At 44.7% G+C, this 72,089-nt stretch overlaps 1 long non-coding RNA gene across 2 annotated transcripts; it reads left to right on the top strand.

Annotated features, from left to right (window-relative positions):
* The first annotated feature begins 2,892 nt into the window (after positions 1–2,892).
* LOC122547874 (uncharacterized) lies at positions 2,893–58,988 on the top strand. Of its 2 annotated transcripts, XR_015760849.1 has the most exons (12): positions 2,893–2,969; positions 5,681–5,763; positions 11,615–11,701; positions 15,412–15,516; positions 23,340–23,418; positions 26,756–26,838; positions 31,348–31,452; positions 35,710–35,817; positions 40,634–40,740; positions 43,842–43,950; positions 47,209–47,315; positions 57,529–58,988. It is a non-coding gene; the product is annotated as an uncharacterized LOC122547874 (long non-coding RNA). The 2 variants fall into 2 exon arrangements; XR_015760850.1 differs by lacking the exons at positions 2,893–2,969; positions 5,681–5,763; positions 11,615–11,701; positions 15,412–15,516 and adding an exon at positions 20,451–20,553.
* The last annotated feature ends 13,101 nt before the right edge of the window (positions 58,989–72,089 follow it).

Raw genomic sequence — 72,089 nt, forward strand, 5'->3', positions numbered from 1 at the left:
TGATAAAAGGAGAAAGTGACGACCAAAGAAGCTGGACATCAGAGTCGAAAAGTGTCATGCTGGAAAAGCACAGCAAGTCAGGCAGCATCCGAGAAGCAGGAGAGTTGATGTTTCGGGCATAAGCCCTTCATCAGGAATCACAGGCTTCAGAAAAATAACTGGCATAGACTTATGCCAATACATATGCAGAAGGGTCAGAGCATGTTACTATCAGATTAGAGACTAATTTCAGATTTGGTACCATTCATGCAACATTTCAGTATGATATTTACATATGTACCTAAAGGGGAAGTTGTCTAAAATTACAAGCTCTAGAATGATTATACGATTAAACCTGGAAATAAAGCTGGTGAACAAGAATGGCAAAGTGAAGTCCCATCAGTATCGCCTTGGGCAGTGTCAAGTAAGAATTTGACAACAGAGTTATCACTTTGGTGTAACCTGCAGTCTGGCCAAATTGCAGCAAAAATCTGTTCAATTTTATCTGCAAACTATAGAATGCAAAATCCTCCTTGCATAATAATGAGGCAGCATTTTGGGATGTCATTTTTAAAATATATTATTTTCAAAGTTACTCACAATTAACAGTGATCACTTGGTGCTGTCTGCATAACACAGTACGAAAAGGAATTAACAAAAAAAACATTATAACCCAAATTCAGAGTCACTAATTCATTGATATTGCATGGGTCCAGCATTTATAAGTAATCAATTTTTAAAAATAAATACAGATACATTTACTAACTATATTGGAGTACAGTCAAGTTTCTTACTGAACAGTGACAGGATTGGACAGAGTCCGCATGGATTTAAGAGAGGGGAATGATACTTAGCAAATCTACTGAAAGAATCTACAGAGTCGAGTCTTAAAGAAAAAATTGCAGGACATTTGGAAAAGCTTATCATTAAACATGGTAGACTGGGTTTTGTGAAAGAGAAACTATATTTGACAAATTTATGACAGTTCATTGAGGAGATAACAAGCAGGGCTGACAAAGGGCAATCCAATGATGTTCCGTATTTGGATTTTAAAAATGTAAATGATAAGGTGCTACATAAAAGTTAATTGCTCAATTTAGGAGCTCATGGTATCGGGGTAATGTATTAGCATGGACTGAGGATTGGTTAACCACACTGGCTGTTGCTGAGTCCTCACTTGGAGTACTGTATACAATGTTAGCTCCCATATTTAATAAAGGATAAAGTAACATCGGAGACCATTCAAAAAAGATTCACTTAGCTGCTTTGAGGACAAAAGGGTTGACCTAGCAAGAATAGATGAGCAGGGGTGATCTTATGGAAACAAGATTCTGAGGAGCTTGACAGGGTAGATGTTGACTAGATCTTCGAGCACCAGTAAAGTCTCAAACCAGGGGATATTACTAAGGGAACATACATTTTAGAAAAAGTAAAGAATTTTTTCTCTCAGTGAATGGGTAGAAGTTTCTCGCCCAAACAATTGTGAAAGTTAAATGTGGGAGGGGAATGGTTGGGTTACTCTTCGGTGGGTTATTCTGGCTTGTTGGGCTGAAGGGCCTGTTTGTTTCTACACAGTAGGGAATCTATGATTCAATCACAAATTATTTTAAAAGAGGGCAGATAGATTTTTGAAATATTGAGCAGTTGAGGGCTATGCGGATCAAGCACAAAAGAGGTGTTGAGGTCTGGGTTGGCCCAGCCATGATCTGATAGAATGGGGGAACAAGCTGGAGGGGATGAATGTCCTACTCCTGCTCCGATTCCTTGAGGCTCTGTTTCATGTTTTTTTTTGTTTCCAAAGAAGAGCGTGATACAATGTGCTAAAGATCTCAGATGTGAAAAAGTGGTGTTTATGTACTGATTCAGGTGGCATTGATTCATCAATCACAGCTATACAGTCATGAGTAGGAAGGCAATCCCCTCCATGAATAAAGGAAATCTACTGCAGAGCTCACACAAAGGGAATCCTTCCCCTCAGTAAACTCTCCCATCACATGACCCAACATATCAGCTAAAGCAGGACACACTGCGCATACTCGAGTCAACGAGGCGAAACCCGGGTGATTGATATCAGCACCGGACCAATGAAAGGTCGGTGGGCGGAGCTGGAGGACCGAGCGGGATGTTAGTCCTCCAACCAATCAAAGTGAATGAAGGGCGGAGCTAAACTAAACCATGTGATCACCCTCGCGCGGCGCAGAGTCGCTGTAATGAATGCTCGGCAAGATATGGAGAGAAAGGATCCGGTAAGGAAAGAAATAAACAGGGAAGCGGGAGAAAAACTGTGTTGATATGAGCGGAGAGGTTTTACAAACAAATTGTGTATGTCGGAAAATACAAATTTGAACGTCCCAGTCCCGTGTTTGCAGTAAATGAGGAATGGCCTCAGCGCGGCTGCAGGTTTGAGTGAGCGCCGCCATCTTTATTCGGGACAACGATTCACTGGACACGTGCGGAGCCGCCATCTTTGTAGGGGGCAAGGTGCAGCCAGGCGCATGTGCAGACTTTCTCAGTATAGAGTCATTGTGATCATAGCAGCCAATACTGCTCTGATTCACCTCTGGGCTCCCTCATCACCACTTTGTCAATATCTAGCTTCCTCAGTCTCGAACCATGGGTGTATTTTTGGTCTGTTTACTACTGTATTATTACTTTTATAGACCTTTGCAAATGAGTTTTTCACTGTGGCCCAGCCCCTGACTATGTACTGCTCTATTATCAGATTACTTTTTTCTTGAATATTTTTGACAGTCAAGAATTCTTTTCTCCAATAAGCAAATGTATTTTCCTTCCATTTCTGATTATCAAATTCTGCACCATTTTCATTCCCTGTAAATCCATTTTGCACTCCATGAAACATCAACTGTGTTTCTCCTTCCACAGATACCAGTGATTAATGCCAAAGCCCTGTTGCCTGGGGAGAGGGTGATGTTTGACTTTCTTGTACAGCTGCAGTTTGTGTGGTGAAGGTGCTCCGACAATGTGGTTGGGTAAGAGACATTACAGAGTATTCATTACAGCAACAGTGATGATTTGAAAATAATGTCAAATCAACAACAGTTTGTATTTTTATTATCATGCTTATAATTTCACAAAAATACTATTGAGAACTTTAGACATAAGGCCAGAGATGGAGATATTAGGTCAGGTGACTAAAAGCAGGTTTTGAGGGATGTCTTAAAGGTGGAAAGCAGACCTGTGAGATTTTGGCTGCGAATTTCAGACCATGCTGCTTCAGCAACTGTAGAAACAGCCACACAGATGAAGTAATGAATTAACAAATGGTTGGGAGTCTCAAAGAAAATGGGTTGTCGAGGTCTCAAAGGGTGTGTGGTGCAGGAGGCTAGGGATTATCACAGCCAGGAATTAAATCAAGTGTGAGAAATTTAAATTGAGGGATATTGGCCACATGCTGGCAGGTGAGACTAGATTGGGTTGGGATATCTGGTTGGCATGGACGGGTTGGACCGAAGGGTCTGTTTCCATGCTGTACATCTCTATGACTCTATGTTGTTGCTTATGAATAGGAGACTTTTGATGAATCAACAAGCAGATATTTAGATGTTCTTGAGATTAAAGGGAGGTTGAATGTGGGAAGCTGGCCAGGGAGTGAGTTTGGATAATGAAGTCTAGAGATAACACAATGTGGATGAAAGTATATGAGCTGAGACAATGGTGAAATCAGCTAGAAATAGTGATCTTGGAGTGGGACTGAGCTATCACCCTCACCTCACCTCTGGGATTCAGCTGGTTGTCAGGTTGTGAATCAGGCGGTGACACAATCGGGAGCTGAGTGGCCCTGGTGGAGCCTAAAGTGAGTGTCGCTCAGCTGGCTGTTGTTGAGCAGCTGCTGCTTGGTAGCCCTGTTGATGACATCTTCCATCACTTTACTGCTGATCGAGTGTGGACTGATAGATGGAAATTGCCTGGGTTGGATTGCCCTGTGTTTTTGTGTTGAACATCCCTGGGCAATGTTTCGCATTTTTGGTAGATGCCAGTGCTGGAGCAGTACTTGGCTCGGTTGGTGGCAAGTTCTGGAGCACAAGCCATCAGTATTATTGCCAGAATGTTAGCAGGGCCCGTAGCCTTTGCACGACTTAACCATTTCTTGATGTTATTCAAACTGAATCGAACTGGCTTAAAACTCACATCTGTGATGTTAGAAACCACTGGAGAAGGCTAAGATGGATCATCCCACTTTGCACTTCTGGATGCAGATTGCTGCAAATGCTGTCATCTTATCTGGTGCATGGATGTGTGAGGCCCCTCGATCAGTAAGGGTGGGGATATCTGTGATACTTCCATCAGTGAGTTGTTTAATTGTCCATCACCGTTCACAACTGGGTGTGGCAGAACTGCAGAGCTCCGATCTGTTCCATTGGATGTTGGATCACTTAGCTCTGTTGCTTGCTGCTGATGCTGTTTGATATGCAGGTAATTCTGTTTGATAGCTTCACCAGATTAGCACTTCATTTTTAGGTCTGCCTGGTGCTGCTCATGGCATGCCCTCCTTTACTGTCCATTGTGATGGATGAGAGCAGGATTTACAATCCCACGAGATTACAGATTGTGCTGGAGTACAGTTCTGCTGCTGTTGATGTCCCACAGTGTCTCAGAGATACCCAGTTTGAGATCCTACATCTCTTTGAAGTCTGTCTCATTTAGAACGGTGATAGTGCCACTCAACACAGTGGAGGTTTTCTCAACTTTAAGGCAAGGCATTGTCTCCAAAAGGAACATGTGATGGTCGTTCTTACCGATACTGTCATGGCCAGATGTATCTGCAGTTGGTCAATTCATAACAATGAGATCAAGTATGTTTTTTTCCCTCTTGTTGGTTCCCTCACCACCTGCTGCAGACTCAGTTGAGCAGCTATGTCCTTTAGGACCTGGCCAGCTCAGTCAGTAATTCTGTTGCAGAGCTAGTCTCGATTGTGGACATTGAAATCCTGTACCCAGAGTACGTTTGACACCATTTTATTGCCTCAGTGCTTCCTCCAAATGTTGTTCAACACGAAGGAGAACTGATTCATCAGCCAAGGGAGGACGGGACGTGGTAATCAGCAGGAGCCATGAGACTCCCGGGGCAAATCCTCCCTGTCTGTACACCACTGTGCCACCACCTCTGTCTGGTCTGTCCTGCCGGTGGGACAGGACATATCCAGAGATTTTAGGAGAAATTGAAGACTGCAGATGCTGGAGGTCAGAGTCAAGAGTCTGGTGCTGGAAAAGCGCAGCAGGTCAGGCTGATGAAGGGCTGAGGCTCAAAACGTCGATTCTCCTGCTCCTCTGATGCTGCCTGACCTGTTGTGCTTTTTCAGCTCCACACTCTCGATATCTAGGATGGTGATAGTGGTGTCTGGTCATTGTCTGTAAGGGATGATTCCGTGAATATGACTATGTCAGGCTGCTTCTTGACTAGTCTGAGGTACAGCTCTCCACATTTTGGCACCAAAAACCATATGTTAGTGAGGAGGACGTTACACCATCGAGAGGGCTGATTCTGTGGTTGCAATTTCTGGTGCCTTGTTAGATGCCACATGGTCCATTCAGTTTCATTCCTGTGTTGAGACTTGGCAGTGATTAATACAGTGAGTAGCTGGATGGGCTGCTGTCAGGTTGGCAGGATTTTTTTCACCATTGACAATGATTCCATGGAGATCAGGAGATTCCTAATTCCAGTTATTTCTCGTGAATTCAGATTCCACCATCTGCCAAGACGGGATTCGAACCAGGACTTCAGTCGTTTGTTTTAATATTCTGGATAAAAGCTAAACACATCAGGTTTGTTCACTCATTTTAAATATCACTAACCCTGGATTTGTTTCTTTGTAAAACACTGTTCATCATCCTGTCTCCTCTATCCTCCCCTCCAATAACATGAGTGAGGAGCACATGGAGTTTCTCTGTCACCATGACTGAGATAATCCGATCTGCTGCTTCCCTCCCTCCCACTAGCCCAGTGAGCCAAACTGCCTCACGTGGTGTTCCTGGTTTTTGTCCTAAACCTACATCGTTCTCCAGTCTCTTGTTAAGCCTTATCAGAGCTCATCTTTACAATTTACCCAAAGCTTGCTAAATCACAGACTTTCCAACACTCTGTCTCCTCCTCCTCCTCACCGATTCACAGATATTGTTCCTTGTTCTGGCTGTCTGTCTTTTCTGGTTATGCCCTTCTCTCCCCTTCTTTGAAAAACTTCCTTTTGACCTCACGGTTTTTGGAAAATCCTGCTCCATTTCCACTCTCTCTTTCCTTTCTGAATTCCTTGCATTTGGTGTCCCTCCAGTATCTATCCTTGCTCTCTCCTGTATCTCACCTACATACTGCCAGGAGTTGACATTGTGAAAGAGCACCATGTTAGGTTTCACATGTACACTGACACTGCCCAGCTCTCCCTCCCCACCATCCCTCTCCATTACTCCACTGTTACTCAGTTACCAAACTGCTTATCACATTCCCACTACTCGATTAGCTGCAGTTTCCTCCAATGAAACATTGTAACGGTTAAACCCATTGCCTTCAGTTGTTATTCCAAACTCCTTTCTCTTACTGCTGAGCCTCTCCCTCTCCCTGGTAACTGTCTGAGGCAGAAATACGTTCTTCACAATATTGCTGTTATATCTGACCCCAAGGTGACCTTCTGATCAGACATCTGCACAATCCCAAACACCAGGAATTCCAATCTCTTAAACATTGTTTGTCTCCACCTCACCCCAGCTCCATTGCTACTGAAACCCCTTATCCGCCTCTGTGTCGCCTTAAACTTGACGAATCTGAAGCAGAACCCTTGATTCCGCGACTGACCCAGAATCTGGTTCCAGACTCCCTTTTCAGTATTAACACTCGGAAACATCCACTCAGTATTTATCCTGTCAAACCCCTTAAGAATCCCATCTGTCTCAATGAGATCACCTCTCTTTCTCCAAAATCCAGTGCGTAGAGTCCCAACCTGTTCAGCCTTTATTTAAAAGATAATCCCTCCAAACCAGGGATCATCCCAGTGAATCTTCCCTGCTGAAAAATGTGTTGCTGGAAAAGCACAGCAGGTCAGGCAGCATCCAAGGAGCAGGAGAATCAATGTTTCGGGCATAAGCCCTTCTTCAGCTTATGCCCAAAACGTTGATTCTCCTTCTGCTTGGATGCTGCCTGACCTGCTGCGCTTTTCCAGCAACACATTTTTCAGCTCTGATCTCCAGCATCTGCAGTCCGCACTTACTACTAGTGAATCTTCCCTGAAATGCCTCCAATAAAGTGACACATTTCCTTATCTAAAGGGACCAAAACTGCTCACTTTACTCCAGATATGGTGGTCTCACCACCACTTCCTCACGTTACTCTCAGGTATATACTCCAAACTCTCATACTGAAAACCCTCTAAACAAAACATTCCATTCCCCTTCCTGATGACCTGTTGTAACTATGTACAGTAATCCTGCGCCAGGAGGAGGGGATGGTGTGGGTTTCTAACTTGAAATGAGAGTGACAGATTTTATAAACTTGTATTACAGGATGCGTGGCTTCAGGGATGGTGCAGGAGGGAGGGGTTCCAGTTTTTGGATAACTGGGGTTCTTTCTGGGGACGGTGGGACCTCTATAAACAGGATGGTCTACACCTGAACCTGAGGGGAACCAGTATCCTTGGGGGGAGGTTTGCTAGTGCTCTTGGGGGGGGTTTAAACTAACTCGGCAGGGGCATGGGAACCCAGATTGTAGCTTCAGGGTGCAGGGCCTGGAGTGTAGGGAGGTGAGGAACATGGCATCAATTTCCAAGGAGGGTGCCTGTAAACAGGGAAGTTGTTTGAAGTGTGTATACTTCAATGCAAGAAGTATACGAAATAAGGTAGGTGAACTTGCAGCGTGGGTTGGTACCTGGGACTTCGATGTTGTGGCTATTACGGAGACATGGCTAGAACAGGGACAGGATTGGCTGTTGCAGGTTCCGGGATTTAAATGTTTTAGTAGGTTTAGAGGTGGGGGTAAAAGAGGGGGAGGTGTGGCATTGCTTGTCAAAGATAGTATTACAGCGGTGGAAAGGACGATGGATGAGGACTTGCCATCTGAGGTAGTTTGGGCTGAGGTTAGGAATAGGAAAGGTGAGGTCACCCTGTTAGGAGTCTTTTACAGGCCTCCTAATAGTCCTAGAATCATTGAAGAAAGGATTGGGAAGGTGATTCAGGAGATGAGTGACAGTAATAGGGTGGTTGTTATGGGGGACTTTAACTTTCCTGATATTGATTGGGAAAGCTATAGCTCAAGTTCGTTAGATGGGTCAGTGTTTGTTCAATGTGTGCAGGAGAGTTTCCTGACACAATATGTAGACAGGCCAACAAGAGGTGAGGCCATACTGGATTTGGTTCTGGGTAACGAACCAGGCCAGGTGTTAGAATTAGAGGAAGGTGAGCACTTTGGGGATAGTGACCATAATTCGGTGATTTTTACACTCGTGATGGAGAGGGATAAGGGTGTACTACAGGGCAAGAATTATAGCTGGGGTAAGGGAAATTATGATGCGGTGAGGCATGACTTAGGATGTGTGGCTTGGAAAAGTAGACTCCAAGGCAAGAGTGTAAATGATATGTGGAACTTGTTCAAGGGGCAACTATTGAGTGTCCTTGATAATTATGTACCTGTCAGGCAGGTAGGAAAGGGTCGTGCGAGGGAGCCGTGGTTTAATAAGGAATTGGAATCCCTTGTTAAATGGAAGAGGGCGGCCTATCTCAAGATGAGACGTGAAGGTTCAATTGGGGCGATTGAGAGTTATAGGGTAGCCAGGAAGGACCTGAAGAGAGAGCTAAAAGCAGCAAGGAGGGGACACGAAAGGTCCTTAGTAGATAGGATTAGGGAAAACCCTAAGGCTTTCTATAGGTATGTTAGGAATAAAAGAATGACTAGGGTAGGAATAGGTCCAGTCAAGGATAGTAGGGGGAAGTTGCGTGTGGAGGCGGAAGAGATTGGGGAGACACTGAATGAATACTTTTCTTCAGTATTCACTCAGGAACAGGGCATTGTTGTCGATGAGAATACTGAGGCACAAATAAGTAGAATGGATGGCTTTGAGGTATGTAGAGAAGAGGTGTTGGAAATCCTGGAAAAGGTGAAAATAGATAAGTCCCCTGGGCCTGATGGCATTTATCCTAGGATTCTCTGGGAAGCAAGGGAGGAGATTGCAGAGCCATTGGCCTTGATTTTTATGTCCTCTTTGTCTACAGGAGTAGTCCCAGAAGACTGGAGGATAGCAAATGTGGTTCCCTTGTTCAAAAAGGGGAGTAGGGATAGCCCTAGTAACTATAGGCCGGTGAGTCTCACTTCTGTTGTGGGCAAAGTCTTAGAGAGAATTGTAAGGGATAGGATTTATGCACATCTAGATAGGAATAATGTGATCAAGGATAGTCAGCATGGTTTTGTGAAGGGCAAGTCGTGCCTCACAAACCTTATTGAATTCTTTGAAAAGGTGACGAAGGAGGTTGATGAGGGGAAAGCGGTAGATGTGGTATATATGGATTTTAGTAAGGCGTTCGATAAGGTTCCCCATGGTAGACTACTGCAGAAAATACGGAGATATGGCATTGAGGGTGAGTTGGAGGTTTGGATTAGGAATTGGCTGGATGGAAGAAGACAGAGGGTAGTAGTTGATGGCAAAGTTTCTTCATGGAGTGCCGTCACTAGCGGTGTTCCGCAAGGATCTGTTTTGGGACCATTGCTGTTTGTCATTTTTATAAATGACCTGGAAGAGGGGTTAGAAGGTTGGGTGAGCAAGTTTGCGGATGACACGAAAGTCGGAGGAGTTGTTGACAGTGAGGAAGGATGTGGCAGGTTACAGCAGGATATAGAGAAGCTGCAGAGCTGGGCAGAAAGGTGGCAGATGGAATTCAATGTAGCTAAGTGCGAGGTGATTCACTTTGGGAAGAATAACAAAAAGATGGGGTACTGGGCTAATGGTCGGATACTTGGTAGTGTGGATGAGCAGAGGGATCTTGGTGTCTATGTACACAGATCTCTGAAAGTTGCCACCCAGGTAAATAGTGCGGTGAGGAAGGCATATGGCGTACTGGCTTTTATTGGTAGAGGAATTGAGTTCCGGAGTCCTGAGGTCATGATGCAGTTGTATAAGACTCTGGTACGGCCGCATCTGGAATATTGTGTGCAGTTTTGGTCGCCATGCTATAGGAAGGATGTGGAGGCATTGGAACGGGTGCAGAGGAGGTTTACCAGGATGTTGCCTGGTATGAAAGGAAAATCGTATGAGGAAAGACTGAGGCACTTGGGGCTGTTTTCACTAGAGAAAAGAAGGTTTAGGGGTGACTTGATTGAGGTGTACAAGATGATTAGGGGGTTAGATAGGGTCGACAGTATGAACCTTTTCCCGCGTATTGAGTCGGGTATTACAAGGGGGCATAGCTTTAAATTAAGAGGGGGTAGATATAGGACTGATGTTAGGGGTAGGTTCTTCACTCAGCGAGTCGTTAGTTCATGGAATGCCCTGCCAGTAACAGTGGTGGACTCTCCCTCTTTATGGGCATTTAAGCGGGCATTGGATAGGTATATGGAGGATAGTGGGTTAGTGTAGTTTAGGTGGGCTTGGATCGGCGCAACATCGAGGGCCCAAGGGCCTGTACTGCGCTGTATTCTTCTATGTTCTATGATATTACAGGTGGACATTCAGATGGTAATCTCAGTAAATGTTCTGCCAAACTCTGAATTACTCAGTCCATCAGGACCTGGATATTCGCATTATGAGTATTGCGTTCCAGATCAATCCCTTTTGCTGCTTAAAAATTCTCCTTTGAATCATCACATTCTCTCAAAAGGTCTCCCCAAACCATCATGTGTTATGTAATCCTTTTATAATGATGTGATGAGTGTAAGGTTTATTATTCGAATGTGTAATTTTTGTACAAGGATGCCTCAGAGAGGGAGCAGAATATTCTTAAAGGGGAGAATAACCATTTTGAGGGGAGGCTGTTGTTTATTGGTATCAATGACATAGGAATAGAAGAGTTCACATTGTTGGATCATTCGAATCTCTTGTGGGGTAGAATTGACCTTCATCAGAAGGATGGATTGTACCTGCACTGAAAGGGAAGAGTTGCAAGTGCTATTCAGGAGGCATTAAACCAGTGAAGGAATGGAGGTAAACTCAAAGAGTGAGGAAAGAGCCAAGTCTGCGGCTGGTACAGTTCAGGCGTCAAACAGTCAAGGCAGGCAAGGGCAAGGCACAGAATGAGGTAGGACTGAGCAGTTACACTGCATTTATTTCAATGCAGGAGGCCCGATAGGTCGGGCAGAGGAGCTCAGGGTATGGTTTTGAACATGGCACTGGGATATTACAGCAATTACAGAGGCATGACTTAGGAATGGTTAGGACCAGCAGCTTAATGTTCCAAGGTATAGATGCTATAGCAAGGATAGAAAGGGGGCAACAGAGCAGGGGGGTGAAGTGGTTTTGATGAGGGATAACATTATGGCTGGGCTTCAGGAGGATATTCCTGGAAGTACATCCAGGCAAGTTGTGCAGGTGGAACTGAGAAATAAATAGTCAGCCGGGAATTGAGAAGCAAATTTACTAACAGATCACTTATCTGTAAGAATAGTATGATTGTATACAAGACTTGACCTTTTTTAATTCATTCACAGGATGAGGGTGTCACTGGCTTGGCCTCAAGGGCAGTTAAGATTCAACCACGTTGCTGTGGGTCTGGAGTCACATGTAGGTCAGACCAGGTAAGGATGGCAGATTCCTTCCCTGAAGGATATTAGTGAATCTCATGGTTTTTTCTTTGCAACAATCAACAATGGATTCATGGTCTTTAATAGATTCTTACTTCCAAATTTTTATTGAATTCACATCCCACTGTCTGCTGTGACGGGATCCAAACTCTAGGCCCCAGAACGTTATCTGGGTGTCTGGATTATCCATCTAGTGATAGTATCACTAGACCATTGGGCAGGGTGAGTGATTGAGGTATCAGTGGGGCAGCACATCAGCACCAAATATCCCATGGTCTCTGTGGAACATAGAAAGGGCTGGGGAGGGAAATATATGCCTGGTGGTGGGGTCTGACTGTAGGTAGCGGAAATTGCAGAGGTTAATGCGCTGTATCTGGAGATTCGTAGGGTGGCAGGTGAGGACCGGTGGATTATATTCTTATTGTGGTTGGAGGGGTGGGGGGAAGGTGGAGGTACGGGAAGTGGAGGATATGCATTGGAGGGAATTTTTGATCACGTGAGAGGGAAATGCAGTCCTTGAAATAGGAATCCTTTCTGGGATGTCCTGGAGTAGAATTGCTTCTCCTGGAAGCAGATATGGCAGAGGCGGAGGAATTGGGAGTACAGGTTCATGTTTTTACAGGAATATACTCAAGGGAAATCAGATGAGCAAAAAGGGGACTTGAAATATCTCTAGGAAATGGTTTAAGTAGAATCCAAAGCGATTCTACAAATATATCAAGGATAAAAGAAAAAACAGACAAAGAATACAACTTCTTAAAGACCAAGAAGGCCATCTGTGGAACAACAGGAGGTGGGAGAGATACTATGCTACTCTTTTCTGGAGAGTTTGGAGAACTTGATAGTTAACAACAGTGATAACTTGAAAAGTGTCCATGTTACAGAGGAGGTGGTACTGGATGTCTTAAATGGCATCAAGGTGGATAAATCCCTAGGTCCTGATCAGGTGTATCCCAGAAATTTGTGGAAAGCTAGGAAAGCAGTGCCCCTCCCTGAGGTATTTATATCATCGTTTGTGACAGGTGAGGTGCTGGAAGACAGGTGTCGTTATTTTAAAAAGGTGGTAAGGAAAGGCCAGGGAACAAGAGAACAGGCAGCCTGAAGTCAGTGGTAGGCAAGTTGTTGGAAGGGATTCTGAGGGATAGGATTTACATGTATTTGGAAAGACCAGGAAAGATTAAGGATAGTCAACATGACTTTGTGTGAGTAATTCTCTCTTTCTAACTTGATTGAGTTTTTTTGAAGATGTGACAAAGATGATTGATGAAGACAGACTGTGGACGCTGTCTATATGGACACTGAACGATGTTCCACAAAGCAGACTGGTTAGCAAGGTTAGATAACATGGAATGTTGGGAGAACGAGCCATTTGGATACAAAACTGGCTTGAAGGTAGGAGGCAGAGGGTGGTGATGGAGGGTTGCTTTGCGGACTGGAGGCGTGTGAGCAGCAGTGTGCTGCAGGAATGGATATTCGGTCCTCAAATAAATGACTTGGATGTGAATATATGAGATATAGTCAGTGGTTTTACAGAAGACACCAAAATTGGAGGTGTAGTGGACAGCGAAGAATGTTAGTTCAGAATACAACAGGATCTTGATCAGATGGGCCATTGGAGCAAAGAATGGCAGACGAGTTCAATTTAGACAAATGCGAGGTGCTGCATTTTGGAAAGGCAAATCAGGGCAGGATTTATACACTTAATGGTAAAGTCCTTCGGAGTGTTGCTGAACAAAGAGACCATGGAGTTCAGATTCATTGTTCGTTGAAAGTAGAGTCGCAGATAGGCAGACTAGTGAAGGTGGTGTTTGGTATGCTTATATTTATTGGTCGATGCATTGAATACAGAAGCTGGGGCATCATATTGTGGCTGGACAGGACATTGATTAAGCCATTTCAGGAATTCTGTTTTAAGTTCAAAATCCCCTGTTCTGGGAAGGATGTTCTGAATCTTGAAAGAGTTCAGACAAGATTGACAAAGACTTTGCCAGGGTTGGAGGATTTGGGCTACAAGGAGAGGCCGGGGGTAATTTCCCTGGAGAGTCAAAGACTGAGAGGTGACTTCATGTAGATTTGTAAAATCATGAGGGGCATGGATAAGGTGAACAGCCAGGGTCTTTCCCCCCCCAGGTTAGGTGGTTCCAAAACAAGATCACATGGGCTTAAGTCAAGAGAGCAAAGATTTAAAAGGGCTCTGAGGAGCAAAGTTTTCAAGCTGGGTGTGGTGTGTGTATTAGATGAGCTGCCAGATGAAGTAGTGGAGGCTGATACAATTACAACATTTGAAAGGCATCTGATTGGGTAATGAATAGGAAGGGTTTCGAGGGATAGGGATCAATAGCTGGGATTAGGATTCCATTAGTTTAGGATTCCTAGTTGGCATGGACAAATTGGACCAAAGGTCTGTTTCTGTGCTGTACATCTCTATGACACGAATAAATGAAAATAAGATGTGTTCTCTTTTGTAGAGAGCTAGCAGAAGCACAGATAATTGTATTTGGAGCTGAGAAGGTTAAGCAGTGAGTTTGACCAGCTGCAAATTTGTGTCTAGGATATTTAATTTGCAGAGAGAAGGGAATTGTTAACAATGTCACAATTTTTGTAACTATTTTCAGGTAATTGGCAAATAATATGTGAACATTATTTTATTCAGTAAGGTCTGAGCATCTGGAACAGTCTGATTGGCAGCTGGACACAGACTCAGCAGTTATTCATAAACAGATTTGGAATTTTACTTTTTAGGGGAAGATTTGGGGGGCTCTGGGCAAATGGGAAGGGAATTGGGACAGATGTGCAGCATCTCCAGAGGGAGAGAGTACAGTCCCAACGGGCTGAATAGCCCCCAGCCCCTGTGCTCTGTGATACTGCACCATTCACTGGATGATGAACCTCATCCCATGGCAGATAGAGGGAGGATCCCACTACTCACCTCACAATGGGTCTCGTGTGATTGATGTCAGCGCAGGCCAATAGGGGGCAGAGGGCAGTACTGGAGGACCAGGTCGTACCAGTTTGTCCTCCAACCAATCGGAGTGAATGAGGGCATCCTCAAGGCTGGAACTAAAGAAAGGCACATATCGCAGAAATTTGAGAAACTGGAGGACATGAGATAGGGAGAGTTCTGTGGCTGGTGAGGAAGTATATAAATAAGGAAGAGTTATGAGGCTGGATGAAGTGACAGTGATCGGGAGAGTTGAGGATGGATGAATTTAGAGTTAGTGAGGATTAGAATCATAATGTTATACAGCAAGGAAACATGCCCTGTGGTCCAACCTGTCCATGCCAACCATAATTCCAAACTGAACTAATTGTACCTGCCTCCGCTTAGTCCACATCCATCCAAATATTTCCTATTTATGTACTTATTTGAATGTCTTTTGAATATTGTAATTGTATTCACAGCTACCACTTCCTCTGGAAGTTCATTTCACACATATAATTTTTTTTATAAAAACCCTAATGTCTTTTCTCAAATCTTTCTAATTTCTTCTCAAAATGAATGCACCCGAGTTTTGAATCCCTCTCTCCCCCGGCTATTCACCTTATCTACACTCTTTCTGATTTTGTAAAACTCTAATAAGGTCACCCCTCAACCTTGTGCATGCTAGTGAAAAAAATTCCCAGCCTATCCAGCCTCTCCTTAAAACACAATCCCTCCATTCATGGCAACATGCTCCAATTTAATAATATCCTTCCTATAACAGCACAAACAGAACTGGACAGAGTATTCCAGAAGAGGCCTCCCCAACGTTCTGTACATCCTCAACGCAACGTCCCCACTCTTGTACTCAAAGGTGTGAACAATGAAGGTAAGTGTGCTAAGTATCTTCTTAACCGCCCTTTCTACATGTAACACAGACTTCAAAGACGTGAACCCCTTGGTCTCTTTGTTCCCATATCACTACTCAAGGCCCTACTTTTATTGAGTGTAAGTCCTACTCTCGTTTGTTTTGTCAGGATATTATATTTTGCATTTATTCCAATCCAAAAAAATTTTGAGTATAAAGGCAGTAGGAGTATAATTAAGAGGGAAATCAGGAGGCAAAAAAGGGACGTGAGATAGCTTTGGCGAATAGGATTAAGGATAATCCAAAGGGCTTTTGTTAATACATGAGCAAAAGGCTAACTAGGGAGAAAATAGAGACCCTCAAAGATCAGCAAGGCAGCCATTGTGTGGAGCTGCAGGCGATGGGCGAGATAGGAAACAAGTATTTTGCATTAGTGTTTACTGTGAAGAAGTACATGGGAGATATAGAATGTGGGGAAATAAATGGTGACATCTTGAAAAATGTCCATATTACAGAGGAGGAGGTGGTGCTCAATGAGTGGCTAAGGAGCTGGTGCAGGGGAAAAGGATTCACGTTTTTTGGATCGTTGTGATCTCCTCTGGAGTAGAGTTGACCTGCGTAAGAAGGATGGATTGTACCTGAATTGGAAGGTGTCTAATGTCTAGGCAGGGAGACTTGTTGGTGATACTCGGGAGGCATTAAACCAGTGAGGGAGTGGGTGTAAACCCAAGAAGATAGTGAGGAAAGAGATATGTCTGAGGCTGGTACAGTTCAGAAGTCAAATAGTCAAGGCAGGCAAGGGCAAGGCACAGAATGAAGTCGGAATGAGCAGTTGCACTGCATTTACTTCAATAGAAGAGGCCTGACAGGGAAGGCAGAGGAGCTCAGGGTATGGTTTTGAACATGGCACTGGGATATTATAGCAATTACAGAGGAATCACTCAGGGATGGATAGGACTGGCAGCGTAATGTTCCAGGGTATAGATGCTATAGGAAGAATAGAAAGGGGGACAAGAGAGGAGGGGAAGTAGCATTTTTGATTCGGGATAGCATTATGTTTTTGCTTAGGGAAGATATTCCTGGGATTTCGCCCAGTGAAGTTATTTAGGTGGAACTTGGAAATAAGAAAGGGATGATCACCTTATTGGGGTTTTCTGCATGAATTTCGTCCGGGTGCACTGGTTTCCTCCCACAGTCCAAAGATGTGCAGGTTGGGTGGATTGTCCAGGCTGAATTGCCCAGTGTTGACGGATGTGCAGGTTGGGTGGATTATCCAGGCTGAATTGCCCATAATGTTCAGGGATGTGTAGGTTGGCTGGCCCTGGGAAATGCAATGTTATAGGGGGAGGTTAGGAGGCTCTCCTGGTCAGTATCAATGTGATGGGCTGAATGACCTGCTTTCCACACTGTTGGGAGTCTCTGATAATTCTACAAGTTTTAAAATAGTTACAGAAAATAATATACCAGATCTAAAAGTTAAGGTTCTGAATTGGACAAAGGCCAATTTTGATGGCACAAGGCAAGAACTTTCATCTGGCCCCTCAAGCCTGCTCTAGCATTCAATAAGATCAGGGCTGAGCTTCTCATGGCCTCTGCTCCACTTTCCTGATCTCTCACCATAACCCTTAATTCTTTTCCTGTTCACAAATCTACCTTTTGCCTTAAAGGCATTCAAGTTGATAACGTCAAATGCTGCACTCGGCAGGGAATTCCACAGATTCACAACCCTTTAGCTGAAGAAGCGTCTCCTGAACTCAGTCCTAAATCTGCTCCCCCTTATTTTGAAGTAATGCTCTGTAGATTGACCCGCCCCAGTGGAAATAGCCTCCCTGCTTCTATCTTATCTCCTCCCTTCATAATTTTATTTTTTCCTCTCCAACTTCCCATTCTTCAAAATTACAATGACTATAGAACCAGTTTTCTCAATCTCTCCACATACCCCAATCCTCTCAACTCCCAACTCAAACTAGTGAACCTCCTCTGTACTCCCTCCAATGCCAATACATCCTTCTTGAAGTAAGGAGACCAAACCTGTACACAGGACTCCAGGTGTGCCTCCCCAGCACCCTGTACAGCTGCAGCATAACCATCCCTCTGGTAAGGAAGGACAATATTCCCTTCACTGCCTTAATTACCTGCTGCACCTGCAAACCAACTTCCTGTGATTCATGCACAAAGACACCCACCTCCCTCTGTAGAGCAGCATAGTGCACATTTTCACCATTTCATCATCCAGTTTGCTGTTAGTCCGACCAAAATGGATGGCCTCACATCCCAACATTGAACTCCATCTGCCAGATCCTTACCCACTCGCGTAACTGATCTGTATCCCTGTGCAGACTTACAGTGGCCTTTGCAGACATTGTTCTACCTCATCTTTGTATCAAATGTGAACTCTGGCACCGTACACTTGGTCCTCAACTCCAAAACATTTGTGTAAGTTGTCAACAGTTGTAGTGCCAACACAAATCCAAACTCACATTTATCCCTGTTCTTTACTTTTTGTTGGTTAACCGATCCAGTATCAATAATAATACATTACCCACAATGCTGTGCATCTTTACCTTATACAGCAGCCTTTTATGTGGCAACTTATCGAATGCCTTCTGGAAATCCAAGTACACCACATCCACCGCGGCCCCCTTGTCCAACGCACTCGTCGTATCCTCAAATAATTCCAGTAAATGCATTAAACATGACCTGCCTTTCATGAATCCATGCTGTGTCTGCTCAATGAGACAGTTTCTACCCAGATATCTCACCACTACTTCCTTGAGATTCAAGCATTTTCTCCACAACAGAAGTTAAGCTAACATTTTGTAAAATAGTGGCACCACATTTGAGCTTCCATTCTGTCAAAACCATCCCAGAATCCAACACATTTTAGTGAATTATCACAAGATCTATTTGTTATTGACCCCCCCCCCTTCCCTCCCCACCATCTCTTTCATTCCATCAGGGCCAGGCGACCCATCTACCTTTAGGCTGTTATCTTTCCCAGCATTACCTCTTTACTGAGAATGATTGCTTCTCTGTCCTCATCTGCCATTGCCTCCATAGGCCTGCGACGATGAGAGTACATAGACAGTATGTTCCTGTTAAGGCAAGGCTGGTAGGTGTAAAGAATGCTGCCTGGTTAAGAAAATGAAGGAGGGATATGGCAGGTACAGACAGCTGTGTTTGTGTGAATCCCTAGAGGAGTGTAGGGGCAGTAGGAGGTAAACCATGAGGGTGAAAAGGGGACATGAGATAGCTTTCAGAAATAGGTTTAAGGAGAATCCACAGTGATTGTACAAATACACTAAGGACAAACGAGTAACCAGGCAGAGAATAGGTACCCGCAAAAATCATCAAGGCTGTCTGTGGAACCGCAGGAGGTGAGAGCGATTCTGTATGAGTGGAGAGGTTTTACAAACAAAATGTGCACATTGGAAAACACAAAGTTGAACGTTTCAGTCTCGTGTTTTCAGTAAACGGGGAATTGCCTCAGTGTGGCTGCAGGCATGAGTGACCGCCACCATCTTTATTCAGGGCAAGAATTCACTGGACACGTGCGGAGCCGCCAGCTTTGTAGGGGGCAAGGTGCAGCCAGGCGCATGTTCAGCCTTTCTCTGGTACAGAGTCATTGGGCAGGATTTACACAGAGCATATTCAAACTCAGAGAAATGGATGTTTATTTCTGGATTTGTTTCGTCATTCATTTAAATGATTTGGTATCGTAAATGAGTTTGCAGGTCATACAAAATTGGAGGTATTGTGGATAATGAAGAAGGTTACCTCAGATTACAATGAGATATTGATCAGATGGAGTTTAATTTAGATAAATGTGAGGTGCTGCGTTTTGAAAAAGCAAATCAGGGCAGGACTTATACACTGAATGGCAAGGCCCTGGAGATGTTTGCGGAACAAAGAGACCTTGGATTGCAGATTCATAGTCCTTGCATGTCAAGTTGCAGGTAGATAGGATGATGAAGAAGGTATTCAGTATATTTTCCATTATTGGTTAGAGCATTGAGTATAGGATGTGGGAGGTCATGTTGCTGTACAGGATATTCGTTAGGCCACTTTTGGAATATTGTGTGTAGTTCTGGCCTGCCTCCTATCAGAAGGGTGCTGTGAAACTCGAAAGGTTTCAAAAAAGACTTACATGGATGTTGTTAGGGTTGGAGGATTTGAGCTGTAGGGTGAGGCATAAAAGGCTGGGGCTGTTTTCCCTGGAGTGCCATAGGCTGAGTGGTGATGTTATTGAGGTTTATACAATCATGAGGGGCATGAAGAGGGTAAATGAACAATGTGTTTTCCCTGGAGTAGTGGTGTCCAGATGTAGAGGGCATTGCTTTAGGGTGAACGGATAAAGTTTCAAAGGGACCGAAAGGACAACTCTTTCATGCAGTGGGTGGAAAGAGCTGCCAGAGGAATTAGTGGAGGCTAGTACAATTAAAACATGTTAAATGCATCTAAATAGACACATTATATGATTAGGGAGCATTTACAGGGATATGGGCCAAGTGCTGGCAAATGGGAATAGATTAGGTTTGGATACTGGTTTCCATGGATGAGGTAGACCGAAGGGTCTGTGTCGGTGCTATACATCTCTATGTGGGATCATAACAGCTTCCACTGTTCTGTTTCATCTCTGGGCTCCCTCGTGACCACTTTGTCAATATCCAGCTTCCTCAGTCTCGAACAATGGGTGTATATTTGGTCTGTTTAGTATTTTACTATTACATTTACAGACATTTTTGTAAGTTAATTTTTCACTGCCGCCCAGCCCCTGACCATGTGCTGCTTATTAATTGTTTTCTGGAAAATCTTTGACAGTCAAGAATTCTTTTTTCCAATAAGCAAGTGCATTTTCCTTCCATTTCTAACTATCAAATTCTGCACCATTTTCAATCCCTGTAATCCGTTTTGCACTCCCTGAACCATCAACTGTGTCTCCTTCCACAGATACCAGTGATTAATGCCAAAGCCCCTGTTGCTTGTGGAGAGGGTGATGTTTGACTTTCTTGTACAGCTGCAGTTTGTGTAGTGAAGGTGCTCCCACAATGTGGTTGGGTAAGACACATTACAGATTATTCATTACAGCAACAGTGATGATTTGAAGATAATGTCCAAATCAAGAACAGTTTGTAGTTTCATTATCCTGCTTATAATTTCACAAAAATATTATTGGGAACTTTAGACATAAGGCCAGAGAAGGATGATATTAGGTCAGCTGACCAAAACCATTGCCAAATAAGCAAGTTTTGAGGAATGTCTTAAAAGGGGAAAGCAGACCTGTGAGGTTTTAGCTGCAAATTTTAGACCTTGTTGCTTTGACAACTGTAAAAGCAGCCACACAGGTGAAGTATAGAATTAGCAGGTCTTTAAGACTCTTGAACAGAATGAGTTGTCGAGGTCTCAAAGGGTGTGAGATGCAGCGAGCTAGGGATGATCACAACCAGGAATTAAATCAAGGGTGAGAGTTTTAAACTGAGGGATGTGGGACTGAGGGATGTGGGGCTGATGCTGGCAGGTGAGACTAGATTGGGTTGGGGTATCTGGTCGGCATGGATAGGTTGGATTGAAGGATCTGTTTCCATGCTGTACATCGCTGTGGCTCTATGTTGTTGATTATGAATAGGAGCCTTTTGATGGATCAACACGTTTTGGTACGAGGGAGCACTTGGGCAGCAGAGATTTAGGGTTTTTCTTGAGATTACAGGGAGGTTGAATGTGGGAAACTGGCCAGGAGTATGAAGTCTGGAGATAACACAAGATGGATGAGTGTATATGAGCTGAGACAAGGGTGGAATCAGCTAGAGTTAGTGATCTTGTAGTGGGACTGGGCAGTCACCCTCACCTCACCTCTGGGATTCAGCTGGTTGTAAGGTTGTGAATCAGGGCGGTAACACCATCGGGAGCTAAGTGGCCCTGGTGGTGCCTAAAATGAGTGTCGCTCAGCTGGCCGTTGCTGAGCAGCTGCTGTTTGATAGCCCTGTTAATGACATCTTCCATCACTTTACTGCTGATCGAGTGTGGACAGATAGAGGGAAATTGGCTGGGTTGGATTGCCCATTGTTTTTGTGTTGAACATCCCTGGGCAATGTTCCACATTGTCGGTAGATGCCGGTGCTGGAGCGGTACTTGGCTTGGTGGGTGGCAAGTTCTGGAGCACAAGCCATCAGTATTATTGCCAGAATGTTGGCAGGGCCTGTAGCCTTTGCACTACTTAACCATTTCTTGATGTTATTCAAACTCAACCGAACTGGCTTAAAACTCACATCTGTGATGGTGGAAACCACTGGAGAAGGCTAAGATGGATCATCCCACTTTGCACTTCTGGCTGAAGATTGCTGCAAATGCTATCTTCTTATCTGATGCATGAGTGTGTGAGACCCCTCCATCAGTAAGGGTGGGGATATCTGTGATGTTTCCTCCAGTGAGTTGTTTAATTGTCCATCACCGTTCACAACTGGGTGTGGCAGAACTGCAGAGTTTCGATCTGATCCATTGGATGTAGAATCACTTAGCTCTGTTGCTTGCTACTGATGCTGTTTGATATGCAGGTAGTTCTGTTTGATAGCTTCACCAGGTTGGCACTTCAGTTTTAAGTCTGCCTGGTGCTGCTCATGGCATGCCCTCCTTTCCTGTCCATTGTGATGGGTGAGACCGGGATTTACAAACCCATGAGATTACAGATTGTGCTGGAGTACAGTTCTGCTGCTGTTGATGTCCCACAGTGCCTCAGAGATACCCAGTTTGAGACCCAACATCTGTTCAAAGTCTGTCCCCATTAGAACGGTGATAGTGTCACTCAACACAATGGAGGTTTTTCTTAACTTTAAGGCAAGACTTTGTCTCCAAAGGAAATGTGTGATGGTCGCTCGTACTGATACTGTCATGGCCAGATGTATCTGCAGCTGCTCAATTCATAACAATGAGATCAAGTATGTTTTTCCCTCTTGTTGGTTCCCTCACCACCCGCTGCAGACTCAGTTGAGCAGCTATGTCCTTTAGGACCTGGCCAGCTCAGTCAGTAATTCTGTTGCAGAGTTAGTCTCGATTGTGGACATTGAAATCCTGTACCCAGAGTACGTTTGCCACCATTTTATTGCCTGAGTGCTTCCTCCAAATGTTGTTCAACATGAAGGAGAAGTGATTCATCAGCCAAGGGAGGACGGTACGTGGTAATCAGCAGGAGCCATGAGACTTCCTGGTCTCCGGAGTCAATGTTGTGTACTCCTTGGGCAAATCCTCCCTGTCTGTACACCACTGTGCCACCACCTCTGCCTGGTCTGTCCTGCCGGTGGGACAGGACATATTCAGAGATTTCAGGAGAAAGTGAAGACTGCAGATGCTGGAGATCAGAGTCAAGAGTCTGGTGCTGGAAAAGCACAGCAGGTCAGGCTGATGAAGGGCTTAGGGTCCAAACGTCGATTCTCCTGTTCCTCGGATGCTGCCTGACTGTTGTGCTTTTCCAGCACCACACTCTCGATATCTAGGATGGTGATGGTGGTGTCCAGTCATTGTTTGTAAGGGATGATTCCGTGAGTATGACTATGTCAGGCTGTTCCTTGACTAGTCTGTGAGACAGCTCTGCACATTTTGGCATCAAAAACCATATGTTAGTGAGGAGGACGTTGCACCATCGAGAGGGCTGAATCTGTGGTTGTATTAAATGGTGCCTTCTTAGATGCCGAGTGGTCCATCCAGTTTCATTCCTGTGTTGAGACTTTGCAGTGATTAATACATTGAGTAGCTGGCTGGGCTGCTGTCAGGTTGGCAGGATTTTTTTCGCCATTGACAATGGTTTCATGGAGATCAGGAGATTCTTAATACATTTTTTTTCTTGAATTCAGATTCCACCATCTGCCAAGATGGGTTTCGAACCAGGACTTCAGTCGTTTGTTTTAATAATCTGGATAAAAGCTACATCAGGTTTGTTCACTCATTTTAAATATCACTAACCCTGGTTTTGTTTCTTTGTAAAACACTGTCCATCATCCTGTCTCCTCCATCCTCCCCTCGAACAACAAGTGAGGAGCACATGGAGTTTCTCTGTCTCTAAGACTGAGATAATCCAATCTGCTGCTTCTCTCCCTCCCACGAGCCCACTGAGCCAAACTGCCTCACGTGGTGTTCCTGGTTTTTATCCTAAACCTACATCGTTCTCCAGTCTCTTGTCAAGCCTTATCAGAGCTCACCTTGACCTTTACCCTAATCTCGCTAAACTCACTTTCCAACTCTCTTTCCTCCGCTGCCGCCTCATCACTCCCCTTCGCCAATTCATAGATATTGTTCCTTGTTCTGTCTGTTGGTCTTTTTTTGGTTATGTCCTTCTCTCCCATTCTGTGAAAAACTAATATTTGACCTCACTGTTTTTGGAAAATCCTGCTCCATCTCCACTCTCCCTTTCCTTTCTGTATTACTTGCATTTGGTGTCGCTCAACGATTAGATTAGATTAGATTACTTACAGTGTGGAAACAGGCCCTTCGGCCCAACAAGTCCACACCGACCCGCCGAAGCGTAACCCACCCAGACCCATTCCCCTATATTTACCCCTTCATCTAACACTACGGGCAATTTAGCATGGCCAATTTGCCTAACCTGCACATTTTTTGGATTGTGGGAGGAAACCGGAGCACCCGGAGGAAACCCACGCAGACACGGGGAGAACGATCTATCCTTGGTCTCTCCTGTATCTCACGTACATAGTGCCAGGAGGTGATATCGTCCAAAAACACTGTGTTAGGTTTGACATGTACACTGATGATGCCCAGCTCTCCCTCCCCATCATCCCTCTCCATTACTCCACTGTTACTCAGTTATCAAACTGCTTATCACATTCCCACTACTCGATTAGCTGCAATTTCCTCCAATGAAACATTGTCACGGTTAAACCCATTGCCTTACCTTTACCTTTCTGCTGAGCCCCTCCCTCCCATTGGGAACTCTCTGAGACAGAACGACACTCTTCACAATATTGCTGTTATATCTGACCCCAAGGTGACCTTCTGATCAGATATCCACACAATCACAACACCAGGAATTCCAATCTCTTAAACGTTGCTTTTCTCCACCTCACCCCAGCTCCATTGCTACTGAAACCCCTTACCCGTGTCTGTGTCACCTTAACCTTGAATCCAAAACAGAACCCTTGATTCCGTGACTCAGAATCTGGTTTCAGACTCCCCTCTCAGTATTTACCCTCAGACACATCCTCTCAGTATTTATCCTGTCAAACCCCTGAAGAATCCCATCTGTCTTAATGAGATCACCTCTCTTTCTCCAAAATCCAGTGAATAGAGTCCCAACCTTTTCAGCCTTTATTTAAAAGATAATTCCTCCAAACCAGGGATCATCTCATTGAATCTTCCCTGAAATGCCTCCAATAAAATGACACATTTCCTTATCTAAAGGGACCAAAACTGCTCTCATTACTGCAGATATGGTGGTCACACCAGCACTTCCACACGTTACTCTCAGGTATATACTCCAAACTCTAGTACTGAGAACCTTTGAAAGAAAACATTCCATTCCCCTTCCTGATTCCCTGTTGTAACTGTGTGGTTGCTTTCTGTGTTTCCTGAACAATTACCCCTGGTCTCTTTGTTGTGCAGCTTTCTATGGTTTCCACCATTTAAATAGTACTTTGTTCTTTTATTATCTCCTCCAAACTGAGCAACTTCCCATTTTCCCAAGTTACACCCCATCTGGCAACTTGTTACCCCCTTCTCCTGTGCATCTCTCTCTTTTCATAATCCTCTTAGACCTTAACAGTTATGCCTTTTCTAGGAGATAACCCCCCTTCCCATTCTTCCAAACATTTACTGAGAGCACTGGGCAGTGGGAAGCAGGCAGAGTTGCTATCTTTTTAGTGATTGCGAGGATCCTCATACCCATTGGTCAGGATGGAGATAACTTGCCCATCGTTAGGCATTAGCCTTTCACACCCATGTCTTATTGATGAGGCAGAGCGGCAGCACGGAATGAAAGAAAAGAAAATAATTCTTGATCCCCACATCTCACTGACGCTTGGACCATTTTCTCCAATGTGTCAAAGAACTGCTGTGTTCAGTCACATGAGATCTCAAGTTGGAATCTCCTAGAAACCCACAGATTTCCGTCTGAGTTGACTGCTGTTGTCCTCAAGGGTAATATGGACAGTAATCCTGAGCCACGAGGAGGAGATGGTGAGAGTTTCTAACTTGAACTGAGAGTGACAGATTTTATAAACTTGTATTACAGGATATTATAGGTGGACATTCAGATGGTAATCTCAGTAAATGTTCTGCCAAACTCTGATTGACTTACTCAGTACATTCGCATTGTGTGTGTGAGTGTTGCGTTCCAGATCAATCCCATTTGCTGCTTAAAAATCCTCCTTTGAATCATCGCATTCTCTCAAAAGGTCTCCCCATACCTTCAACGTGTCATGTAATCCTTTTATGATGACCTGATGAGTGTTTATTATTCGAATGTGTAATTTTTGGATAAGAATGTCTCAGAGAGGGAGCAGAATATTCTTAAAGGGGAGAATAACCATTTTGAGGGGAGGCTGTTGTTTATTGGTGTCAATGACATCGGATGAAAAGAGTTCATATTGTTGGATCATTGGAATCTCTTGTGGGGTAGAATTGACCTCCATCAGAAGGATGGATTGTACTGGTACTCGAAGGGAACAGTTGCTAGTGCTATTCAGGAGGCATTAAACCAGTGAAGGAATGTGGGTAAACCCAGAGAGAGAGTGAGGGAAGAGCTAAGTCTGATGCTGGTACAGTTCAGACGTCAAACAGTCAAGGCAGGCAAGGGCAAGGCACAGAATGAGCAGTTACACTGCATTTATGTCAATGCAGGAGGCCCGATAGGTCGGGTAGAGGAGCTCAGGGTATGGTTTTGAATGTCACACTGGGATATTATAGCAATTACAGAGGCATGACTTAATGATGGATAGGACCAGCAGCTTAATGTTTCAGTGTATAGATGCTATAGCAAAGATAGAAAGGGGGTAACAGAGCAGGGGGAGAGGTAATTTTGATTAGGGATAACATTACAGCTGGGCTTCAACAGGGTATTCCTGGGAGTACATCCAGGCAGGTTATACAGGTGGTAATGAGAAATAAGGGATGATCTCCTTATTGGGATGGTACTATTGACTCCCCCTTCCCCAATAGTCAGCAGGGAGTTGAGAAGCAAATTTACTAAGAGATCACTTCTCTGTAAGAATAGTATGGTTGTGTACAAGATTTGACCTTCTTTGTTATTCATTCACAGGATGAGGGTGTCACTGGCTGGGCCCAAAGGGCAGTAAAGAGTCACATTGCTGTGGGTCTGGAGTCACATGTAGGCCAAACCAGGTAAGGATGGCAGATTCCTTCCCTGAAGGATATTAGCGAATCTGATGTTTTTTTTCCGCAGTAATCAACAATGAATTCATGGTCTTTAATAGATTCTTAATTCCAAATTTTTATTGAATTCACATTCCACTCTCTGCCGTGACGGGATCCAAACCCTGGGCCCCAGAATGTTATCTGGGTGTCTGGATTATCCATCTCGTGATAATCTCACTAGGCCATTTGGCAGGGTGAGTGACTGAGGTATCCGTAGGGCAGCACATCAGCACCAAAGATCCCATGGTCTCTGCGGAAGATAGAAAGGGCTGGGGAGGGAGATATATCCCTGGTGGTGGGGTCTGACTGTAGGTAGCGGACATAGCAGAGGTTAATGGTGATTAATAGGTGGCAGGTGAGGACCGGGGGATTATATTCTTATTGTGGTTGGAGGGGTGGGGGGAAGGCGGAGGTACAGGAAGTGGAGGATACGCGTGGGATTGCATTGTTGATCAAGTGGGAGGGAAATCCGGTCCTTGAAAGAGGAAACCTTTCTGGGAAATCCTGGAGTGGAATTGCTTCTTCTGGGAGCAGATATGGCAGAGGCGGAGGAATTGGGAGGACAGAATCACGTTTTTACAGGAATATACTCGAGGGTAATCAGGAGAGCAAAAAGGGGACTTGAAATATCTCGAGGAAATAGTTTAAGGAGAATCCAAAGAGATTCTACAAATACATTAAGGATAAAATAATAACCAGACGGAGAATAGGACCCCTTAAAGATCAACAAGGCCATCTATGGAACAACAAGATGTGGGAGAAATACTATGCTATTCTATTCTAGAGAGTTTGGAGAAATAAATAGTGATAACTTGAAAAGTGTCTATATTACAGAGGGGGAAGTACTGGATGTCCTAAACAGTAGCAAGGTGGATAAATCCCTGGGACCTGATCAGGTGTATACCAGAAATTTGTGGAAAGCTAGGAAGGTGATGACAGTGCCCCTCCCTGAGGTATTTATATCATTGTTTGTGACAGGTGAGGTGCTAGACGATGGGTGCCATTATTTAAAAAAAGGTGGTAAGGAAAGGCCAGGGAACAAGAGAACATAGAACATAGAAGAATACAGCGCAGTACAGGCCCTTTGGCCCTCGATGTTGCGCCGATCCAAGCCCACCTAACCTATACTAACCCACTATCCTCCATATACCTATCCAATGCCCGCTTAAATGCCCATAAAGAGGGAGAGTCCACCACTGCTACTGGCAGGGCATTCCATGAACTTACGACTCGCTGAGTGAAGAACCTACCCCTAACTTCAGTCCTATATCTACCCCCCCTTAATTTAAAGCTATGCCCCCTTGTAATACCCGACTCCATACGTGGGAAAAGGTTCACACTGTCAACCCTATCTAACCCCCTAATCATCTTGTACACCTCAATCAAGTCACCCCTAAACCTTCTTTTCTCTAATGAAAACAGCCCCAAGTGTCTCAATCTTTCCTCATACGATCTTCCTTCCATACCAGGCAACATCCTGGTAAACCTCCTCTGCACCCGTTCCAGTGCCTCCACATCCTTCCTATAGTATGGCGACCAAAACTGCACACAATATTCCAGATGCGGCCGCACCAGAGTCTTATACAACTGCATCATGACCTCAGGACTCCGGAACTCAATTCCTCTACCAATAAAAGCCAGTACGCCATATGCCTTCCTCACTGCACTATTTACCTGGGTGGCAACTTTCAGAGATCTGTGTACATGGACACCAAGATCCCTCTGCTCATCCACACTACCAAGTATCCGACCATTAGCCCAGTACCCCATCTTTTTGTTATTCTTCCCAAAGTGAATCACCTCACACTTAGCTACATTGAATTCCATTTGCCAGCCTAACGTCAGTGGTAGGTAAGTTGTTGGAAGGGATTCTGAGGGATAGGATTTACATGTATTTGGAAAGACAAGAATTGATTAGGGATAGTTAACGTGGCTTTGTGTGTGGGAAATTCTCTCTCTCTAACTTGATTGAGTTTTTTTGAAGATGTGACAAAGATGATTGATGAAGGCAGACTGTGGACGTTGTCTATATGGACACTGAACGATGTTCCACAAAGCAGACTGGTTAGCAAGGTTAGATAACATGAAATGTTGGGAGAAATAGCCATTTGGATACAAAACTGGCTTGAAGGTAGGAGGCAGAGGGTGGTGATGGAGGGTTGCTTTGCGGACTGGAGGCCTGTGAGCAGCATTGTCCTGCAGGAATGGATATTGGGTCCTTAAGTAAATGACTTGGATGTGAATATATGAGATATGGTCAGTGGGTTTACAGAAGACACCAAAATTGGAGGTGTAGTGGACAATGAAGAAGTGAACAAGTTCAGAATGCAACAGTATCTTGACCAGATGGGCCATTGGAGCGAGGAATGGCAGACTGGGTTCAATTTAGACAAAGGTAAGCTGTTGGATTTTGGAAAGGCAAATCAGAGCAGGACTTGTACACTTAATGGTAAAGTCCTTGGGAATGTTGCTGAACATAGAGACCATGGAGTGCAGGATCATTGTTCCTTGAAAGTAGAGTCGCAGGTAGGCAGACTAGTGAAGGTGGGGTTTGGTATGCTTATATTTATTGGTCAATGCATTGAGTACAGAAGCTGGGACGTCAAATTGTGGTTGGACAGGACATTGATTAAGCCATTTCAGGAATTATGTTTTAAGTTCGAAATTCCCTGTTCTGGGAAGGATGTTGTGAATCTTGAAAGAGTTCAGACAAGATTTACAAAGACTTTGCTAGGGTTGGAGGATTTGCACTACAGGGAGAGGCTGAATAGGCCAGAGTTAATTTCCCTGGAGAGTCAAAGACTGAGAGGTGACTTCATGGAGATTTATAAAATCATGAAGGGCATGGATAAGGTGAACAGCCAGGGTCCTTTCCCCCCAGTTAGATGGGATCAAAATAAGATCACATGGGCTTAGGTTGAGAGGGCAAAGATTAAAAACGAATCTAAGGGGCAAAGTTTTCAAGCTGTGTGTGGTGTATGTGCGGAATGAGCTGCCAGATGAAATAGTGGAAGCTGATACAATTACAACATTTGAAAGGCATCCGATTGGGTACATGAATAGGAAGAGTTTCCAAAGATACAGACCAATAGCTGGCAAATGGGGCTCCATTTGTTGAGGATTCCTATTTGGCATGGACAAATTGGACCAAAGGTCTGTTTCTGTGCTGTCCATCTCTATGACACTAATAAATTAAAATAAGATGTGTTCCTCTTTTGTGGAGAGCTAGCAGAAGCACAGATAATTGCCCTTGGAGCTGAGAAGGTTAAGCAGTGATTTTGACCAGGTGCAAATTTGTTTCTAGGATATCAAATCTGCAGAGAGAGTGGAAATGTTAACAATGTCACAATTTTAGTAACTATTTTCAGGTAATTGGCAAATAATGTGAACATTATTTTATTCAGTAAATTCTGAGCATCTGGAACAGTCTGAATGGCAGCTGGACACAGACTCAGCAGTTATTCATAAACAGATTTGGAATTTTACTTTTTAAGAGAAGATTTGGGGGGCTATGGGCAAATGGGAAGGGAATTTGGACAGATTTGCAGCATCTCCATAGGGAGAGGGTACAGCCCAAATGGGCTGAATAGCCCCAGCCCCTGTGCTCTGTGATACTGCCCCATTGACTGTGAATATTGTAGCTCATCCCAGGGCAGAGAGAGGCAGGATCCCACCACTCACCTCACAATGGGCCCCGATGATTGATGTCAGCGCAGGCCAATAGGAGGCAGAGGGCAGTACTGGAGGACCAGGCCGTACCAGTTTGTCTTCCAACCAATCAGAGTGAATGAGGGTATCCTCAAGGCTGGAACTAAAGAAAGGCACATATCGCAGAGATTTGAGAAACTGGAGGACATGAGATAGGGAGCGTTCTGTGACTGGTGAGGAATTATATAAATAAGGAAGAGTTGTGAGGCTGGATGAGGTGACAGTGATCGGGAGAGTTGAGGATGGAGGAATTTAGAGTTAGTGAGGATTAGAGTCATAATGTTATACAGCAAGGAAACAGGCCCTGTGGTCCAACCAGTCTATGCCAACCATAATTCCAAACTGAACTAATTGTACCTGCCTCCGCTTAGTCCACATCCATCCAAATATTTCCTATTTATGTACTTATCTGAATGTCTTTTAAATATTGTAATTGTATTCACAGCTACTACTTCCTCTGGAAGTTCATTTCACACATATAAATTTTTTTTTAAAACCCTAATGTCTTTTCTCAAATCTTTCTCGTTTCTTCTTAAAATGAATGCACCCGAGATTTGAATCCCCCTCTCCCTCGTCCATTCACCTTATCTACACTCTTTCTGATTTTATAAACCTCTAATAAGGTCACCCCTCAACCTCCTGCACTCCAGTGAAAAAATTCCCAGCCTATCCAGCCTCTCCTGAGAACACAATCCCTCCATTCATGGCAACATGCAGGTAAATCTCTCCTGAACCTGCTCCAATTTAATAATATCCTTCCTGTAACAGCACAACCAGAACTGGACAGAGTATTCCAGAAAAGGCCTCTCCAACATCCTGTACATCCTCAACATAACGTCCCAACTCCTGTACTCAAAGGTCTGAACAATGAAGGTAAGTGTGCTAAGCATCTTAACCACCCTGTCTACATGTGACACAAACGTCAAAGACGTGAAGTCCTCGGTTTCTTTGTTCCCATATCACTACTCAAGGCCCTACTTTTATTGAGTGTAAGTCCTACTCTCGTTTGTTTTGTCAGGATGTTATATTTTGCATTTATTCCAATCCAAAAAAATTTTGAGTATAAAGGCAGTAGGAGTATAATTAAGAGGGAAATTAGGAGGCAAAAAAGGGACGTGAGATAGCTTTGGCGAATAGGGTTAAGGATAATCCGAAGGGCTTTTGTAAATAAATGAGGAACAAAAGGCTAACTAGGGAGAAAATAGAGACCCTCAAAGATCAGCAAGGCAGCCATTGTGTGGGGCTTCAGGTGATGGGCGAGTTAGGAAACAAGTATTTTGCATCAGTGTTTACTGTGAAGAAGTAAATGGGAGATATAGAATGTGGGGAAATAAATGGTGACATCTTGAAAAATGTCCATATTACAGAGGAGGAGGAGGTGCTCAATGAGTGGCTAAGGAGCTGGTGCAGGGGAAAAGGATTCACGTTTTTTGGATCGTTGTGATCTCCTCTGGAGTAGAGTTGACCTGCGTAAGAAGGATGGATTGTACCTGAATTGGAAGGTGTCTAATGTCTAGGCAGGGAGACTTGCTGGTGATACTCGGGAGGCATTAAACCAGTGAGGGAGTGGGTGTAAACCCAAGAAGATAGTGAGGAAAGAGATATGTCTGAGGCTGGTACAGTTCAGAAGTCAAATAGTCAAGGCAGGCAAGGGCAAGGCACAGAATGAAGTCGGAATGAGCAGTTGAACTGCATTTACTTCAATAGAAGAGGCCTGACCGGGAAGGCAGAGGAGCTCAGGGTATGGTTTTGAACATGACACTGGGATATTATAGCAATTACAGAGGCATCACTCAGGGATGGATAGGACTGGCAGCTTAATGTTCCAGGGTATAGATGCTATAGGAAGAATAGGAAGGGAGACAAGAGAGGAGGGGGAGAGGCATTTTTGATTCGGGATAGCATTATGTTTTTGCTTAGGGAGGATATTCCTGGGAGTACGCCCAGTGAAGTTATTTAGGTGGAACTGGGAAATAAGAAAGGGATAATCACCTTATTGGGGTTTTCTGCATGGATTTCGTCCGGGTGCTCTGGTTTCCTCCCACAGTCCAAAGATGTGCAGGTTGGGTGGATTGTCCAGGCTGATTTGCCCATAATGTTCAGGATGTGTAGGTTGGCTGGCCCTGGGAAATGCAATGTTACAGGGGGAGGTTAGGAGGCTCTCCAGGTCAGTATCAATGTGATGGGCTGAATGACCTGCTTCCACACTGTTGGGGGTCTCTGATAATTCTACTAATTTTAAAATAGTTACAGAAAATAATATACCAGATCTAAAAGTTAAGGTTCTGAATTGGACAAAGGCCAATTTTGATGGCACAAGGCAAGAACTTTCATCTGGACCCTCAAGCCTACTCTACCATTCAATAAGACCAGGGCTGATCTTTTCATGGCTTCCGCTCCATTTTCCTGCTCTCTCACCATAACCCTTAATTCTTTTCCTTTCACAAATCTACCTTTTGCCTCAAGGCATTCAAGTTGATAACGTCAAATGCTGCACTCGGCAGGGAATTCCACAGATTCACAACCCTTTGGCTAAAGAAGCTCCTCCTGAACTCAGTCATAAATCTGCTCCCCCTTATTTTGAAGTAATGCTCTGTAGTTTGACCTGCCCCCTGTGGAAATAGCCTCCCTTCTTCTGTCTTGTCTACTCCCTTCCTAATTTTATTGTTTCCTATCCAACCTCCCATTTTTCTAAAGTACAATGACTATAGAACCAGTTTTCTCAATCTCTCCACATACACCTACCCTCAACTCCTGACCCAAACTAGTGAACCTCCTCTGTACTCCCTCCAGTGCCAGTACATCTTCCTGAAGTAAGGAGACCAAACCTGTACACAGTACTCCAGGTGTGGCCTCCCCAGCACCCTGTACAGCTGCAGCATAACCATCCCTCTGGTAAGGAAGGACAATATTCCCTTCACTGCCTTAATTACCTGCTGCACCTGCAAACCAACTTCCTGTGATTCATGCACAAGGACACCCAGCTCCCTCTGTACAGCAGCATGGTGCACGTTTTCACCATTTCATCATCCAGTTTGCTGTTAGTCCGACCAAAATGGATGATCTCACATATCCCACCATCTCTTTTATCCCTGGGGTGCATTCCAGCAGAGTCAGGAGACCCATCTACCTTTAGGCTGTTATCTTTCCCAACATTACCTCTTTACTGAGAATGATTGCTTCTGTATCCTCATCTGCCATTGCCTCCATAGGCTTGCGACAATGAGAGTATATAGACAGTAAGTTCCTGTTAAGGCCAAGGTTGGTAGGTGTAAAGAATGCTGCCTGATGAAAGAAATTGTGGGCCTGGTCAAGAAAATGAAGGAGGCATATGGCAGGTACAGAGAGCTGTGTTTGTGTGAATCCCTAGAGGAGTGTAGCGGCAGTAGGAGTATACTCGAGGTAAACCAGGAGGGCAAAAAGGGGACATGAGATAGCTTTAGGAAATAGGTTTAAGGAGAATCCAAAGTGATTGTACAAATACACGAAGGACAAATGAGTAACCAGGCAGAGAATAGGTACCCGCAAAAATCATCAAGGCTGTCTGTGGAACCGCAGGAGGTGAGAGTGATTCTGTATGAGCGGAGAGGTTTTACAAACAAAATGTGCACGTCAGAAAACACAAATTTGAATGTCCCAGTCTCTTGTTTTCAGTAAACGGGGAATTGCCTCAGTGTGGCTGCAGGCATGGGTGCGCGCCGCCATCTTTATTCAGGGCAAGAATTCACTGGACACGTGTGGAGCCGCCAGCTTTGTAGGGGGCAAGGTGCAGCCAGGCGCATGTTCAGCCTTTCTCTGGTACAGAGTCATTGGGCAGGATTTACACAGAGCACATTCAATCTCAGAGAAATGGATGTTTATTTCTGGATTTGTTTCGCCGTTCATTTAAATGATTTGGTATCGTAAATGAGTTTGCAGGTCATACAAATTTGGAGGTATTGTGGATAATTAAGAAGGTTACCTCAGATTACAATAAGATATTGATCAGATGGGGTTTAATTTAGATAAATATGAGGTGCTGCAGTTTGGAAAAGCAATTCAGGGCAGGACTTGTACACTGAATGGCAAGGCCCTGGAGACGTTTGCGGAACAAAGAGACCTTGGATTGCAGGTTCATAGTCCTTGCAAGTCAAGTTGCAGGTAGATGGGATGATGAAGAAGGTGTTCAGTATCTTTTCCATTATTGGTTCGAGCATTGAGTATAGGATGTGGGAGGTCATGTTGCTGTACAGGACATTCGTTAGGCCACTTTTGGAATATTGTGTGCAGTTCTGGCCTGCCTCCTATCAGAAGGGTGCTGTGAAACTTGAAAGGTGTCAAAAAAGAATTACAAGGATGTTGTTGGGGTTGGAGGATTTGAGCTGTAGGGTGAGGCATAAAAGGCTGAGGCTGTTTTCCCTGGAGTGCCATAGGCTGAGTGGTGATGTGATGGAGGTTTATACAATCATGAGGGGCATGAATAGAGTAAATGAACAAGGTGTTTTCCCTGGAGTGGTGGTGTCCAGATGTAGAGGGCATTTAGGGTGAATGGAGAAAATTTCAAAGGGGCCTAAAGGACAACTCTTTCATGCAGTGGGTGGAATGAATGCCAGAGGAAGTGGTGGAGGCTAGTACAATTAAAACATGTTAAAGGCATCTAAATAGACACATTATATGATTAGGGAGCATTTACAGGGATATGGGCCAAGTGCTGGCAAATGGGAATAGATTAGGTTTGGATACCTGGTTTCCATGGATGAGTTAGACCGAAGGGTCTGTGTCGGTGCTATACATCTCTATGTGGGATCATAACAGCTTCCACTGTTCTGTTTCATCTCTGGGCTCCCTCGTGACCACTTTGTCAATATCCAGCTTCCTCAGTCTCGAACAATGGGTGTATATTTGGTCTGTTTAGTATTTTACTATTACATTTACAGACATTTTTGTAAGTTAATTTTTCACTGCCGCCCAGCCCCTGACCATGTGCTGCTTATTAATTGTTTTCTGGAAAATCTTTGACAGTCAAGAATTCTTTTTTCCAATAAGCAAGTGCATTTTCCTTCCATTTCTAACTATCAAATTCTGCACCATTTTCAATCCCTGTAATCCGTTTTGCACTCCCTGAACCATCAACTGTGTCTCCTTCCACAGATACCAGTGATTAATGCCAAAGCCCCTGTTGCTTGTGGAGAGGGTGATGTTTGACTTTCTTGTACAGCTGCAGTTTGTGTTGTGAAGGTGCTCCCACAATGTGGTTGGGTAAGAGACATTACAGAGTATTCATTACAGCAACAGTGATGATTTGAAAATAATGTCCAATATAAGAACAGTTTGTAGTTTTGTTATCCTGCTTATAATTTCACAAAAATATTATTGGGAACTTTAGACATAAGGCCAGAGAAGGATGATATTAGGTCAGGTGACCAAAAACATTGCCAAATAAGCAGGTTTTGAGGAATGTCTAAAGGAGGAAAGCAGATCTGTGAGGTTTTAGCTGTGAATTTCAGACCTTTTTGCTTTGGCAACTGTAAAAGCATCCACACAAGTGAGGTAATGAATTAACAGATCATTGGGAGTCTCGAACAGAATGGGTTGTTGAGGTCTCAAAGGGTGTGTGTTGCAGCGAGCTCGGGATGATCACAACCAGGAATTTAATCAAGAGTGAGAATTTTAAATTGAGGGATGCTGGCAGGTGAGATTAGATTGGATTGGGATATCTGGTCGGCATGGATGGGTTGGATTGAAGGGTCTGTTTCCATGCTGTACATCTTTGTGGCTCTATGTTCGTTGATAATGAATAGGAGCCTTTTGATGGATCGACAAATTTTGGTATGAGAGAGTAGTTGGGCAGCAGAGATATAGTGTTTCTTGAGAATTACAGGGAGGTTGAATGTGGGCAGCTGGCCAGGAGTGTGTTTGGATAATGAAGTCTGGAGATAACACAAGGTGGATGAGAGTATATGAGCTGATACAAGGGTAGAATCAACTAGAAATAGTGATCTTGGAGTGGGACTGGGCTGTCGCTCTCACCTCACCTCTCGGATTCAGCTGGTTGCCAGATTGTGAATCAGGGAGGTAACACAATCGGGAGCTGAGTGGCCCTGGTGGAGCCTAAAGTGAGTGTCGCTGAGCTGGCTGTTGCGGAGTAGCTGCTGTTTGATAGCCCTGTTAATGACATCTTCCATCACTTTACTGCTGATCGAGTGTGGACTGACAGAGGGAAATTGGCTGGGTTGGATTGCCCTGTGTTTTTGTGTTGAACATCCCTGGGCAATGTTCCACATTGTCGGTAGATGCCGGTGCTGGAGCGGTACGTGGCTTGGTGGGTGGCAAGTTCTGGAGCACAAGCCATCAGTATTATTGCCAGAATGTTGGCAGGGCCCGTAGCCTTTGCACTACTTAACCATTTCTTGATGTTATTCAAACTGAATCGAACTGGCTTAAAACTCACATCTGTGATGTTGGAAACTACTGGAGAAGGCTAAGATGGATCATCCCACTTTGCACTTCTGGCTGCAGATTGCTGCAAATGCTGTCATCTTATCTGGTGCATGGATGTGTGAGACCCCTCCATCAGTAAGGGTGGGGATATCTGTGATGCTTCCTCCAGTGAGTTGTTTAATTGTCCATCACCGTTCACAACTGGATGTGGGAGAACTGCAGAGCTCCGATCTGTTCCATTGGATGTAGAATCACTGAGCTGTGTTGCTTGCTGCTGATGCTGTTTGATATGCAAGTAGTTCCGTTTGATAGCTTCACCAGGTTGGCACTTCAGTTTTAGGTCTGCCTGGTGCTGCTCATGGCATGCCCTCCTTTCCTGTCCATTGTGATGGGTGAGACCGGGATTTACAAACCCATGAGATTACAGATTGTGCTGGAGTACAGTTCTGCTGCTGTTGATGTCCCACAGTGCCTCAGAGATACCCAGTTTGAGATCCTACATCTCTTCAAAGTCTGTCCCATTTAGAACGGTAATAGTGTCACTCAACACAATGGAGGTTTTTCTCAACTTTAACGCAAGACTTTGTCTCCAAAAGGAATGTGTGATGGTCGCTCGTACTGATACTGTCATGGACAGATGTATCTGCAGTTGGTCAATTCATAACAATGAGATCAAGTATGTTTTTCCCTCTTGGTTCCCTCACCACCCGCTGCAGACTCAGTTGAGCAGCTATGTCCTTTAGGACCTGGCCAGCTCAGTCAGTAATTCTGTTGCAGAGCTAGTCTCGATTGTGGACATTGAAATCCTGCACCCACAGTACGTTGACACCATTTTACTTCCTCTGTGCTTCCTCCAAATGTTGTTCAACATGAAGGAGAACTGATCCGTCAGCCAAGGGAGGAGGGGATGTGGTAATCAGCAGGAGCCATGAGATTTCCTGGTGTCCGGAGTCAATGCTGAGTATTCCAAGGGCAAATCCTCCCTGTCTGTGCCACGACCTCTGCCTGGTCTGTCTTGCTGGTGGGGCAGGACATACCCAGAGATTTCAGGAGAAAGTGAAGACTGCAGATGCTGGAGATCAGAGTCAAGATTCTGGTGCTGGAAAAGCCCAGCAGGTCAGGCTGATGAAGGGCTTAGGCTCGAAACATCGATTCTCCTTCTCCTCGGATGCTGCCTGACCTGTTGTGCTTTTCCATCACCACAATCTCAATATCTTGGGATGGTGATGGTGGTGTCGGGTCATTGTCTGTAAGGGCTGTTTCCATGAGTATGACTATGTCAGGCTGTTCCTTGATTGGTCTGTGAGACAGCTCTGCACATTTTGGTACCAAAATCCAGATGTTAGTGTGGAGGACGTTGCACCATCGAGAGGGCTGATTCTGTGGTTGTATTAAATGGTGCCTTCTTAGATGCCGAGTGGTCCATCCAGTTTCTTTCCTTTGTTGAGACTTTGCAGTGATTAATACAGTGAGTAGCTGGCTGGGCCACTAACAGGTTGGCAGGTTTTTTTTCCGCCATTGACAATGATTCCATGGAGATCAGGAGATTCCTAATTCCAGGTATTTTTTTCTTGAATTCAGATTCCACATCTGCCAAGATGGGATTCGAACCAGGACTTCAGTCGTTTGTTTTAATATTTTGGATAAAATTTAAACACATTACGTTTGTTCACTCACTTTAAATATCACTTACCCAGGTTTTGTTTCTTTGTGAAACACTTTTCACCATCCTGTCTCCTCCATCCTTCGCTCCAACAACAAGAGTTTGGAGTGCATGGAGTTTCTCTGTCACTAAGACTGAGATAATCCGATCTGCTGCTTCCCTCCCTCCTCCCTCCTCCCGCCTCCCTCCTCCCTCCTCCCTCCTCCCTCCTCCCTCCTCCCGCCTCCCGCCTCCCGCCTCCCGCCTCCCTCCTCCCTCCTCCCTCCTCCCGCCTCCCTCCTCCCTCCTCCCGCCTCCCTCCTCCCTCCTCCCTCCTCCCTCCTCCCTCCTCCCTCCTCCCTCCTCCCTCCTCCCTCCTCCCTCCTCCCTCCTCCCTCCTCCCTCCTCCCTCCCACTAGCCCACTGAGTCAAACTGCCTCACGTGGTGTTCCCGGTTTCTACGAAACCATAGACTTTACAACTCTCTTTTCTCCTCCTCCTCATCAGTCCCCCTCACCGATTCACAGACATTGTTCCTTGTTCTGTCTTTTCTGGTTATGTGTTTCTCTCCCATTCTGTGGAAAACTGACATTTGACCTCATGTTTTTGGAAAATCCTGCTCCATCTCCACTCTCCCTTTCCTTTCTGAATTCCTTGCATTTGGTGTCCCTCATGGATCTATCCTTGCTCTCTCCTGTATCTCACCTACATACTGCCAGGAGGTGACATTGTGTAAAGGCACCATGTTGGGTTTCACATGTACACTGACGATGCCCAGATCTCCCTCCCCATCATCCCCCTCCATTACTCCACTGTTACTCAGTTATCAAACTGCTTACCACGCTCCCACTACTCGATTAGGTGCAGTTTCCTCCAATGAAACATTGTAGTGGTTAAACCCGTTGCCTGACAAATTCCTTTCCCTTACTGCTGAGCCTCTCTCTCTCTCACTGGGAACTATGCAGCAGAACTACACTCTTCACAGTATTGCAGTTATATCTGACGCGAAGCTGATCTTCTGATCAGACATCTACACATCCCAAACACCAGGAATTCCAATCTCTTAAACGTTGATTGTCTCCTCCTCACCCCAGCTCCATTGCTACTGAAACCCCTTACCCGTGTCAGTGTTGCCTTAAACTTGACGAATCTGAAACAGAACCCTTGATTCTGTGACTGACTCAAAATCTGGTTTCAAACTCCCCCCTCAGTATTTACACTCAGATACATCAGTATTTATTCTGTCAAACCCCTTAAGAATCTGGTGGTCCGGTCTGATTGTAGCTGGTGGAAATGGCAGAGGATGATGTGTTGTATCTGGGTGGAAGGTAAGGACTTGGGGGGGAGGGGGGTGTTCTATCCTTGTTGCAGTTGGAGGTGTGGGTTTCAAAGGCAGAGGTGCGGGAAGTGGAGGAGATATAGTGGATGATAGCGACACATGGGAGTGGAAATTGCAGTCCTTGAAATACGGGGCCATTTTGTATGTTCTGGCCTCACTGGAACACTGCAGTAAGCATGAGACAGAGATGTTGGCCAGGGAACAGGCTTGTGTGTTAAAGTGGCAGGCAGCTGGAAGCTCGGGGTCTGTTTTTGCAGCAGAACGTAGATCATCAGTCGCCATTTCCACCACCTCCACGGAGATGCTGCCAGACACAGGTCCCCTCCATTAACAGCTATGCACCCTCCCAGCCAGATCGTAATCCACTCCTTTGTCTTTCCAAATGTTCCGATCTGTCTTTGGGTTCTGACCGTGCCGATGACTTCCTCTTTAACCCTTATCTCCTGCAGTACAAAGATCTGCAGGTTAGTTGAATTGGGGGTAAGGTCCAGTGAGGTGCATGTGCATGTCCCCTTCCGAGGATTGGGGGGTGGGGTGGCGGTGTGCGATTTGAAGAGAGGCATTTACACATCAAGCACATACCTAGAAAAAATTATGTCTTTATATTCTTCCTGTACTGACTGTGAGTTTTGTTTTGTGAATTCATTTCATAGGATATTAAATCAGAATAATAGAGGCTGGGATCTCAAAAGCAGTTTTTACAGTCAATGGAGTCATCGGGATCTGAATATCATTGGCATTTAACTGTGGAAGGAGAAAGGTTTGTCTGTTCTGTTTGTGGGAAGATATCTCCAATATTCTTGTTAAGCAGAAAGATGTACAAATTCGTGGTTAGATCACTCTTTGGGTGTGTGCTCTGTTCTGGGCCCTGCAGCTGAGGAAGGAGATATTGGCCTGCGAGGGAGCACAGATTTATCCAAATTACACCTCGTCTCTTTGTAAGTACTCTCAGATTTAGACGCAATCACCCACTTCATGATGTTAACCTGTAAACTTCAATTACCTGCAAACTTCCCATTAAAAATCCTTTTGGACTCAAATTCCAGTACCTTTTCAGGTGGAATGTTCCAGCTTCTGACAACTGTCTGTTCATCCAGAAACTGCTGAGGTCCATGTTGACTCTGGGGTTACAAAGGGCTGAATTGAAAGATGAGGTGCTGCCCCTGAGCTCCCATTGAGATGCATTCGAACAGTACAGGAGGCTGAGGGCAATGTAGGTATGAGCAGGCAATGAAAATGACAGGGCAGCACTGTGAGGGCTGCTTGGCTCAATGAGAGTGTTCTGGAGTTGGGTGGAAACAGACTGATGTGAGACGGGGAGAAGGTGAGGCTGAAACTCAGTTTTAGTTCAGGCCCTTCAGATATTCACATGGTCCCAATGTGAACAGCCAGTTTTTAAGTGATACCTGCGGATTATTTGTTAACAGTTTTTAAAGTATTTTTCCTGAGGGCAGTTGAGTTAACCACATTGCTGTGGGTCTGGAGTCACATGTTGGCCAGACCAGGTGAGGATGACCGTTTCCTTCCCTGCAGGACATTAGTGAACCAAGTGGGTTTCAATTGACAATAGTTTCATGGTCATCATTCGCCTTTTCATTCTAGGTGGTATTCAATTCCGATGCCACCATCAGCCATGTTGGGATTCTATCCCTAATCCTCGGAACACTGTACATATCACTCATCTGGCAGGAATACCATTAAGCCATTGCCTCCCTTTTTAGCAATGTTTAAAAGAAAGTTCCATCATTCTAGGTGTACAATGTGAGATAAAATACTGCAACGTCCATGTGTCAGCCTCTCCGAAAGGTCAATCAACAGAAATTTGTTTGGGGCCAAATATTTCACCTTTTTTTTGGGGGGAGGGGGTTATTAAACAAAAATGAATCCAAATAAAAATCTTATGCCACGGACATGTAATTTCTGAAGCCGGAGGGGGATTACAGAGACAGGGAGGGATGTGGGGCCAGAGGGGGATTGTTGTCCAAACATCACTGTTGTGTACATGGACTGCAGCATTTCAGGGAGGCGGTTAACCACCACTTTCTCCAAGACAAGTAAAGGTGGCCAGTAAATACTGGTCTGGGCAGCAAAGGCAATCCCCAGTGAGTAAAACCAAGCAGTGACCTCTCTGAGCTGACTTGCTGTGAAGTTAAAAACCTCTTTGGAAATGGAGTGGGCAGAGAAAAGAAACAGTGACATTTCACAGCTGCCCTCCGAGAGACCTCGCCCTTGGAAGTACTCCGAGCCGGGGATCAGCTCAGTGAGTTTCAGTCTCTTCAAATGTCAATCTTAGCCGGTTTTATTTTATTCAATCTACAGTAGTGAGTAAGGTGAGTATTTCTTTTTAATGTCTTAGGGTCTCTTGATTAAATGTTTAAGATATGAAACATAAGCATTGTTATTCTCGGGCAGTATTTTTCGAGCAGTAAGACTGTGTCTTTGTTTTGGTCTGTAGATTGTTAAGGCGGAGAGATGGCCTGTTGTAGAGTGGCGTGCTTTTCCTGTCGGATGTGGGAGATTAGGGAGAGTTTCAATGATCCTGATGATTATGTCTGTAGCAAGTGTGATTGCAAATCCTTTTGGATCGCATGGATTGGTGGAGGAGTGATTAAAGGCAGTGAGGAATTGACAGGAGCCCTGGGGTGTTATAGGTGGCAGTCTCAGGAATGCAGGATACTGCAGATACTGTCAGGTAGATGGGTTACCGCCATCTACCTGGAAAGCTAGGAGGGGTAGGTCGGTACTGCAGGAGTCTCCTGTGGCTATCCCCATCTCAGGCAAGGAAACTGTTTTGGAAAATGTAGGTGGTCAGAGACTTTCAGGGGAATGTAGCACTGACAATCAAGTTACTGGTACTGAGACTGGCTTTTAACATAATATGAGGTATACCCAGTTCCACAAGATCGATGGTGATAGGGGACTCTCTAGTCAGGGGCACAGTCTGCTGTTTCTGCAGCTGACAGTGAGACATCAGAATGGGGTGGTGCTGCCCTGGTGCCAGTGTCAAGGATGTCTCTGAGGGAGCAGAGTATTTTCAAAAGGGAAAATAACCAGTGGGAGGTCATTGTATATTGGTACCAATGGCATAGGAAGGGGAAAGCATGGGGTCCTGATGAGCAGGGAGATTTGCTAGTGCCACTCGGGAGGCATTAAACCAGTGAGGGAGTCGGGGTAATCCTAAAGAGATAGTGAGAAAAGAGGTGAGTCTGAGGCTGGTACTGTTCACCAGTCAGACTGTCAAGGTAGGCAAGAGCAAGTCACAGAATGAGGTGCGACGGACCAGTTGCACTGCATTTATTTCAGTGCAAGAGGCCTTACAGGTCAGGCAGGTGGGCTCAGGGTATGGTTTTGAACATGGCACTGGGATATTACAGCAATTACAGAGGCTTCACTCAGGGATGGATAGGACTGGCAGCTTCATGTTCCAGGGTATAGATACTATAGCAAGGATAGAAAGGGGGCAACAGAGCAGGGAGAGAGGTGTTTTTGATTAGGACAACATTATGGCTGGGCTTTGGGAGGATATTCCTGGGAGTACATCCAGGCAAGTTATTTGGTTGGTACTGAGAAATAAGAAAGGGATGACCATCTTAATGGGATTGTATTATAGACTCTCTCCCAATAGTCAGCAGGGAATTGAGACACAATTTTACCAGGAGACCTCAGTTATCTGTAAGAATATTATGGATGCAATGATGAGTGTTTTTTTTTTACCAACATAGCCTCGGAGTGCTGTAGTGTTAAGGGCTTGGATGGAAAGGTATTTGTTCAGTGTGTACGAGAACAATTCAGAATCAGTTTGTAGGATGTACCTACTAGAGAAGGAACAAAACCTGATCTGTTTTCTTTATTCATTCACAGGATAAGGCTGTCACTGGCTCGGCCAGCATTTATTGCTGCGTTTACCCAGAGGGCAGTTAAGAGTCAACCACGTTGCTATAGGTCTGGAGTCCCATGCAGACCAGACCAGGTAAGGATGGCATTTTCCTTCCCTAAAGGTCATTAGTGAACCAGATGGGTTTTCCAACAATTGACAGTGGAATCCTTGTCGTCGCTAGATTATTTTTTCCAGATATTTATTGAATTCACGTTCCAAAATCTGCCGTGATGGGATTCAAACCCGGGTCCCCTGAACCTTATTTGGGTCTCTGGATTAACTGTCTAGCGATAATTTCACTCCGTCATCACTGCCTCTTAGGAAATGAGGCAGGGTGGGTGACTGAGGTATCAGCGGGGCAGCGCATCAGCACCAAAGATCCCAGAGTATTGTGGCTCAGAGGTTAGTACTGCTTCCTCAGCACCAGGGACCTGGGTTTGATTCTAGCCTCGGGCACCTGTCTTTGTTGGAGTTGGCACATTCTCCCCAGAGCTGAAAATGTGTTGCTGGAAAAGCGCAGCAAGTCAGGCAGCATCCAAGGAACAGGAGAATCAACGTTTCGGGCATAAGCCCTTCTTCCCATCGTGTCTAGATGCAGTATATGAGGTTTTGGGATGTGCAGGCAAATCTCTGCCTGATGTGAAAAGATCCTTTTGGGAACTTGGACAGATGTCAGAGGGAGGTGTGGCCGCACGTTTTACATCTCCCGTGGCGGCAAGGGAGGGTCAAGGGTGTGGAGCGTGGGTTGGTGGGAGGGTGTGGACCGAACAAGGAAGGCACAGTGGGAATGGTCTCTGTGGAACGCAGATAGAGGTGGGGAGGGAAATATGTCTCTGGTGGTGGGGTCTGATTTTAGGTAGCAGAAATAACAGAGGTTAATGTGCTGTATCTGGAGATTAGTGGGTGGAAGGTGAAGACCGCAGGGTTATATTCTTTATTGTGGCTGGAGGGGTGGGGTAAAGGCGGAGGTGCGGGAAGTGGAGGGTATGTGTTGGAGGGCGTTGTTGATCCAGTCAGAGGAAAATTACGGTCCGTGAAGTAGGTCTTTCTCAGATGTCCTGGAATAGAATCCAAAGAGATTAAACAAATATCACAGACAAAAGATTAACTGGCCCAGAGAATAGGACCCCTTAAAGGTCAACAAGGCTGTCAATGGAACCACAGGGAGTGCAAAAGATATGCAAATATTTCACGTTATTTTTACTGGAGAAGTATATGGAAGCTCGAGAGTTTGGAGAAATAAACAGTGATAACTTGAAAAGTATCCATGTTACAGAGGAGGTGGTACTAAATGTCTTAAATCGCATCTAGGTGGATAAAGCCCTGGAATATGATCAGGTGTATTCTGGAACTTTCTGGAAATCTAGTGAAGTGATTGTTGGGCCTCTCCTGAGGTATTTGTATCGTTGATAGCGACAGGTGAGGTGCCATTATTTTAAAACACTGGTAAGGAGAGGCCATGGAACAAGAAAACAGTGAGCCTGAAGTCAGTGGCAGGCAAGTTGTTGGAAGGGATTCTGAGGGACAGGATATCCATCTATTTTGGAAAAGTAAGGAATGACAGGGAGAGTCAATGTGGCTTTGTACGTGCTCAATTGTGTCTCACTAACGTGACTGAATGTTTTGAAGTGACAAAGAAAATTGATTAATCCAGGCTGTGAATGTTGTTTATATGGACATTCAACAAGGTTCCACAAAGCAGACTGGTTAGCAGGGTTAGATAACATGGAATGCAGGGAGAGCAAGCCATTACAAAACTGCCTTGAAGGTAGGAGACAGAGGATGATGATGGAGGGTTGTTTTGCGGACTGGAGGCCTGTGAGGAGCAATGTGCTGCAAGGATGGATATTGAGCCCTTAAATAAATAACTTGGATGTGACTATATGAGGTATGGTCAGTAGGTTTACAGAAGACACCAAAATTGGAGGTGTTGTGGACAGTGAAGAAGGTTAGTTCAGAATACAACAGGATCTTGATCAGATAGGCCAATGGGGCGAGGAATGGCAGACGGAGTTCAATTTAGATAAATGTGAGCTGTTGTATTTTGGAAAGGCAAATCAGGGCAGGACTTATACACTTAATGGTAAAGTCCTGGGGAACATTGCTGAACAAAGAGACCTTGGAGTGCAGGTTTATAGTTCCTTGAAAGTAGAGTCACAGGTAGGCGGGGTAGTGAATGCAGCATTTGGTGCCCTCCCTCCCCCCCCCCCCCCCACTGTTATTGGTCAATGCATTGAATGCAGCTGTTGTGACGTCATATTGTGGCAAGACAGAGCACTGATTAAAGCCCGTCTGGAATTCTGTTTTCAGTTCCAATCTCCCCGTTCTTGAAATAATGTTTAGAAACTTGAAAGGGTTCAGAAAATATTTGCAAGGATTTTGCCAGGGTTGGACGGTTTGAGCTATTGGAAAAGGCTGAATAGACTGGGACTATTTTCCCTGGAGAGTTGGAGGCTGAGAGGTGATCTTATAAAATCATGAAGGGCATGGATAAGGTGAGCAGTCAGGGACTTTTTCCCAAGTTCGGTGGGTCCAGAACTAGAGGGTACAGGCTTAAGGTGAGAGGGAAAAGATTTAAAAGGGATCTAAGGGGCATCTTATTCATGTTGAGGGCATTGCAAGTAGGGAATGAGCTGCCAGAGGAAGGGGTGGAGGCTAGTACAATTGCAGCATTTAAAAGGCATCTGATTGGGTACATGAAGAGGAAGGTTTTAGATGAATAAGGGTGAACCGCTGGCAAATGGGACTCCATTAACACACTCCGTTATTGGTCAATGCATTGAATGCAGAAGCTGGGACGTCATACTGTGGCTGGACAGGACGTTGATTAAGCCACATCTGGAATTCTGTTTTCAGTTTGAATTTCCCTGTTCTGGGAAGGATGTTGTGAAACCTGAAAAGGTTTGGACGAGATTTACAAAAATGTTGCCAGGATTGGAGGATTTGGGCTACAGGGAGAGGCTGAATAGGCTGGGGCTATTTTCTCTGTATGGGAGGGGCTACCAGATGAAGTAGTGGAGGCTGATAAAATCACAACATTTAAAAGGCTTCCAATTGGGTACATGAATAGGAAGGGTTTTGATGGATGCAGGCCAATAGATGGTAAATGGGAATCCATTAGTTTAGGATTCCTTGTTGGCACGGACGAATTGGACCGAAGGTCTGTTTCTTTGATTTTAATAAATTAAGATGTATTCCTCTATTGTGTGGAGAGCTAGCTGAAGCACAGATAATTATCCTTGGAGCTGAGAAGGTGAAGCAGTGATTTCGATCGGTGCAGATTTGGTTCCAAGGTCTTGAATAATGCATTTTGCACTCCCTGAAATATCAACTGTGTTTCTCCCTCCACAGATACCATTGATCAGTGCCAAAGCCCCATTGCCTGTGGAGAAGGTGATGTTTGACTTCGTTGTACAGCTGCAATTCGTGTGGTGAAGGTGCTCCCACAATGTGGTTGGGTAAGAGCTGTTATAGATTATTCACTCAGTAACATTGAAGAGTTGACTATGTGCAAATCAACAACAGTTTTTTTTATCATGTTTATAATTCCACAGAAATACTATTGAGAACTTCTAACATAAGGCCACAGATGGGGATATTAGGTCAGATGATCAAAAGAGTTGCCAAATAAGCAGGTTTTCAGGAATACCTTAAAGGAGGAAAGCAGGTCTGAGGGCGTTCGGGTGGGAATTCCTGACCGTGTTGCCTTGGCAACAGTAGAAACAGCCAGACAGGTGAAGCAATGAATAAAATCATCGTTGGGGGTCTGAAAGAAAATAAGTTGTCGGGGTCTCACAGGTTGTGTGGTGCAGGGAGACAGGGATGTTCACAGCCAGGAATTACATCAAGGGTGAGAATTTTAAATTGTTGCTTGTTAATAGGAGCCTTTTGATGGATCAACAAGTTTTGGTACAAGTGAGCACTTGGGCAGGAGGGCTTTAGATACTCTTGAGATTACATGTAGGTTGAATATGGGAGGCTGGCCAGGAGTGTTTGGATAATGAAGTCTGGAGATAACACAGGGATGGACGAGTATTTCGGTCAATGAGCTGAGACGAGGGTGGAGTTGGGTGATGTCACTAATGTAGAAATAGTGCTTTTGGAGTTGGGCTGCTCCTCCTCCTCATCACTCCCCCTCACCAAATCACATATTGTTCCTTGTTCTACCTGTCTGTCTTTTCTGGTTATGTCCTTCTCTCCCATTCTGCTACAAACTAATATTTGACCCCACTGTTGTTGGAAAACCTGCTCCATCCCGACTCTCCCTTTCCTTTCTGAATTCCTTACATTTGGTGTCCCTCAAGGATCTCTCCTCGGTCCCTCCTGTTTCTCACCTACACACTGCCAGGAGGTGACATCGTCCAAAAGCACCGTGTTAGGTTTCACATGTACACTGACAATGCCCAGCTCTCCCTCCCCATCATCCCTCTCCATTACTCAGTTATCAAACTGCTCATCACACTCCCACTACGCGATTGGCTGCAATTTCCTACAACGGACCGTTGCAATGATTAAACCCATTGCCTTCAGTTGCTATTACAAATTACTTTCCCTTACTGCTGAGCCCCTCCCTCTCCCTGGGAACTGTCTGAGGCAGAACCGCACTCGTCACAATGTTGCTGTCATATCTGACCCCAAGGTGACCTTCTGATCAGACATCTACACAATTACAAACACCAGGAATTCCAATCTCTTAAAATGTTGCTGATCTCCACCTCATTCCAGCTCCATTGCTAATGAAACCCCTGATTCGTGTTGGTGTTGCCTTAAACTTGACGAATCCAAAACAGAACCCATGATTCCGTGACTGACTCAGAATCTGGTTCCAGACTCCCTCATGATGGGAAACATCACACGGTGGCACAGTGGTTAGCACTGCTGCCTGACAGCGCCAGAGACCCGGGTTCAATTTCCGCCTCAGGCGACTGACTGTGTGGAGTTTGCACGTTCTCCCCGTGTCTGCGTGGGTTTCCACCGGGTGCTCCGGTTTCCTCCCACAGTCACAAAGATGTGCAGGTCAGGTGAATTGGCCATGCTAAATTGCCCGTAGTGTTAGGTAAGGGGTCAATGTAGGAATATGGGTGGGTTGCGCTTCGGCGGGGCAGTGTGGACTTGTTGGGCCGAAGGGCCTGTTTCCACACTGTAAGTAATCTAATCTAATCCACTCAGTATTTACCCTGTCAAACTCCTTAATTATCCTGCATGTTACAATGAGATCCCCTCTCATTCTTCCCAAATCCAGTGAGTAGAGTCCCACCTTCTTCAGTCTTTTCTTAAAAAATAATCCCTGCAAACCAGGGATCATCCCAGTCAATTTTCTGTGAAATGCCTCTGATGAAATGACGTATTTCCTTAAATAAAGGGACCAAAACTTCTGTCATTACTCCAGATGTGGTCTGACTTGCACTTTATAACGTTACTCTCAGGTATATACTCCAAACAACTCCCTTTAAACTTGCACAGATGTTGTTGGAAATGCTCAGCAGGTCATGTAGCATCTGTGAAGAAAAATCAGTTAAAGTTTCTGGTCTAGTCACCCTTCCTCAGATACGTTAACTCTGATTTATTTTCGCACCTGCTGAGCTTTTCCAGAAACTTCTGTTTCTCTTCCTGGTTTCCAGCATCTTCAGTTGTTTCGGTTTTCACATCCTTTAAAATTGCCATCTCTCCTCTAGAATTTGTCATTTCCACATTGGAAAAAAGATTCACATTTGCTTGGTCTCCCCTACCCTGGGAACAAAGAAACCATGACTAGTCACCCTATCATTGCTCCTCATAATTTTATAAAGTTCGATAAAGCCACCTAAAGTGTCCAGTGCTGCAGGGAAATAGCCTCAGCCTATTCAGCCTCTTCCTATGGTTCAAATGTTCCAATACTGGCAACACCCTGGAAAAACTTTTCTGAATTCTTGCAAGTTTCCCAACATTTTTCCTGTAACAGGGAGACTGGAATTGGAAGCAGTCTGAGGACTCAAAAAGTGGCCGAGCCAATAAACTGTACAACCGAAACATGATCTCCCAACTCCGATCCTCAATGCACTGCCCAATAACAGCTAGCATACAGCACACCACCTACACCGACCTGTCTACCTTCAACCACACTTTCAAGGAACAATCAACCTACACTGCATAGTCTGTTTGTCTGTCAACACTTCCCAGGAACTTGTCATTAAGAGGTTGAGTCCTATTCTGATAACATCTTTCTGAAATCAGGGAGACCACAATTGAATGCAGTATTCTAAAACTGGCCTCACCAATGCCCTACTCAGCCACAACGTGACCTCCTAACCCCAATACTCAGTGACAGAATCCCCACAGTGTGGAAGCAGGCCTTTCGGCCCATGAGACCATACCAACCATCGGAACAGTATTCCACCCTAACTCTGTAACCTATAATTACACAAAGCTAATCCATCTAAACTGCATGTCTTTGGAATTGTGGGAGGAAATTAAGACCACCCAGGGGAAGCCCACGCAGACACAAGGGGAGAATGTGCAAATACCACACAGGCAGTGGAATCAAACCAGAATCCATTTATTGACCAGCACATTCCATGAAAGGTCAGTGTCCCAAATGCCACATTCAGCACCTGATCTCCCTGAAACTCCACTTTCCAGGAACTATGCAGTTGTTCTGAGCCCTTCAGAGGAAATTAAGGTGAGGAGGAGAAAACACGAACAGGGTTGCGTTGTAGATCTATAAAATAACTCTCCATCTTCCCCCTCTCTGTTCCCCCCGTCTCCCCCCACTTTGTATGGTTCCCCCCCTCTGTCGGTCAGTCCTTTGTCGCCCCCCCCACCTCGTCGGTCGCCCCTCCCCCGTTGGCCTGTCCCACAATCTGTCGGTCTGTCCCCCCATCTTTTGCCCCCTCGGTCTGTCCCACCTCTGTCAGTCGCCCCCCTGTCGGTCGCACACCCGTCTTCTTCCCACCTCCATCGGTTGCCCCCCCCTCAGTCTGTTCCCCCTCTTTGTCGGTCGCCCCCCCCCAACCGTCGGTCGCCCCCTCTGATCGTCCTGTCTGTTCCCCTCCTCTCTAATCCCGCTTTCTGTCCTCATCCATTTCTGTGCCTCCCCTCTCTATCCCCCCTCTGTCCCCACCCATTTCTGTCCCAACCCTCTCGATCCATTCACCCTCTCTGACCCTCCGCCCACCCCCTCTCTGCCTACCCTCCTTTCCCAGTCCCCTAGTTCTGTACTCCCCCCTCCGCAGGGAAAATATCTTGTCTATTTACCCTATCCATGCCTGGCCTGATTTTAAAAATCTCTTTCAGGTCACCGTTCAGCCTCTGACGCTCCAGGGCAAACAGCCTATCCAACCCTGGCAACATCCTCTACTTCTTTTCTGACCCCTTTCAAGTTTGAGAACATCCATCTGATAGTAAGGAGACCAGAATTGCATGGAATATTACAAAAGTTGCCAAATCAATGTCCTGTACAGCCGCAATATGACCTCCCAACCGCTACACTCAATGCTCTGACCAAAAAAGGCAAGCAGACCAACTGCCGCCTTCACTATCCTATCTACTTGCTACTCTACTGTCAAGGAACTATGAACCTGCACTCCAAGGACTCTTTGTTTAGCAGCACTCCCCTGGAACTTACTATAAACTGTATAAGTCCTGCTAAAGTTTGCTTTTCCAAAATGCAGCAGCTTGCATTTTTCTGAACTGAACTCCTCAGCCCATTCACCCAACTGATCCAGATCCCCTTGTACTCTGAGGTAATCTTTTTCCCTCTCTGCTACACCTCCCATTTTGGTGTCATCTGCAAACTTACTAACAATACCTCTTATGTTCACATCCAAATCATGGATATAAATGATGAAAAGTAGTGGATCCAGCACCGATCCTTGTGACACTCCATTGGTCACAGGCCTTCAGCCTGAAAAGCCCCCTCTGCCTTCTACCTTCGGGCCAGTTCTGTACTCCATGCGATCTAACCTTGCTGACCAGTCTCCCATGAGGAACATTGTCAAACACGTTACTGAAGTCTATGTAGATCATGTCCATGCTCTGATCTCAGCAATCCTCTTTGTTACTTCTTCAAAAAAACTGAGTCAAATTCATGAGATATGATTTCCCATGCACAAAGCTGTTATTAGTATCCAGGATTTAACTCTGTACATTGGGGTCTGCGTTGCCCAGTTATAGGTGTTAATATTCTGGATGAAGTTCAAGTACACCAGCATTTTGTCAGTGAGTCTGTATTGAGTCTTGTTAATGTCACCAACACAGGTGAGTTCCTTTTGAAAGGCAGTCCCCGTATCCCTTGCCCACCAGGAAATAGTGGCAGTGTCCTTACCTCTGGACTAGGAGGATCAGACTCGGAGATGAGGAACAGCATCTTTGAAGAGGCTAATTAGTAAACCTGCCCAAGCCACCAGGCCATGCTGTATCCCAGCTGTCCCTGCCTGAGCCTCCAAACAGAACCTTCCTGTAGTTTCTCTCCTGTCAGACTCTCCCATTGCTCAGTTTGTCCAGGATTCCCTCTTGCTGCTGCACTGATCCTGTTGCTCACTGACCTTTCCATTCCCCAGTGTCCTCCACCTTCATTCATTGTTTACAATCTCATTACCCCAGTTATCCAGCCCCGCCCCTTCCCGTCTATAGAGACTGCTCAGTGGTTAACACTGCTGCCTCACAGCACTAGGTACCCGTTTTCGATTCCAGCCAAACCCAGAGTTTGTGCATTCTCCTCGTGTCTGAGTGGGTTTTCTCCGGGTGCTCCGGTTTCCTCCCCCAACCAAAGATGGGCAGGACAGGTGAATTGGCCATTCTAAATTGCCCATAGTATTAGTTACATTAGTCAGGAGTAAATATAGGGTCGGGGAATGGGTCTGTGTAAGTTACTGTTTGGAGGGTCATTACGGACTTGTTTGGCTGAAGGGCCAGTTTCCAGACTGGAGGGAGTTTGATATATTGGGCAGCAGCTGTCAATCACCCAGGCTCCTGTTTGATCGGGAGCACGTGCTGTAGGAGAGGAGACCAGTGTATGGGCACAGTGCTAGCCAATTGTGGGAGTATGCACTGTGCCTGGAAAGGAGGCTGTGGTTGTGAGGGATTAATCTGTCATGGGCATCTTCCTCCCTCTGGGAGCAGGACCCAGGGGAATGGCCGGTTTCCTGGCCCCCTGACATGTGATCAGAGTATCAGTGGTGCAGCATTTTGCAGAAAGTTATCAGAACTCTTTTGTGAAGATTCAGGGTTTTTATGGAAAGCGACAAGGATGGGCCTGCAATTAGAATTCTAATTTGGTTCATTTTAGTAAGACGGGTTTTGGCCAGAGTGTGCAGGAAGCAGTGTATGCAGGATGGTTGTCATCAGAGGATTCACCAACAACTCCCCCCCACCCCCACCCCCATCCTGGTGGACTCAGAGTCAGACTCATTGATTTGATTCTTAGTCCGCAGACAAGAGCTAGGAAACTGAATTAAAAGAGAGGAGAGAGTGTGAGAACTGGGTGTGGAGGAAAGGAGTGAGGAGATTGGTTTGGATTTCAGTTCACAGAAGAAAGAAATTGTTTGACTGAGAGTTAAAACTTTGGGGAACAAGAAACTACAATTTAATACTATAATTGTCTTATAAAGATCCATCCTGTATTAACATGGTGAGTTGTTTTCTCAGTTGTAGGGTACTGAAAGGGTGGATTTGCAGATGAGAAATTCAAGTTGAACTTCATGTTCAGATCTGATAGTTACTTGATCCATGCCGATCTGAATATCATTGGCTTTTTCATGTGGAAGGAAAGGTGTGTATTCTGTCCGTGGGCGAATATTTCAAATGTCAGTGTGACTGGAAACATTACTGAGGTACAGCCAAGTCCATATTAGTGTGGAGAAAGAGCTCATTTGTTTTTGAAAGTCTGAAAAATCATGGCACGTTTCCCAGGAACAATTAAGCCACAACTTTGCTCTGTAGAAGGACAAGTTTTAATTTACCATGCAACCAGAAAGAAACAAGGATACCTGCACCATGGGTAACACTATGAAAACCGGATTGTTATAAAGGAGTTCATTCTCGATCATGGATTGTAATCCATTAGCGTTGTCACGTCGGTTCCAGCACCGTGGGGAAATACTGGAAATATGAAGAATGCAGTGTAGGTTTCAGTTATTAAACTGTAAAAAGTGCAGAACAATTTACAAGGATGTTGCCAGGGCTCAGGGGTCTGAGTTATAGGGAGAGGTTGGACAAGCGAGGATTTTTTTGTTTAGAGCAGAGGAAACTGAGGGAGTACTTTTCTAGAAGTGTATAAGAGCATGAGGGGCATGGATAAGGTGAATGCACTCAGTCTTTTTCCCAGGGAATCAAGGACTGGACGGCATCAGTTGAAGGTTAGAGGGGAACGAATAAAAGGGAAGCTGAGGGGCAACTGTTTTACACAGAGGGTGGTATGTATATGGAATGAGCTGCCAGTGGAAGTGGTTGAGGTGGGTACACTCACAACAGGTAAAAGACATTTGGACAAATACATGGATAGGAAAGGGTCAGAAGCAAATGGGCCAAGTGCAGGGAAATGGGGTTATTGTGGATGGACATTCTGGTCAGCATGGGCCAGTTTGGGCCAAAGGGCCTCTCTCTGCTGTCGGATTCTATAACTCTAAGTGCATCTGCTATTTCTCCCACTAACTCTGTTGGTATCCTGGAATGTGTTCCATCAGGACAATGAGACTTGTCTACCTTTAGCTCCATTAGCTTGCCCAGCTCTAACTCTTTCACGATAATGGTTATTTCTAGGTCCTCACCTTCCTCAGTCTCCTTATCAATTCCTAGCATGGTCTTCGTATCCTCCACTGTGAAGACTGACTGCTGTGTCCTCATATTCCTGAACCCTGCTGGATAGGAATAACTAGGCACAGAACTCTGAGAGGTCTTCTTTGAGTCTTTATTGATGAGACATGGCAGTTACCTGCATCCCATTCAGACCCACCCTATCCCTGTAACCCTGCATTTCCTATGGCTAATGGCCTAACCGGCACATACATGGACACTGTGGTAAATTTAGCATAGGCAATCCACCTAACCTACACATGCAGAACACCTCCAGGCAGCATCAGGTTACTCCCCGCCTGTCCGATGTGCCGCTCCCATTCTTATAACTTTGGGGTTTGTGGTTTTGAACAGAGGCTGTCTCTCAGTATTATCTCCATGGCAACGGCAGTTAGAAAGTCTAGTTCAATTTAGCACTTTTTGGTTAAAACACACACCCCTCCCCCAGACCCCTGTGGCTTCCTCAAGTATCTGATAGACGCTTCAGTTTCAGTGGGGCTGTCTATCAGGATTCTGATGTGGAGGAGCCAGTGTTGGGGTGCGGTGAACAAACTTATAAATTACACACACCAGGTTATAGTCCAACAGGTTTATTTGGAAGTACAAGCTTTTGGGGTGTGCTGTGATTTGTAACTTGATCAGGATTATCTCTATGGTAACAGTTAAGTGCTTCAACAATTACAGAGGCCATATGTTCCCCACACAATAGGTTCCCCTCTAGCAGTGTAAACTGCTATTCTGGCCTGGGATAGCTACTCATCGCTTTTCTCCCCCAATCCCATCTAGCTTTCTGTTGATCTTTAAAGATTTTCTATTCTCCTAGTTTCTCCTTGGGCTTTGCCAATTTGTATGCCTTCTATTTCAATTTGATAGACTCCCTTATTTCCTTAGTCACCCATGGCAGATTACTCCTTTTGCTACAGTCCTTCCTTTTCACTGATATATACTTTTGCTGAGCACTTCGAAAAATTGCTTTGGTATTCCCCCACTGTCCGTCAACTTTCCCAAGGTAAAGTCTTTGCTTCCAGTCTACATTAGCCAACTCCTGCCTCATCCTATTGTAGTCTCCTTTGTTTAAGCACAGGATCTTGGGATTGGATCTAGTCTTCCAGCTTTCCAGCTGTGTTCTAAGTTCAACCAGATTTATCAGAAGTCTTTTTATCAGATTACGAGGTGAGGCGATGTTTCTTGGGCGTTTTGTGTTTCATTGTCAGTGACCTTGGCTTTGTAGTAAAGTATAGGATAGATATTCACAACAGAGTACTCTGGACGGTGTGAATGTACTGCACAGTCGAAAACCATAAATCACTGTCTTCCCTCAGTTTAAAATTGCAAAATCATTATCTCCTATATGCTTCCTCACAACATAAGTTTGGAACGCTAATCCACCTGACTATCCTGAATTTTTCAAAATCTCCTTTGGTGAAGGTGGTGAGTTTAGGATTCAGCTTTCCAGTTATTACCATAAGAAGATAAGCACTGAGCACAAGAGAAGCAATGCAGCCCTTCGGACCAGCTCCACCATTTAATACCGTGATGATTGAGCTCACCTCGCTCTCAACTGGATTTTCCCACCTGTTCTCTCTCACCCTTCATCTCATTGCAAATTCAACATTTGCATCTCTTCATTAAATCTGCTCATTGTCCTGGCAACCACCGCATTTTGAATAGGGAATTCCACAGATTCACAACACATTGAGACAAGTTCATTCTTCTTCATGAGAATATAATAGAGTCCCTATAGTGCAGAAACAGGGTATTCATCCAACGAGTCCACACCAACCTATGATGAGCATCCCATTCAGACCCACCCTATCCCTGTAACCCTGCATTTCCCATGGCTAATGGCCTAACCGGCACATACATGGACACTGTGGGCAATTTAGCATAGGCAATCCACCTAACCTACACATCTTTGGACTGTGGGAGGAAGCTCGAGCATCCTAGGAAACCCACGCAGACATGCTGAAAACGTGTAAACTCCACACAGTCGCCTCTGGCTGAATTAAAACCTGAGTCCCTGATGCTGTGAGGCAGCAGTGCTAGCCACTGAGCTACATCTGCTTAAAGTCTGCTACCCCTTATTAACCTCCCAACCCCGCAATTGGCTGAATCTATGTTCCTTACGTCAGAAATCAGGTTGTGGAAGCCGATGTCTCAGTAAAATCCAGTAACAGCCCGTGTCTGAATGGGGATCCTTTGCACAACACCCTCCAGCCTTCACTTTTCATTCACTATCCAAAAACATGATTCCAGTGGCTTCATGGGGGCTACAACTCCCACAATCCCTGAGGCAGGGACCACGCATGTGCGGGGAAGCCCAGCACTGCACATGTACATAATATGGGCGGATTTTGGAGCATGTGCTTTGGGGTAATTAGCGGAAAGCATTTGACATTGTGATTGGCTAGAGGAGGAACGTATCAGCTTGTAGTATTGACGGGTTGGGGGGGTCAAAGTGCCACCACACCCACATGGGCCCAAGTTCCATCCCCAATGTGTCATAATGGTGGGAATCGACCAATGGGAAACAAGGAAGGATCTCACTCATTCTCCCAGACTGAAGGTTCCTCTTCTGTCCAGGATCTGCCACCTCCCTTTCTGTTTCCTTTTGTTTCATTCTCCTGTAACATTATTGACTTGCAGCAACTGAAGGGAAAGGAAGTGAACCCAGAAAGGGTGCAGAGTCTAACCAGGACAGGAAGGGGTGGCATGGATCTCTTTACCAGTAACTCCGTGAGAATGGGGGCGGGTACATTAGGGACAGCAGAGGAAGAGTGGTGGGAGAGAGTAAGTGGGCTGGAGCGTTACAGCTTTGGCATAAGAAAGGGAAAAAGATATTCCAGAGAAGCTAGAATTGTCTGCTCTGAATTTCTAATCTGTACATATTCGTTTATACAGGCTGCTAGATGGTGAAGATTTGCAGACTGAAATGTCAAACTCGTGCACATCGTGATTAAGTTAACCAGCATTTGAAGAACCGAAGATGGAGAATAACTTGGCCAAAATCCTGGAACACTCTCCCTCACAGTATTGTCGGTCTATCTGCGCCAAATGGACTGTGAATGGTTCAAGACAGCAGCTCACTACCACCTTCTCAAGGGTAACTAGAGATGGGGAATAAATGCTGGCTGAGCCAGTGATGCCCATATCCTGGAAACGGTTTCTATCTTTAGTTGCTGAAACCCCGTTGATGTTACTGCAGGATGATGAGGGACGCTGAGTGCGTCCTCCAGGAGGCAGAACCATCACATTACCCCTGCCTACACCTACACAGTAACACAACAACACCACTGGAACAAAAGGCAGTGAAGCCAAAGGAGGACTTAGATATAGTTCTTCGAGATAAAGTCATAAAAAGGGTTTGGAACACAGCAGGAACTGGAGACTGAGCTGGATGGTCAGCTGTTTCCCATTGAATGGTGGAGCAGGATTGAAAGGCTGAATGGCCTCCTGCTGCTATCTCCCAGGTATGTATATAGCCATGGAGCCCGGGTAGGAAGGAGTAGGCAGAGACTGTCCAGGAGATTGCACCTCCACGTCAGTTTTCAGTGAGAGATGGTTTGATGGATTTTATTTAACATTTGTCTTTAACACATGGTTTGTGAATTTAGTTTTAAATTATTGTAGCTATTTATTCCACAATAAATAAAACTAAAAGAAAAGAAATGAAACTATCTGAATATAACAGTTTTTAAAATTTTAAACGCCCTGTAAAACAAATCCTGTCTACTCCCGGACACCATCACTTTCCAGTTACTCAAGCTCCAGGGACATATTCCCTCCCTGTCTGAACCTTTGGTTTGATTTCACTGCTTTTCAGTTCTCATTCTGTGAGCTGTGAAGAGTTCTTTATTCCCCATTTCTCCTACCCAGAAATGTTATCACACACAGCTGAGCAACCTTCCCACCATCAAATTCATCATTACACCATTTTGGTTCACATATAGTCACCAGCAGTAAACCACTCATGTAACCAATTGAATATTTATAAACAACGCCCCTTACAGGTAAAACAAACCATTACAAATGACAAATTGGGAAGGGACTAAATCAAATTGGAGTTGTGCGGTGGGGCCAGCGGTGGAGATAAAGCACTATATCCCCTACGATGCCCACCTCTATCTTAAGGCATCGGGAGAATTGATACACACCACATGCTCCTTCTCCAAGGACACACTGTTGTGTCGCCTTTATCCTCAATCATAGAATAGAATCCCGACCGTGTGGAAGGAGAGCATTGGCCCATCAAACCCCACCAACTATCCAAAGAGCATACCATCTGGAGCACTCCACCCCTGTAACACTGCATTCCCCATGGCTGATCCACCGAGTCTGCACAATCCTGGACACTGTGGACAATTTCGCATGACTGATCCACCTAACCCACAAATCTTTGGACTGTGGGAGGAAACCAGAGCACCTGGAGTGGACCCACACTATCCTGGGGAGAATGTGCAAACTCCACACAGGCTGTTGACCAAGGCTGGACTCCAACCTTGTACCTGGTGCTGTGAAGCAGCAGTGCTATAGAACAATTTAAATCAAAACAGATGACCCCTGCTCATTGCTGTTTGTGGAGATTTACTGCCCAGAGAGACATCCTGAGATTCAGAAAGAGACAATATAAATTCAGTCAACTCCAGCCGAGTTAATGTGATTAACAACAACATCAATACTCCAACAGTGCCATCAGACCTCGTACCTACTCTATCATTTACGATTTTTAACCCATGGGAAGTTTGTTATCAGCTTCGATGACGGCCATAATGCTCTGACCACTTTGACGGAGCCAGTGCTAGTCAGTTCTAATAGTTATCAATAGATTGTATCTAAACAGGATGCCCAGAACAGGAAGTGTTATGACACTCAATGCCTGTAAGTCAAGGTTTTTTTCCTAAAACCAATCACGTCTGCCAATACCATTGAAGATATTTTATACAGGAACCTTTCAGTCTCAATTGCCAGTTCCAGCCCGTGAAGCAGCCAGTAACATGCACCAGTGAATTGAATTCTAACAGCAGCATTGCCCTGGCAGGAGAGATTGAGGAGCTTGAAGCTGTATTCTCTGGAGGATCTAAACATGAAACACTTCAAATGAACAAAAATCTTCTTCAAGAGCTCGATAGGATAGGTACAGGAAGGATGTGCTCCGAGGCTGGTGGGCCTGGAATAAAATCAGCACTAACTCGATGTTGCGCCAACCTGTGGAATCCACCTGAAGCCCATCTAACCCACACAACTCCATTACCATCCATATGTCGATCCAATGACTATGTAAATGCCTTTAAAGTTGGCGAGTCTACAAATGTTGCAGGTAGTGCGTTCCACGCCCATACTACTGTGCCAGCGTGGTTAGCACTGCTGCCTCACAGCGGCAGAGACCAGGGTTCAATTCCCGCCTCGGGCAACTGTCTCTGAGTTTGCACATTCTCCCCGTTCTGCGTGGGTTTCCTCCGGGTGCTCCGGTTTCCTCCCACAGTCCAAAGATGTGCAGGTTAGATGAACTAGCCATGCTAATTGCCCGTAGTGTTAGGTGAAAGGGTAAATGTAGGGGAATGGGCCTGGGTGGGTTGCTCTTTGGAGGGTTGGTGTGGACTTGTTGGGCCGAAGGGCCTGTTTCCACACTGTAAGTAATCTAGTCTAATCTAACTACGGTATCTTTACCCAGCATTCCCTTTAGCTTCATAAATGTTTAAGATTTATTTGCTGCTCTAATTCCACTCTCTTGATCACTCCCATTTTTAACTGCTGTAATGTTGATGACTGTTCAAAAGTATAAAATTTAATTTAATCCATCCCAAAGCCTCTCTGTACCTGTGTCTCACTTGTGTTCACCGAGACACTCATTCAATCTGACCTCTTTACAAACCCTGCTCTGATATTTCCTTAGATGGCTTAGAATGAAATATTCACAGAATTGTTACTGCGCAAAAGGAGGCTGATTGTCTGATCAGCTCTCCAAAGGATCACCTCACCGAATGCCATTCTTCTGCCTTTACCCCATAAACCTTCCCATTCGTCCCCTTCCAATAACACCGGCAAGTTCACAACTAACCACAGTGATTGGATTTGTTTGTGTATGGGATCACGGCATCACTTGCCGGGGCAGCATTTGTCATCCATTCTAACTGCCCAGGAGATGGTTCAGAGTCAACCACATTATTCAGGGTCTGGATTCACATGTCGGCTGGACCTGGTCAGAATAAACTCAGTTTCCCAGACCCAATGACATGAAGAGTTGTTTTCTGGTCTATTATCCTATTTCAGAAATAATAATGAATAATGTTTGCAGTTGAATTAAAAGTGAAAGACCAAAATGGGTTTTATTCTGATTGAGCACATCCTCCTGTTTTCTCAGTTGTTATTGACAGTCTCATTCCCCTCGCACCACAACCTGTTCAGAGAGGGTTACAGAAAAGGCAGAATGGTCAGCTGCAGCTGGTCACCTGACCGGTCACTGGACCCAAAGATGCACTCTCCACAGATGCTGCCAGACCTCCTGAAAATTTCCAGCAATGTTTGGTTTTGTTTCTGATTTCCCAGCATTTGCAGCTGGTTAGTTTTTTAATATTCATCTTGTGTGTTACAGAGGAGTTTATTGATGAGTTTGGAGAGTTTTGGAAATTGCAAGTTAGGCCACAAATTAGCCATGATCTATTGAATGGCAGAGCAGGGTTGAAGGGCTGAATGGTCTCCTCCGTTCCAATGAAAGTTATCCATCGGCAGCTTGTGGCAACATTTCCCCTCACTGCTCAATTCACCTCCATGTCTAACACACTGTTACTGACTGAACAAACCTCCTGTGTTTGAACTAAGCCTGTTCATGTTCAGTGGCTCCCTCTCCAGCCACCTGCGTTTAACTCTCATCATGGAATGCTGTCTCGTATTACTGCGGGAATGCCCACGAGGACTAATCCTGGAGTCTGTATCCCCTGGTATCCACAAACCCCGTTTATTTCGTCCTTCCTCTTTCATTCTGGCTATTGAACTATCAGTTTCAATCCATTCTCCTGTCATGCTCTTCAACATGTCATGTGGGTGGACTATAGGCAGCTGGGATTTAATGAAGGGAAGTGGGGATTAGGCAGAAACATTAAGAGAGGTGACAGCAAAGAAATCTCTCATGATAACAGCAGAGTTTCTCCGTGACCCAGTGAGTGGTGAGGCACCTGAGATTGCAGAGGGAGGGAGAGTCAATGAGGGATTTGGGAAAACACTGAGACAATGACCTATCCATCTGATTGTTAACTCAGACAGATAGGCAGAAAGAAAGATACACATTTCGATAGCACCTTTGATAACCTGGGACAATGAAACATGCTTCAAATCCAATGATTTCAACCTCAAATCTCTGAAAACACAGACACAAAGCTTCCTACTTGTACCAGGTTGTCTCTCAGCCTCGTCTTTTCTTAAGAAAAGAGTTTTAAGCTGTTAAGCCTTCCCTGGTGATTATGTCTTTTCTGTCAGATTTGTGACAGAACCTTTATTTTCCTCTTCCTGGTGAGTGATGCTAGTTGTAGAAACAGTTTCTGACTTGTGAAGGGTTTCAGTTGGAGTATTTATATTTACAAATGCATTCCCACCCTCACAAACAGTGTGAAATTGATGTAAAACTGAAGGAAAGGATTAAGTGAGCACCCAGAGAAACACAAAACGCAGCATGTGTACCTGAGCTGAATGAACCTGGCATGAGGAAAATGTGACAACAATCACAATTAGTTAGAATCACAGCATCCCTTAGGCACACAAACAGGCTATTCGGTCCATCGAGTCTGCAATGATCTGCTATCCCACCCTACCCCCATAACCCCACATTTACCTTGGTTAACCCAACCCACCTAACCTACAAACTACAGGCCAAGTTAGCACCGCCAATCCATCAAACCTGCACATCTGTGGGAGGGTCTCAAATTACGTTTAAGTGCTCAGGATTGTGGATGAAGGATAAAAATACTTGACTCTGACGCAAATCCTCTGTTTTTTTTTCAAAATAAAATCTAGGGGAAGCTGCAGAAAGAAAGATTTCCGATTATCTCATGAGGAAGAGAATTCAAAACTCGTGCCACTGACCCAGGGGGCGCAGTGAAGTCACAGAGATCTGGGAATCAGAAATGTAACAGGTTGTGAGCAAGCTGGAGGTGAGACAAGGACAAAAAGACAGTCTGTCACACGGGGGAAGGCAGGAGAGATTAAACAGCAGAAATAGTAATCCCTCAAGGCCACAGGGAATGGAGTTAGGGCTGGGAAAGAAACTAGGTAACAAGATGTGCAACTGTAAAAGAAATACGTTATAAAAACAGATTATAACAACATAGAGGGCAGAGTTCAAAGTCTGAAATTGTTGCACTCGTTGGTGAGTACAGAAAGCTGTAAAGCCTGGGTCGTTCTATCGCAGCACACACATGCAGGATGGGCCACGTGGCCTCAATCTGTGCTGTAACTTTCTGATAAATTTATTCTGACATTTGGAATTCAGGTCGGATGATGTTCATAAATCCGCAAATTGGACTTGACTTTAATATTCTGGAGAAATGTAAAATAAATCACAATGATCCCATTCTGCAGAATTTGGTCCGCAGCCCTGCGTGGTCCAGCATTTCAGTTACATCCATGTCCTTTTATTCTAATGTGATGCTGGTTACTGTCTCTGCCACCCCAACAATGAGTTCCTGCTCCCCACCATCTCCGAGTGAAATGAATTCTTCCCTCCCCTTCTTTCTGAGAATTAGTTTCAATCTAAAACCTCCAGTTTCTGACCTCTGAGTTAATGAATAGCTCCTTCGTATCCACTTGATCTGGATTCCTCAGCATTTTATCACTTCAATTAAATCTCAGCTCATCCTCCTCGGAAATCATCCACAGCCTATCCAACCTTTCCTCAGATGAGAAATGTTCCAATTGTAGAAACATTCTGATCAATCTCCTCTGTAACCTCTCTGGTGTGATCACATCAACCCTGGAATAAGGGGATCAGAAGTGTGTGCAGTACTTTAACCGTGGTCAAACGAGTGTTCCTGACATTTCCCACGTCACCTCCGTGTTCTTGTGGTTATCGCTCACACAAGAAGTGTCCTGGTTTTCCCACATGGAACTGGATGTGCACTCCATGGGGCTGGGATTCCCTACCATGTGTTGATTTGTTCACTAATCCTAAATTAACTTCAGATTAAAACAAGATTATCAGCTAACCACCAATCAACTTCTTCCATTATACTCGTCACCTTACTTTATAAAAATATCTTTAAAATTATTACTATCTCAACACAACAGGCTTTAATTTGCTGATCAAGTATTCAGATGTCTCCACTGTTACAATCACTTGAAGATTATCTTTCCCTTCAGCTACATTTGGTGAATTGAACACTGATTGTAAATAAATGAATATCAAAAGGACTTGAGTTTTATGATAATTAATCCAGTCTGACATTCTTGTTGGCTAATATATTGAAGAGAACTTGTCTTCAGAACTCCAGCTGTGCTCTGATTTCATTCACAACTGGATTTGGTTGGACTGCAGATCTTAGGTCTGTTCTGTTGTTTCCCGGATTGTTTCACTCTGTCTATCACTTGCTGCTTATGCTGTTTGGCACACAAGTAGTTCTCTTTGGGAACTTCATCAGGTTAACACCTCATTTTTAGGTATTCATGCTGTTGTGACTGACATGCCCTCCTGAATTCTCTCAGTTGAATGAGGATTGATAATCTGGGTTGATGGTAAGAGGTAAATTGGGGGATATTCTTGGCCGTGATTCTATAAGTTTTGTTGGAGTACAATTCTACTGCTGTTGTTGGAAAGAAAGAGCTACACTGTTGGCCCCATATACTACATGCAGTATCATGAACACTCATAGACCAAGACATGAAATACGAGCAATACTGTACAATGAGCAGGATCACAACTGCAGTAAGGGGGGTTGAAGATCCAACTTGACATAGGACTAGGAAAAGAAGCAGCCGATCAGATTGTCTCATTCATAATCATAAAGAGACTCTATGAGATTATTGTACTGTTGGAGGTGAGGATGGAGGAGATTGGGGAGATGGAGAGTCCTTCTACAAAAACTAATCTGCCTGAGAGTTGTGAGATAGAATTGATTGCCATGCATTTAACAGAAAGCTAATTGAAACTGGTTTTATCCCCAAAGGATAACAAGTATGATGGTGCTTCCAATCATCATCAGAAACAAACCCCAGAATACATGGTTCGGAGATGGATGTCAATAGCCAATCAACATCCAACTCCTGCAATCATTGAGCAAACGTATGTGTGATTACCCAGTTCTGATGAACCAGAAAATCGCTGTTCACTGAGCAGTTGGACAGCGATGTGGGGAAGTATTGGCCGAGTGGTATTGTCGCAAGACAGTTAATCTAAAATCCCAGATAGTGTTCTGAAGACCTGGGTTCAAAGCCTGCTGCAGCAGATCGGGGGATTTGAATTCATTAAAAAAAAACCTTGTGAATTTAGAGTCTAATGATGACCATTAATCGATTGTCAGAAAAAAACATCTGGTTCATTAATGCCCTTTCAGGTAGGAAGCTGCCATCCTTACCTGGTCTGGCCAACATTGTGACTTCAAACCCACAGCAATGTGGTTGACTCTTACCTGCCCCCTGGGCAATTAGGGATGGGCAGTAAATGCTACAGGGCCAGCGACACCCTCACCCTGTGAATGAATAAAGGAAAATAAAAATCTGTACCCAGTGTGAATCTGTGCATGTTCAACAATGTTGTGAACATTTCCAAAGCTAAGACCTCTATGTGCACAATTTTGTGAGCTGCCAAAACCATTGTTAATTACTTGGCGTGAAAAAGAGAAAAAAAATCATTGAACTGTGGCGATCAGTAAATTGACTGGTGTCTCAGCAGGATGGATGCCATCCCCCCCCCCCCCCCCCCCCCACCACCCCCCCCTCCCCCACACACACACACACACACACAGCAGGTGAACAGCTCTCCAGTTTGACTGGTTTGTCCAGTTTCCAGGTGGAATGGGTAAATAATTCCCTTCTGGCATTCCCCACATTTCCAGAGTCGATCCCGAGTGTGGCTGCACTGGTGTTTTGCCATTTCAGATAAATGCTAGCAAACTGTTACACACACCGTTAGCCTGCCCCCCCCCAACCCCCACAACACCCCCAAAGAACCCAGTATAAAACAGTAAACATTATCTCCTGCTGTGGAGGGACAGCCTGTGTTGGTCTGAGTAGGAACACTGAGCAGATTTACCTAAATGACAACTTAATCGGCGACCAGAGCAAGTTAAGCAAGTCCAAATAAAATGCATTATAGCACAGAAAGTGGCCCATCAAATCCAAGCTGGCTCTCTGTAGCAGAATCCAATATTCTCATTCCCATACATACCCCATAATCTGCAAGTTTATTTCCCTCAGAACTGATCTAATTGTTTTTATCAATCATTGATCCTCTCTAATTGCACCATCATAATAGGCAACATGTTCTGCATTTTTCCAGCCAATACAGTCAGCAGAAACACTTGCTCATCTCCCGCTGTCTCAAAACCTTACATCTGACCTTAACTCTTGTGCCATCACCTATCGAATACACATATTTTTGTCTGCTAAATCTAGGTTTGTTATTATCTTATACAGCTCTATCAAAAATATATCCAACTTCTTCACTTCAAAGAAAATCGCAATTTCTTCAAATCAATCCAGTGACTGCATTTTCTTCATCTGTGACCACTCCAGTAAGTATGTACGCCACAGTCTGAAGATCACTCATATCCTTCATTGCTGAGGCCTATTTTGTTCCACAAATGGGCAGCACGGTGGTACAGCAGTTAGCACTGCTGCCTCACAGCGCCAGAGACTCGGGTTCAATTCCCGCCTCAGGCGACTGACTGTGTGGAGTTTGCACATTCTCCCCGTGTCTGCGTGGGCCCCCTCTGGGTGCTCCGGTTTCCTCCCACAGTCCAAAGATGTGCAGGTCAGGTGAATTGGCCATGCTAAATTGCCTGTAGTGTTAGGTAAGGCGTAAATGTAGCGGTATGGGTGGGTTACACTTTGGCGGGTCGGTGTGAACTTGTTGGGCCGAAGGGCCTGTTTCCACATTGTAATCTAATCTAATCTAAAAAATCCAGACGATGCAAGTTTTCTGCACAACAGCAGTAGCTTAATTATTGGACAGCCGGCGAGAGTTTCAAAGCATCTCTAAAGTAGCCGAGTGTCTACTTGTAGAGACTCTTCTTCAAGAATCTCTGCCTTACCCACAGAGACAGTATATTTAATAGGAATTAAACAAAGCATAGCAGTCACATGGGCGATTGTCAACAGATAGTTTAAAGTAGGTAATTTTGACCTTACAAAGCTTGATGAATGACAATGTCCTGTGATAACGTGTGAATGGATTACAGAAATTGATTATCATGTTGTTCATGATTATGTGTTGATGGGAAGAGATTAAGGCAGAAGGGTTCTTCCTTCAGTAAATGGGGGATTCACTTACCTATGCTCATATGGAGGGGAAGTAAGATAATGGGAGTGGGAGGCAGTTTAACAGGGTTGGGCACAAGGCTCTCAGTCTTGTCTGGAAATGGCAAATTCCTCTGTCTGGGGTTACAGGGAAATCCATACGTGTGGCTGTAAGAGGTTCTATTTTGAGATACTGTCAGCCTCCCCCCTTCTGAGGTGTTCTGTCTGTATTCTATGAGTACAGGCCTTCAGCTGATGAAATAAGGCCTTTGGCAGGGGACTGTTTCACCCTTGAGACTCCATGCTGTCTTGAAAGAGAAGCAAAAGGTATGGAACTGGTCCCTCTATGGTATTTTAACTTCCTCATTCTGACCAGGAATCTGTTGTTCAGAATTGAATGCAATGATTGACTGTGACCTAACTAGAGCTTTGTCAAGGGTCAGCATCTTTTCCGTGAGTTTGTTATCATTCCCCCATTAATGAAGCCCAGCATTACATTTGTTTTACTCAAAACACTTTTTGTTTTCTCTCCTTTACTGATTTATGCACATTGTTCCCCATTCCTGCTGTCCTGCTATCTGTGTCTGTGCCACTCAAATATATGTTCCCTTTCTATATTGCTTCTCTCAAAATGCATCAACTTACTGTGTGTTCTAAAGAAGAGACATATTCCACTCAACATATTATTTCTCACTCCACACATTCTACCTCCTGGAAAACAGAACAGGACAGCACCGGAATAATCGGCCCACCATGTTTGAGCGGACCATGATGCTATACCAAACCACTTCCACCTGCCTGGACATGATCCATATCATTGCCAACCCCTGACTGCTTATGTGCCTGCCCAAATGCCTCTTAAGCATTGTGATTGTTTCTGGTTTTACTACCTCCCAGGAGAATACATTCTCGTCATCTACCACCGTTTGCGTAAGAAACTTGCCTGACATAATTCCCTTTAAACATTCACATGTTGTTGAAAATGCTCAGCAGGTCTTGCAGCATCAGAGAAAATAAAAATCTGTTAATGTTTCGGGTCCTGCATCAGAAACGTGAACTCTGATTTCTCTTCACAGATGCTTCCAGACTTGTTGAGCATTTCCAGAAAGCTCTGTTTTTGTTTCTGATTGACAGCATCTGTTGTTCTCTCGGTATTTATTTTCTTTAAATTTCCCCCGTCCCCTGAAATCTATGGCCTCTAAAATTTGTCATTTCTACCTGGGAAAATAAATCAGATTATAGAACATAGAACGTAGAACAATACAGTGCAGAACAGGCCCTTCGGCCCTCAATATTGCGCCGACCTGTGAAATTTTCTCAACTCGTCCCCTTACACTATCCCAAAATCATCCATGAGCTTATCTAAGGATTGTTTAAAACTCCCTAATGTGGCTGAGTTGACTACCTTAACTGGTATGGCATTCCACACACTTACCACTCTCTCTGTGTAAAGAATTTGCCTCTGACATCTGTCTTAAATCTATCAGCCCTCAATTTGTAGTTGTGCCCTCTCGTACAAGCTGTCGTCATCATCCTAAGAAAAAGACTTTCACTGTCTACCATATCTAATCCTCTGATCATCTTGTATGTCTCTATCAAATCCCCCCTTAGCCGTTTTCTTTCCAATGAGAACAGATCCAAGTCTCTCAGCCTATCCTCATAAGACCTTCCCTCCACACCAGGCACCATCCCGATAAATCTCCTCTGCACCTTTTCCAATGCTTCCACATCCTTGTTATAATGGGGCGACCAGAACTGTACACAATATTAAAACTGTGGCCGCACCAGCATTTTGTATAGTTGCAGCATGATATTGCGGTTCTAGAACTCAATCTCTCTACCAATGAAACCTAACACGCCGTATGCCGCCTTAACAGCACTATCCATCTGGGTGGTAACTTTCAGGGATCTATGTACATGGACTCCAACATCCCTCTGCACACCCGCACTACCAAGAATCTTTCCATTGACCCAGTACTCTGTCTTCCTGTTATTCTTCCCAAAGTGCATCACCTCACATTTAGCTGCATTGAACTCCACTTGCACCTCTCAGCCCAATTCTACAGTTTATCTAAATCCCCCTGCAACCCGTAACACTCTTCCAAACTGTCTACTACTTCAGAGACTTTAGTGTCATCTGCAAATTTACTAATCCATCCACCTATGCCTGCGTCTAAGTCATTTATCAAAATGACAAACAGCAGTGGTTCCAAAACAGATCTTTGTGCAACACCACAAGTAACTGGGCTCCAGATTGAATATTTTCCATCTACCACCATTCGCTGCCTTCTTTCAGAAGTTTCTCATCCAAACTGTTAAATCACCCTCAACTCCGTGTCTCTGCATTTTCTCCATCGGCCTACCATGTGGAACCTTATCAAAGGCTTTCCTGAAGTCCATGTATACCAAGTCAATTGCTCTAGTCTCATCTAGATGCTTGGTCACCTTCTCAAAAAACTCGATGAGGTTTGTGAAACACGACCTGCCCTTGACGAAACTATGTTGACTATCTGTAATCAAATTGTTGCTTGTTGATGATTATAACTGTTACCTCTTATAATCCTTTCCATAACCTTTCCTACAATGGAAATAAGGCTCACTGGTCTATAATAACCTGGGTCATCTCTGCTGCCCTTCTTGAACAAGGGCACAACTTTTTGAATCCTCCAGTCCTCGAGTACTAAACCTATAGACAATGATGACTCAAATATTAAAGCCAAAGTCTTAGCTATCTCCTCCCTAGCTTCCCAAAGCATCCACGGATAAACCCCATCCGGCCTGGGGACTTGTCTACTTTGACTCCTTCTAGAATTGATAACACCTGTGCGTAACTAACCTCAATCATTTCTAATCTAATATCTCGTACCACATTTTTATCCTCTACAATATTCTCCTTTCACTGTGTAAACACCGATGAGAAATGTTCATTTAGCACTTCTGCGCTCTCTGCAGGGTCCACACTCAACTTCCTACTTCTGTCTTTGATTACCCCTCTTCCTACCCTAATCATCCTTTTATTCTTCACATACCTACAGAAAATTTCAGGGTTATCCTTTATTCTGTTTGCTAAAGACTGCTCGTGTCCTCCCTTTGCTTTTCGTAACTCTCTTTTTAAATCCTTCCTAGCTGATCTATAACTCTCTATTGCTTCAGCTGTGCCATTTTGCCTCATCAACACATAAGCCTCTTTCTTCTCCTTTACAAGAGATGCAATTTCTGTAGTAAACCATGGTTTACAAACTCTGTCTGTGCCAGTTGGGTCACCCCACAGCCATTGACTTTCCAAAGAGAACAATCCAAGATTTTCCAACCTCTCCCAATCCAGACAACATCCTGGCAAATCTGTTTCCACCTTCCCAAAAGCCTTCACATTTTACCTATAATGTGGTGATCAAAACGGCACACAATACCCCAAAGGTGGCCTGATTATAGTTTTATATTCACTCCCCTGACAGAAGAAGCCAAGCCTGCCATTCACCTCCTTCACCACTTTCAGGGACCTTTCAGCTTGCAACTGAAGATCCCTCTGTATATCAGTGCTGCTCAGGGCCCTTCCGTTTATTGTATACATTCCTCTTGCTATGTGTCTTCCAAAACCCATCACCTCACACTTGTCTGAGTTAAAATATATCTGCAATTTCTCCACAAAACTTTCTGACTCATCTCTTTCTTGCTGTATCCTTTGTCATCATTCTTCACGATTCACAACTTCAACAGTTTGTGCTATCTACAAACTTGCTAATTGAATCGTTTGCATTTTCAAACTTTTCATTTATATACATTACAAATAACAGATGTCTCAGTTCTGATTCTTGTGGAACAGCACTAGCCATAGACCTCCAGCCAGCAACATACCCCTGCACAACTGTTGCTGGAGTAAATATCAAAAAGGAGCCTTGAGTTCTGTGTTGAGCAGCATGACCAACGTTTATTCAGAGCTCCTTATTAATACATGATGGGAGAGGTCCCTCTCTGGCTTCCCCAGATAAGTCCAGCATTTTGATGTGTTTACTTCATATGTTCCAGTAATATTTTCCCCCTGACCTGAACTCCAGGGTTTGGAATGTCAGCTCGGATATTTCCGTGTTCCCTTTCACAGTCTCGGATTCTCTCAGCTCATGCAGCTGCTTTGCCAGTTCTTTCACAAATGGTTTAACCCTATCCTTGTCATTGCACATCTCCAGCCTCCCACTACCACATGTCTCTGGCCCTCTCACTACCATACCCTGTGGTATCTGCATGGTCCATCCAGTCACTAATTCAAAGGGGGACAGCCCCGTCCCCTTAGCTGGGGTTGTCTTCAGTTTCTTTAAGATGGTGGGGATTACCTTAACCCATCGCTGTCAAGTCTCTGAGAGAGCCTTAGTCAGACTAGCTTTCAGTGCCTGCGTCATTCTTTCTACTGTCCCAGAGCTCTGTGGGTGGTATGGGGGATGGGATTTCTGTTCAGTACCAAACAGGGCACATAGATCTTTAGCTATGTTCCCTGTAACATTTGTCCCTTGGTCAGAATCTGCAGGGGAATGCTTCCACCCACTGAGTAAACCTATTTATTAAAACCCAGTCGGGCTTCCTTCCCTGGGATTGGGATGGGTGTGTGTGTAAAATCCACCTGTAACTGTTCCCATGGGCCCCTGGGTCCCTGCTGCTGCCTCCATTTTATCCTGATTGCTTTCCCTGGCTCACACTGTGAACAGACTACGCACCTTCGACAAAACCTTGCTGTATTTCTCCCTGTTCCAGGCAAGGATTGGAGTGGATCAGCCCATTATATGTTTTTAATAATGTTTGTCTTATACAGTGTAGGGGCACTGCTGGATCATCCAGACTCTGTCGTGTCCTATTACTGCCCCACCCTTTTCCCATTCCTGTTTCTCCTGTTGTGGGACTGTTTCTGGGAATATCTTTTAACCTCCTCTCTCACTTCTGTAGCTACGCCCATTGCCATCTCCTCAAATGTCTGCACTGTTTCAGTCAGTATTTCACTTATAAGATTATTAAATGTTTGGACACTCTGGAGA

Source organism: Chiloscyllium plagiosum, unplaced genomic scaffold (assembly GCF_037043375.1).
Source record: "Chiloscyllium plagiosum isolate Xiang-an unplaced genomic scaffold, Cpla_swu_hap1 HiC_scaffold_21, whole genome shotgun sequence".
Lineage (NCBI taxonomy): Eukaryota > Metazoa > Chordata > Chondrichthyes > Orectolobiformes > Hemiscylliidae > Chiloscyllium > Chiloscyllium plagiosum.